The sequence below is a fragment of the Gossypium hirsutum genome, chromosome A03, assembly GCF_007990345.1.
Source record: "Gossypium hirsutum isolate 1008001.06 chromosome A03, Gossypium_hirsutum_v2.1, whole genome shotgun sequence".
In the NCBI taxonomy this organism is placed as follows: domain Eukaryota; kingdom Viridiplantae; phylum Streptophyta; class Magnoliopsida; order Malvales; family Malvaceae; genus Gossypium; species Gossypium hirsutum.
The window spans coordinates 103,003,187-103,075,275 of NC_053426.1; the positions used below are offsets into that span (position 1 = coordinate 103,003,187).

A 72,089-nucleotide genomic window follows, 5' to 3' on the forward strand; every position below is an offset into this window, starting at 1 on the left:
TATTTGCATGGGCGAAGCTAAAAAATTTTTTGGATGGCCAAAATTAAATTCTATTTTTTACTATAGTAAAAATACAATTTTATCATTTTAATAGTCTATATCTTTATAATTTTTAAAAGACTAAATCAAAATTTTATCATTTTTGGAGGGCCTAAGTGTAATTTTACAAATACTAATTTAAAATTTTATAAATTATAAAGGGGCCTAAAGAAAAAAAATTCATTTTAGGGGGGCCGAGGCCCCTGCCAGCTCCCTAGCTTCGCCACCGCCAATTGATGCAGTGTGTAAATGTAAAATCATGTTATATCGATAATGATGTTAGTAATTCGTGAAAATTAAATCAAATCAAAATATCATATATAAAATAACATAAAATTAAAGTTCATGTATATCACTATGTTATGGGCCGCAGTTCAAAACCCGTGCCATCACACAATATGCATCCCATGGAGGTCTATTGATTAGATGGGGGATTATTTGACCCAAGAGAGTTGGCCCGATTCAAAAAAACTATTGAAGAAGCCTGTTCATTTAAAGCCTAGGTGGCCCAATGATGCAAATATGGAAAGTTTACCTTGGTAAATAGGGAAACTAATCTTGGAAGATTGAGGGAAATCATATCTGATAACATTAGATTAGATTTGATTATGTAAATCATGTAAATTCCTTAATTGTAGAGATATGCTTAATCTCGTTCGTCGATATAACTTGATCTAGACCGTCGGTTTTGAGGAGATCAACTATAAATAGAGAGTCTCCCATTCACTTGTAATTCATCCATTTGGATCCATTCATCCATTGTATCTTGAATTCTCAAGAGTAATAGAATTCTTTGGGAGCGTTTACTCAAACACCTCTCGTGCATTATTTTTTATGGATATTCTGTTCATAAGCCTTCTTTTGATTTGTGTTGCTTTAGCTATATAAATTGGTGCTTTGGAAGAATTCTTTGTGAATCCCTAGTTGTTGGGTGATTAGGCTGACTTAGGCATGTTTGAAATGAAAGGATCGCCTAAGGCCACATGGATTGCGAGATTACAGTTCTATCCCCGTGACAATTGGTATCCAAGCTTGAGTTGTGAAGGCACCGTCGAGATGTCGAAAGAAGTTTTCGATCAAAATGAGTCAAAGGAAACCCATTGGTAGGCTAGAAAACCAATCTTATTGAAGGACAAGTTGTCGGCTGTAAAGGAACGAGTAACCAATCTCGAGGAGTTCATGGGGGACGTAAAGGAATCACTTGAGGATTGACGAGAACAATATAGAGAATTTGTGATAATGTCTCTCAATTCCAACGTGAAAACGGTACAAGAGTTGTTAAATTCCACTAGGAATAAGCCGAGGAAATGAATGATGCTCTTGAGGCCATGGTGATGGCTTTGAAGGAGGAAACAATGGCCACTATGAAGGTTTTGAACACAAGAATAGAGGAGCTCGAAGGAGAGCTTGCCTTGTGTCGAGAAGTCGTGGGAATGGAGTGTCAAGTGTAGCACTCAATTGCAAGGTAAATGTCCCAACATAAGTTGAAAGGGCAATTTTATCCAAAATTTGTCGAGGATGAAGCTCAGGCAAAATTGTGATGGCTTACGCAACGAGGCACAGTGGGGGAGTATGTTCGAGTGTTCAAAGAACTCATGCTCCAAATTTCAGATGTGACCGAGATTGAGGCATTTCTTGCTTTTAAGAATAGGTTAAATTCGTGGATCAAACAAAAATTGGAACGATGAGGTGTCCAAGAGCTGTTGAAAGCCATGTTAGTAGTGGAGTAGGTCTAGGGAAAAACAAGCTTGAGTCTTCCAAGTTTGAGGAAAGTGGCGTATGTGAGGGGAATTACAAGAAAGATAATGGCAATGGCAACGACAATAATGGTAATGGGAAACCACGAGTTGGAAGAAGAAAGTAAACAAAAAGAGGGGCAAGATCAAATACTTTCTTTACGACGGCTCATATATGTTGAAGAAATGTCCTAAGGAATTTTTGTTTTCTGAGAAAGACAAGCCAGAAGGTAAGGCTGTGAGACTTGGGTCGAGCGCAAGGGGTACCTAAGCCAAGGAGTCCGAAAGCGAGAATAAGTCAGCAGAATGCTTCTTGTGTCATTGCCCACATAGATTGCGAAAATGTTTAAAAAAGTCTACTATTGAAAAGAACGATAGGTCAAACAAAGTACCTAAGAAACTTTGTTCGAGCGAGGGAAAAGTCAAAGCTAAGAGGGCAAAGAGGAGGAAGAAGAAGCGAGTGAAATACTTATTATGTTGTGTTCCGCATAAGTTGTGAAACTGTCCAAAGCAATCCAAGTTAGTTGTGGTCAAGGAAAAGGAAACATCAGAGCTTGTTGAGTCATCGGAGGGGCTTTCACCCAAGAAAGATGTGAGTTTTTCATCAGACTAAGAGGAAGAAGTAGTGATCTAAACATTGAAGCTAAGACCAATGAGGCCCAATTCAAGGAAAGCGACGGAGTTTGTTGAACCATCGGATAGGCTTCCACCTAAGGAAGAGGTGAGCTGTGCATCGAACTTAGAGGAAAAAAGTAGCAATACAAACTTTGAAGCTGGGATTGATGAGGTTCATTTATGTTGATTCACCAGAGAAACTACTACTTAAGGGAAAAGTGGATGGTGCATCAGACTTTGTGAAAGTGGTGATGCAAACTGGACAGTTGACCAGAGTAAATGTTGCAAGTAAGGTACATTCCAAACACTTTGGTAGTGTTTTGTATTCTAACTTGTTGACTTGATAAGAACGTAGAGGCCCTTCCAAATTTCTTAAGCAATTAGGCTGAAGGACTGTGGGCATGTTGAATCCTAATTACGAGAATGAAAAAGATTCTGATTGAAGTGAGTCAAAATGTGGGCAGGTGAGAGTCGTGGCTTCTTGCTAACGAGATGTAGCAACAAATGGGATGATTAGAGTTAAAAGGAGACAAAATCCAAGGCAAAAGTTTTGAAAGAAAGGTCAACCTGATAGTGGGACTAGAAGGGAAGGAGCCAAGATGATGAGAGGGTTTCGAGGCAAATCAATTTAGTGTCATTCCAAAAGAACAAAGAGGGCGTTGAGAGAATAGGTGGGGGAGAATGTCATGGGTTGTAGTTCAAATCTCGTGACCATTGCACAAAATGCATCACATGGAGGTCTATCATTTAGATGGGGATCATTTGACCCACGAGAGCTGGCCGAATTCAAAAAACTATTAAAAAAGCCTATCCATTTAAAGCCTAGGTGGCCCAATGATGCAGATATGAAAAGTTAAACTACCTTGGTAAATAAGGAAACTAATCTTAGAAGATCGAGGAGAATCATATCTGATAAGATTTTATTTTATTTTATTTTGTAAATATTGTAAATCCCTTAATTGTAGGGATAGGTTTAATCTTGTCCGTTAATGTAACTTGATCTAAACAGTCGATTTTGGGGGAGTTCAACTATAAATAGAGAACCTCCCCCTCACTTGTAATTCATCCATTTGGATCCATTCATCCATTGTATCTTGAATTCTCAAGAGTAATAAAATTCTTTGGGAGCATTTACTCAAACACCTCTCGTGCATTGTTTTCTGTGGTTATTCTGTTCAATAAGTCTTCTTTTTGATTTGTGTTGCTTCCGTTATATAAATTGGTGCATTAGAGGAATTCTTTGTAAATCCTCAAGTGTTGGGTGATTAGGCTGCATTAGGCGTGTTTGAAATGAGAGGACCGCATGAGACCGCACGAATTACGGATTAAAGTTCTAGCCCCGTGGCAACTACACATTGAACAAAAGTTCATATATAATTTTGAGATTTATCCCTTTCAAATTTAAATTAATATAAATTAATTTAATTTTTGTCCTATTAAAAATTTAATATGTTTTTATCATTTTGGTGTATTTAAATATATTTCAATCAATATTGGATTACATTGTTATTTATTATTTAATATAAGATTTTGATATTTTAAATCAAAACTTATTATTATTTTTTTCTATAAATTGTTTTATTTTTTTACTCTTGCATTAAAAATTATATAATCATTAAATTAAATTAAATTATTTAACTTAATTAATAATTAATAATTTTATATTTATATATAAACATTTTCTACTTATATAATCATATATATTATATAAGATATAAAACTAAAAACTAAAGTGAACAGTTTAATTTATTGACGCATGTACAACTAATATAATCTTTGAATTATCATGACTAGTTATTTAAAAAAATAAAAAAATATTGGGAGTTTCCATAATTAATATTCCAACTTGTCACTATTAAGCTTAATATACACCAACATGGTGAATTGGTGTTTTAAAATTTTAAAGCAAATATGGCAATTAATGAGAATTTACATTGGTTCAGCCTTAAGTCTACATCCATTACCTTAACTTACCATAACTAAGGATTTGTAAAATTCACTAATTTGAACCTTTTAAGGACAAGGTTTATCCTTTACAATCACTATCTTTTAAGTAAGCAAGATAGAGTCATTCCACTAAGTTTTTCTACTCAAAACTTTAAGTAAATTGCCACAAAAATGAGAAATAAAATTAAGAGCGAATTACCACTTCTAAAAGGTAGATATACAGCAAGTAAGTTTTCTCACATTCCAAGACAACACTTGGAAAAAATCATTACAACTTAACCCATAAGTGTGTACGAGTGGAAATAAGAATGACAAAGAGAAATGATTAGATTTTTGCTCTTGATCTTTGTAAGCTTGTTTATTATTTTCATATGGGTTTCTTTGAATCATATTTATACCTTCTTATTGATTTATGGATGTTTAGAGTCATTTAAGAGAATGTTTAGCCATCGAGAGCATTTATTTCATGTAACACTCCATACCCAACCCGATTGTTGGATTTGAGCTATAGGATGCTATATTCGTTATCAGAGCAACTATGATAAATTATATTCAATTTCTACAAGTAAACATTTAAATATGAGTAATACATGTGTATGATATGGTATATAATCATTTTCAGGTCTTATACAAGTTAACAAAAACTCATTTGTTAACAAAGGTTGTATTAGGACCAAATTGTAAAAATTGTAAAATATTGGGTTGACATCGCAACTTCGGGGGTTCGTCATCGCGACACAACTCACTGGCTAGGTCTTGTTGTAACGTTAAGGGGTTGGCATCACAGCGTGACCGTCTATTTGCAAATGGTCTAAAATAGTACCAACTAGCAATTACCTAAACACACCAAAACCCATTTTCATTCATATTTTCAACCAAATACACACCTCTAATAAGTTCAAAACTAAACAATAATACCTTATATATAATGCATTACATTCATTTCATCATTTTCATCCAAATGCACAATCAACTCTATATAGCCATTTAAACTACTTAGCAAATAAATATATATACATTTCCAAATAAACTATAAGCATATCAACAATTCATGCATTACCACTTATGTGACAAACTCATTTATACCATCCAACCATTTGACTATTTCTAATTCATCAAATCTAGCTTCGATATGAACTTGATTACATATTATGCAAAAATGGAATCAACCTAGGCAAATGTCATATATTTAACTAAAACGAGATTATACATACACTATTGAGTCGAGGGTCTCTGGCTAGATGCTGGAATCACTTTTTGTAACCTCGAGATTCATCTAAACTTGCGCACGGAATAAACAAACAGTACACTTAGCAATAAAGCTCAGTGGTACTTCCATGATTCAAGTTAATATTGTAACACCCTGATAATTTATTTCTGTTTATGTAAAATCTGACACAAATGTGTATCTGCTTCAGTGGTTAAGTGTTCTAGTTAGGTGTGAGAGGTCTTGGGTTCAAACCTCACTTCTGTTAAATTTTGTTATTTTTGGAATTAAGCCTTATCCTTATTCAATGGGTTTATATTAAATTGCCTATAAATTCATATCAGAATGAGTTTGCTGGTTGAAGCGATCAGGGAGTTAACGTGTTGGAGGTCTTGTGTTTGAATCTCTACGCGAGCATGAATGTTACTCTTTTTGCTCGGTCTCTTGATAGAGTCTTAATTGAGTTGGATTCTGAGAAGTTGGATGTTAGTGGATTAGTGGGGAGTAAAATAGAGGATTTGGAGAGATTTTTTGGGATTTTTCCTTTTGTTCAAATTTTCTCTCTCCTCCAAGGGAAAATTTGACGTCAATTTCTTTTATTCTCCCCATATCTGACAGTTTTCTTTTCTCCTTCTCTGCAAAATCTCTGCTCGATTTCTTCTTTGATTCGATTCATAAATTCGTTGTTCGATCGTGCTGCTGTTATTGGCGGGTTTTTCTTTTTGATTCGGTAAGTAGAATTTTGTTGTCACTTTCAATTGGTGTTGGAATATTAGTGGTGTGTTAGGCAACTGTTAAATGGTGATTTATCATCGTAATTTGGTTTAGGTGAAGGTTGTGAAGCTGGAAGTTTCATGGCTACAGATTGATTTGAGGTTGTGGTTGTATTGCTAGTGGTAAATCAGCTTTTGCGCTTTTGGTTAAACTATATTAGATTCGTAATTTGGTTACTAAAGGTATTTGATACTCTATTTTTAGGTTTCAAAAGGCTTGGGAGTGGGTTCACATCCAATCATTACCAAGTGTGTACTCGAAATGTAAAAAATGAGACTTCGGTAAAAGCCAAAAAACGATTCTGTTGATGTCACATGGGCGTGTGGTCATCTGTGTGGATGGTCGTGTGTGAGACATGATCGTGTGGTCGATGAAAGTATGGCCGTGAGTAGCAGACGGCTGTATAGTGGCTTGAGTGTGGCTGCGTGGGCCACAGGAGCTAGGCCAAGTTGGGCGTGTGGATTTTGGTCCAAGCTATGTAGGCCACATGGGCATGTGGGCCCATTTTTCTGAAATTTTCCCTAGGGTTGCACTGATCATACCAATCGACTGTGGGCTACCGTAGGGTTAGTAAGGGCTAATCAAACCCCAAAATTGTAGCTCTGATAGTCTGATATTCTATATTAGGTATGATAATGTTATGCATGTTGGATTATTCTAATATCTGTACGTAAGCATGTTGAGCACGTCTAGTATGTTATTCTGTATCTATTTTTGTATATGATTGTAGGGTGGGATTTTTATATGAGGAGAAAGTATTTTGTTCGATGTTACACACTTATATTCTAGCACATATTATCTGATATGTGTCTTAATGGCACGACATGGTGTGTAGGGATGGGTGGGTGTTTTTAATCCCACATGGTGTGATGGGATGGACGGAGTTGGTGTGTAGAGGATGGGGGTAGGATTTCTGCATATCTATTTCTGTAATCTGAATCTGGATTTGAATCTAAACCTGAATCTGTATCTGCTTCTGACTGTCTCTATGATTCTGTATGTTTGCATACTTAATTCTGTTGGGTTACTCACTGATTTTACGTAAACTCACGCATGTCTGTCTGTTCTGTCAGGTATTCCACAGATTTAGGCAGATCGGTGCAATAAAGACTCAGCGGTAACCAGTTAATCGTAAACTATTTTAAGTTATTAAATTATGGTTTATTTACGATTTTGGTTTTATTCTAAGAGTTGTAATTTCTGGGACTCTCTAGACTTTATAATTTTTAACTGTTGATTTTTTATTTGATAATAATTTGCATACCTTGATAAATAATTTTATGGAATCAACGATTTTTACGTAAAAAAGATTTTTCTAAAATATGAATCAAATTTCTAAAATATATCGATTTGTTTGGCTTCCGCTGTAAAATAAGTTTGGCAAATGAACTAATTAATTAACACTTTCGGAAATGGACATAAAGGATGAGTTAAATGACTGAAATGATTTTATGTAACTAAACTCATTCTCTGTGGCACCTCTAGATTCGGCCATAACGTCTAGGCTGGGTTTGAGGTGTTTTATTTAGTGGTGTCAGAGCCAGGTTACAAAACTCGGCTGTGGATTTTGGGTTCCAAAATTGTGTTTCAAAAAGAATTGGTTTTTAAATAATTTGAATAATTTGAGAAGGTATGTGGTAGACCGAGTCTTCGGCACTGATCCTGTAAGTATTTATGAAACTTAGTTAGAACTGCTTTGAAACATTGTAGGTAGTACCTTTTAAAACTGTACTAAGGTAGTTAGAGACTGGAACCTCTGAAAACAATTTTAAACTTCTGATAATTTATGATAAAACATCTACTAATAAATACTAGAACTGATGCATAAAATTTTTAATGTTGATAAAACTCGAAATATACAAGGAGCGCTCGTGGAACTCGCAGACGCGGTATTCAAGGCTATGGTAGAAGCCGTAGGGGGGTTCAAGCTGAGTTTTCCTCTTTGGGTGGTATGTCAAACTTGGATACGAGTGAGACACCAGTTTCACCTGTTACTGACACTGGGTCTCAAAGTCACTTGGTTGGGGACGACGCACTGTTCTAAGCCATACTGAGGATCTTGGAGAGGGTTGTTGGACCCCATTCTAAAGTTGGAGGCCAAGGGTCAGTAACTGAACGACTCCGGTCCAATGGTGCTGAGTTGTTTAGGGGTGTCACTAGAGTCAACCCTAATGTGGCTGAGTATTGGTTGGAGGCCATCGAAAGGATCATGAATGATCTAGACTATACTCTTGAGCAGAAACTGAATGGTGCAGTCTCTTTGCTTCGTGATAAGCTTATCAGTAGTGGTTGGCAGTTGAGGAGGGTACTCAGCTTGATCGTCTGAATTGAGATTTCTTTAAAACCACCTTTCAGAGTAAGTACGTGGGGGCGAGCTATGTAGATGCTCACACACATGAGTTCATGAATCTCACATAGGGAGATAGATCTGTGGCTGAGTTTTTGAGGTTAAGCCGCTACACTCGAGGCATGGTAGCATCTGAGTATGAGAGATACGTCCGGTTTGCAGATGGCTTGAGGGATTACTTGAGGATTTTGATTGATCCACAGAGGGAGTGGGAGTTCACGGTTCTAATTGAGAAGGCGAAGATCGCTGAGGATGTTAAGCACGTGGAGCGCCAGAATAGGGATCGTAAGAGGGGTAAGAACAAGAGGGATTCAGTGGCCTCTAGTTCTGTTCAGAGGCATAAGAAAAAGGTCAGGTCTGATGGGCCAGTTAGAGTAGGGGCTCCTGTTGCTCCTACTGGGATTCAGCTGTGCGGTGATTGTGGTAGGCGCCATCCAGGTGAGTGTTGGAGGAGGATAGAAGCTTGTCTGAGGTGTGGGTCATTAGAGCACCGTATTCAAGAGTGTCCACAGAGGGCTGATCAGATGCAAGCTTCGGGACCAGGTTCTGTACAACCTCAGAGGGCAATTCAGCAGCCACCTAGGGGCCGTGGACAGGCTAGGGGTGGTAATGGTATGGGTCATGGGCGGAGAGCATCGGGCAGAGGTGCTGGTTAGACTGAGGCGAGGCAGCCTGGACTAGTTTATACTGCACGACACTGAGAAGATAGAGATGCTCCTGATGTCATCACATGTACGTTCCTTATATTTGATGTGCCCTATACTGCTTTGATAGACATAAGTTCTACTCACTCCTATATAGTTAGCACTGTATCGGAAAACTTAGGGATTCCTATTGAGAGTACTTCTAGTGTGATTACTGTACTAAGTCCGTTGGGGCAGTCTGTTCGGGTTAGTAAACTCTATAGGGATGTTCCGTTAGTAGTACAAGGGGTTGTCTTTCTAGAAAATTTGATGGAGCTTTCGTTTGGGGAGTTCGTGTAAAACCCCTAACCTATATTCGTCGCCAAATTAGGGTTTCGAAGTATTATCGAATTCTATAGAATAATTACAGTCAAATCATATCAAAATACTATTCTTATCCAAAATCAACCATAATGTCCCTTGAATGGACCCTTGAGGCCCAATATGAACAGTTGAAATAAATCAGGACTAATTCAAAATCACTGAAAAATTGTCACGAAATTTCAAAAATTTTCTAAGATACAGGGTTTACACGCCTGTGTGGTCTAGGAACACACCCGTGTGACCCTTAGACATGCCCATGCTATAGGTCATGTCTTACCCCGTGTAACTCTCTAACTTGTGCCACAAGGCTTGCCACATGCCCGTGTGCTAGGCCGTGTGGTTAATTTAATTATCATAAAATAGGTGCATTTTTCATACGGCCAGGATACAGGATCATTTTCGAAGCCATGTCTCTCACACGGCTGAAACACACGTCCGTGTCTATACCTGTGTGCTCAATTCTGAACATTTTGTTTTTCAAATTCTAATATGCAAGGGACACACGACCAAACCACATGCCCATATGACGGGCCGTGTGTCTAGACACACGCCCGTGTGTTTACCCGTGTGGACAAAATAAAGTCATATCCTAGCTTTATTTCTCGCCCAAATTTTACTATTAGCCTGTACCAAATCACACAAATATATCCCAACCAATTCAAGCATATGTTCAAGCCAAATTTTAACATCTAACATGATATATTGTTACATATATTCATAATTATAAAACTTACCTTTTCTTAGTCTACATGCCATGCAAAACTTGGATATACATATTTAACATTTTCACTTCAAAGATAGTTATTATGTTATAACCTTAAAATACCAAAGCCAACCATTATTAGCCATTCCAATGGCTAGATTACATCCATCATTTACAAACCATAATTTGGTCAATTTAGCCTATACATGCCATTATGTCCAAAACTAGTTTTCTTATTATACCAAAATCAATTAGTAGATAGTGTGATGATTGCTTCGACCAATCTCCAACCTTCCCGAGCCTTTGAACACTATAAAATAGGGAAAAGAAAACCTAGTAAGCATTTTATGCTTAGTAAGTTCGTATAACAGTAACTAAACTTACCATTCATATTCAATAATAATGTTCAACCAGTAACATGCTTTTCATACTTTTGGAAAATTACCTAATCACATATACTCAATCCAATAAGTTAGTTAAATAATTCATGTTAGTGCTAAATAAGCATAGATGAACTCATCATGCCACAACTCTCTAGCATTTCAAATCTTCTTTCTTCTATCACATAATTTCCATATAATATCAAATATTTTATCTGTTGAATCTTTGGATTTTCAATGGTTACTCAGGTAGTACATACAGAGTGTACAAATCAATATATCTGTCAATTCATATCCAGTAGTACCCATAAGGCACTATTTCAGAGAATACCCTCGAGCCATACATATATATACAACAGAATTACCAATCCAGGCCAAGTCCTGTTTCCAATGTATACTCAATAGAGCTTAGTCAGGATTACTAGTCCAGGTTAAATCATTTTTATGACTTATGCTCTAAGAGTTTGATCTGGATTACCCGTCCGGGCTAAATTCAATCCATAACATATGCTCGAGAGATTATATCAAGATTACCCTTCTGGATTAAATCCTTTCAGAAATAAGGTTAAAGGATTACTCGTCCGAGCTAAATCCCATCAGCAACAAATGCAGGACCTCATTTATTTCGAAAAATAACATTTATCCAACGAAATCCAATATTCAAACGAAATTTAATTCATTTTTATTCAATTTCAAGCATGTATCCATTTCTTGCAATCTTATCATTTAAATAAACATAATTCACATAAAACTCAAACATAACATTTAATTCAACATAAATTTCATACACATTTAATTTACTCGAACTTACCTTGATATTTGTTTGTGTTTGAAAACTACTAATCTGAAACTTTTTCCTTCCCTCGATCCAACTCCTTATTTGATCTTTCTGAATCTATATAAATGAATTTAATCATAAATTTCTCACATTTTATATTCATTTGAACTCAATTTACATTCTAGGTAAAATTACCATTTTGCCCCTATACTTTTCATAAATTTCAATTTCATCCCTAAGCTCGGAAAATAAAATTAATGCAGGCCTAACCAAAATTTCAATATAAAATTTACAGCGCATATGTTTCACAAAAATCAAAATTTTCTATGGAATTTTCTAAGTTTTCAATTTAGTCCCTAAATTATGTGTTCATCAAATTTCACTTTGTAAAATTGGTTTATCTATCAACAACCTTTCATTTTCTACCATAAATTTAATAAATTCAACATTTATATCTATGGCACAATTTCCATACTTTGATAACTTTTCAAATTAATCCCCAAAATAAATGGAGTAAACTATCTCGATTCCAAAAATATAAAAATTACTAAAAACGAGACTTGGAAACTTACCCAATTAAGCTTGTTTAGTTTATTTTCTCTCTCCTAGGGCTTCCATAGATTATTTTGGGAAGATGATGAGAAAATAATATGATAATGCTATTTAGTTAATTATCATCTTTAATTATTTTGTTTTCTAATTTAGTCCTTAACAATGTCTAATTTTTCCATGGATGATTCACCAAAAATATCTACATGGTTTTCTTTAATAGTCTAATTACGATATAAGGACCTCAAGTTTTAAATTTCATAGCTATTTAATCCTTATATCTAATAGAAATCAACTTTAACATTTTATGCAATTTTGTCATTTCTCTAATCAAACACGTAATCGATAAACTTTTCTTTTTAGAATTTTCATACAACCTTCCTATCATGTCACTAATCATGCAATAATATTAAAATAATTTATCTTTTCGGTTCAGATTTGTGGTCACAAAACCATTGTCCGATTTCACTAAAAATGAATTATTACAATTCGATTTAATTCTGGGTATGGATTGGTTGGTTAAGCATCGAGTTAGTTTAGATTGCGTGACTAAGAGGATCATTTTGAGAACTGAGGATGATAATGAGGTGGTTGTGATTGATGAACACCGAGATTATTTTTCCAATGTGATCTTCGCGCTCATGGCTGAGAAATTGGTTCAGAAAGGATGTGAGACCTATTTGGCTTCCATCAGTGATTTTGTTTCTAAAGACTCTTTTGTTGGGGATATCAGATTAGTGAGAGACTTTTCAAATGTCTTTCTTGAGGAGTTATTGGGCTCACCTCCAAGTTGAGAAGTTGAGTTTAGAATTGAGCTTCTACCGGGTACAGCTCTAGTGTCCATCGCTCCATACCATATGGCACCAAAAAAGCTTATAGAGTTTAAGGCTGCAAAAGGTTTTATATCGTGGTTTCATCCATTCTAGTATGTCACTGTGGAGAGCACCAGTTCTGTTTGTTAAGAAGAAGGATGAGACCATTGCGATGTGAATCGATTATCTGCAGTTGAACAAGTTGACTGTGAAAAATAAGTATCAATTTCTGAGGATCGATGACTTGTTTGATCTGTTTCGAGGGGCTTCAGTGTTTTCAAATATTGATATTTGCTCCGGCTATCATCAGTTGAGGGTTAAGGAGGTGGATATTCATAAGACTGCATTTAGGACTCGTTATGGACATTACGAGTTCCTAGTGATGCCTTTTGGTCTAACGAATGCTCCATCGATATTTATGGATTTGATAAATTGAGTGTTTCAGCCATATCCGGATCAGTTCATCATGGTCTTTATCGATGATATTCTAGTTTACTTTATGACTGATGATGAACATAATGAGAATCTGAGAGTAGTAAATTCTATGTGAGAAATAACTTTAAGCTAAGTTTAGCAAGTGTGAGTTTTGGTTGAGTGAAGTGACTTTTCTAGGGCATATGGTTTTTGCTGAGGGGATCCGTGTTGATCCGAGGAATATTGAGGTTGTACTTGATTGGAAAAAACCTAAAAACAAATCTGAGATCTGTAGTTTTCTAGGTTTGGCGGGTTATTATCGACAGTTTATCGAGGGGTTCTTTCTAATCGCAGCTCCGTTAACTAAGCTTCTGCGCAAGGGAGTTCCTTTCGTTTGAACCGATGCGCAACAAGCTAGCTTTGAGAAGCTCAAATCTGTTTTGACTTAGGCTCATGTTCTGATACAGCCTAAATTCGATAAGGATTTTGTGGTTTATAGTGATGCATTGCATGTCAGTTTGGGATGTGTATTGATACATAATGAAAAGGTTGTGGCTTATGCGTCCCGTCAGCTTAAGACACATGAAGAGAACTATCCGATGTATGATCTTGAGTTGGCTGCAGTGATTTTTACTTTGAAAATCTACAGGCACTATCTATATGGTGAGAGGTGTATCATCTACACTGATCACAAGAGTCTCAAGTACCTCCTTACTTAAAAAGAGTTGAATCTTAGATAGCTCCAATGGATTAAATTGCTCAAGGATTATGATTTCATGATAGAGTATCATCCTCGTAAGGCTAATGTGGTGGCTAATGCTTTAAGTCGTAAAGTAATAACTGATCTGAGTGCGACGTTTGCTCGCTTTAGTTTGTTTGACGATAGGAGTCTGTTAGCCATGTTGCAAGTTAAGCTGACTTGGATTGATCAGATTCAAGCTAAGTAGTTGGGGGATGAGTATCTGTGTTTTTGCGGCTTCGTCAGGTTGAGAGTGGCAGCACTTCGAATTTTGAATTGAATAATGATGGGGTACTATGTTTTCGAGGACGAATCTATGTGCCGAATGATTTTGATTTAAGGTAGTCAATTCTAAGGGAGTTGCATAGTAGCCCTTATGCTATGCATCCCGACGGTAACAAGATATATCGCGATCTTCATGAGTTGTACTGGTGGCCGAGTTTGAAGCATGAGGTTACGAATTTTGTTGCTCATTGTTTAATGTGCTAACAAGTTAAGGCTGAACACCAGTTGCCTTCGGGTTTACTCCAGCCCGTTAAGATTCTCTTATGGAAATGAGAACGAGTAACAATGGACTTCGTTAGTGGGTTGCCCTTGACATCCATTAAGAAGGATTCTATTTGGGTCATCGTGGATTGATTAACCAAGCCTGCTCACTTTATTCCAGTTTGAACGGACTATTTTCTGCAGAAGTTAGCGAAACTCTACATTTCTGAGATTGTAAGACTGCATGAGGTTATTCTTTTGATTATTTTTTATGGAGATTCTCGTTTCACTTCTTGATTTTGGAAGAAATTGTATGAGGCTCTAGGTTCGAGATTGGACTTCAATATTGTATTTCATCCTCGGACCGATGGACAATATGAGAGGGTGATTCAGATACTGGAAGATATGCTTCGGAGTTGTGTGATAGATTTTTGAGGTAGTTGGGAGGAGTATCTTCCGCTAGCCGAGTTCACCTATAATTATAGTTTCTAGTCTAGCATCCAGATGGAACCTTACGAGACTCTGTATGGTCGTAAGTGTCGTAATCCACTATGTTAGTCTGAGTTGGGTGAGCATCGGGTTTTGGGTCTTGAGTTGGTTTCTAAGACCGAAGGCAATGTTAGACTGATTCGAGATCGTCTGAAGGCGACTTCTGATAGGCAGAAATCTTATGCGGATCTGAAGAGGAGAGATATTGAGTACTTTATATGGGACTTCATGTTTCTTAAGGTTTCTCCGTGGAAGAACGTTTTGAGACTCAGTCGTAAGAGCAAGTTAAACCCTAGGTTCATTGGTCCGTATCAAATTTTAAAGTATGAAGGACTGGTTGCTTATCAATTGGAGCTACCTCTAGAGTTAGACCGTATCCACGATGTGTTCCATGTCTCAATGTTGATGCGATATCGGTCTGATTCATCTCATGTTGTCTCTATTGAAGAAATCGAGGTTAGGTTGAATTTGACCTTTGAGAATAAGCCGATTCAGATTGTGGATCATGATATTAAGATTCTGAAGAGAAAGTCCATTCTTTTAGTGAAGGTTTTGTGGCAGAATGATAGCATTGAGGAAGCCATGTGGGAACCTGAGGACTCGATGCATCAGTATTATTCTCATATGTTCTCATCAAGTAAATTTCGAGGTCGAAATTTCTTTTAAGGGGTATATTTGTAACGTCCTGATAATTTATTTCTGTTTCTATAAAATCTGACACAAATGTGTATCTATTTCAATGGTTAAGTGTTCTAGTTAGATCTGAGAGGTCTTGGGTTCAAACCATACTTCTGTTAAATTTTGTTATTTTGGAATTAAGCCTTATCCTTATTCAGTGAGTTTATATTAAATTTCCTATAAATTCATATCAGAATGAGCCTACTGGTTTAAGTGGTAAGGGAGTTAATGTGTTAGATGTCTTGTATTCGAATCTCTGTGTAAACGTGAATGTTACTCTTTTTGCTCAGTCTCCTGATAGAGTCTTGATGGAGTTGGATTCTGAGAAGTTGGTCGTTAGTGGATTAGTGGGGAGTAAACTAGGGGATTTGGAGAGATTTTTTGGGATTTTTCCTTTTGTTCAAATTTTCTCTCTCCTCCAAGGGAAAATATGGCGTCAATTTTTTTTGTTCTCCCTATATCTGATATTTTTCTTTTCTCCTTCTCTACAAAATCTCTACTCGATTTTTTCTTTGATTCGATTCGTAAATTTGTTGTTCGATCGTACTGTTGTTTTTGGCGGGTTCTCCTTTTTTATTCGGTAAGTAGAATTTTGTTGTCACTTTCAATTGGTGTTGAAATATTAGTAGTGTGTTGGGCAACTGTTAATTGGTGTTTTATTGTCGTAATCTGGTTTAGGTGAAGGCTGTGAGGCTAGAAGTTTCACGGCTATGAATTGATTTGAGATGTGGTTGTATTACTAGCGGTAAGTTGACTTTTGCGCTTTTGGTTAAACCGTATTAGACTCTTAATTTGGTTGCTAAAGGTATTGAATACTCTATTTTTAGGTTTCAGAAGGTTCGGGAGTGGTTCACATCAAATCGTTACCAGGTGTGTACCCGAAACGTAAAAAATAAGGCTTCAGCAAAAGCTGAAAAATGATTTTGTCGATGTCACACGGGCTTATGGTTGCCTGTATGGATGGCCGTGTGCAAGACACGGTCATATGGTCAACGAAAGTATGGCCATATGCAACACACACCCATGTAGTGGCTTGAGTGTGGTTGTGTGGGCCATACGGGCTAGGTAAGTTGGGCGTGTGGGCCACATAGCCGTGTGGGCCTATACAGGCATGTCACATGGGCGTGTGAATTTTGGGCCCGGCCATGTGAGCCATACGAACAAGGCCAATCTGGGCGTGTGGGCCTACATGGGCATGTCACATGTTACACGAATTTTCCCTAGGGTTACACAAGTCATACCAATCGACTGTGGGTCTATCATAGGGTTAGTAAGGGCTAATCAAACCCCAAAATTGTAGCTCTGATAGTCTGATATTATGTTCTAGGTATGATAATGTTATGCATGTCAGATTATTCTAATATCTGTACATAAACATGATGAGCACGTCTAGTATGTTGTTCTGTATCAGTTTCTGTATATGATTGTGGGATGGGATTTGTAAATGAGGAGGAAGTATTCTGTTCGGCGTTACATGCCTATATTCTGGCAGCTCGGCTGCATATTATCTGATATGTGTCTTAATGGCACGACATGGTGTGTAGGGATGGGTGAGTGTTTTTAATCCCATATTGTATGATGGGATGGATAGAGTTGGTATGTAAAAGATAAGGGTAGGATTTCTGCATATCTGTTTCTATAATCTGAATCTAAACCTGAATCTATATATGCTTCTGATTGTGTCTATGATTCTGTATGTTTGTATGCTTAATTCTGTTGGATTACACACTGAGCTTATGTAAACTCACATCTATTTGTCTGTTCTGTTAGGTAATCCACAGATTTAGGCGAATCGGTGCGGCAGAGACTCAGTGGTGACCACTTGACCGTAAACTGTTTTAAGTTATTAAATTATGATTTTATTTACGATTTTGGTTTTATTCTGAGAGTTGTAATTTCTGGGACTCTCTGGACTTTATAATTTTTAACTATTGATTTTTGGTTTGATAATAATTTGCATGCCTTGATAAATAATTTTATGAAATCAACGGTTTTTACGCAAAAGAGGTTTTTCTAAAATACGAATCGGATTTTTAAAATGTATCGATTTGTTTGCTTCCGCTGTAAAATAGGTTTGGAAATTGAACTAAGTAATTAACGTTTTAGGAAATTGACATAAAAGATAAGTTAAATGACTGAAATGATCTTATGTAACTAAACCCATTCTCTGTGACACCTCCAGATTCAGCCATAACGTCCAGGCCGAGTTTGGGGTGTTACAAATATAATTCAAGCATTAATAAAATGCATACAATCAACTCAAATTCAAACTCTAGTTATTTCGCATACTCATACTCATTAATTCCAAAAACTTCCATTGTCGAATGAAGCATGCAAATACCCCTTTTGCAAATTAATTCATTTCATATTAGCATTTAAACTTACCATGTCATACCCAGTGGCGGAGCTAGAAAGAAATTTAAGGGGCCGAAATTAAATTATATATTTTTACAATAGTAAAAATTCAATTTCACCATTTTAATAATCTATATCTTTATAATTTTTAAAAGATTAAATCAAATATTTATTATTTTGAGGGGCCAAAGTGTAATTTTACCATTATTAATTTAAAATTCTATAAACTATAAAGGACCTAAATGAAAATTTTTCCATTTTAGGGGGGTCGTGGCCCCTACCTGGCCCCTTAGCTCCACCACTGGTCATATTATTCCACATTAGGTTACCAATACTTCCTTTTTATAGCATATCAAGTTGAAACATGATTTCATCAACCAATAAATATAATTGTTACATACTATACTTTCTAATACTTACCCAACCATTTTCTATTAAATTCACTACCTACTTATTTAATTCATTCCATTACCATATGTGTGTGTGAGCATACATATGGCAAATGGAAAAATCAAACCATTCAACATTTGTAATAGAATTGTGCAATTCAAGCTAATTATCAAGTGCCAAACTTTATGCCATTTAAACATTCAATACCATCCATAATTCAAACATATATACCTTTGACATTAACGACACGTTTGGCTTACTAGAATGAGAATGTAATAGCTATGCAGTAGGAATGGAATAGAAACGTAATAGGTATTACATTGCTTGGTTGATTGAATGGAATACACTTGTAATAGTATTCCATTGTTTGGTTGGTTAGAATCATGATATAGAATAGATTTGAAAAAGACTATTTTATCCTTATCACAAATATTAATTTATTTACAAATTAAATTTATTTTTTAAATTTATTAAATAAAATATTGTTTTAATTTACTCTCTTCTCCTCCAAAAAGATTGGAAAGCCTATTTTTTCCTTCTCCCCACCATTTTTGGAAAACCCAAGTATTTTTTTGGATCGTTAGATACCTTCACTTTTATGACTTGCGAAATCTCCCATTTATCCCTAGCAAAAACGTTAGAACTGAAAAATGTAGTAGACTTGTCAAAGTTTATGCACTACCCAGAATTCTCATCATATTCTTGCAAAATGTTTTTTATGACCATCGTACCACTAATTTGACCCATATTTAAAACCTTTCTCTTCAAGATTGAAAGGCCTTTGTTACAGAAGAGAAAGAAGTAAGGGCTCAAAGGGTTACCCTATCGCAACCCTCTATTTGGCCTAAAAGTATCACCCATTAATAATGATAGAATACGAAACAGAAGTAATAAGATGCATTACAAACCGTACCCAAGAACTTGCAAAGCCCATTCTCAACATCATTTTTTCAATAAAATGCTACTCAACATGATTGTAAGCCTTGCTCATATCCAATATCCTTCTTGTTCTTTTTTTCCTAAAAGCATGTAAAAACTTCATAAGCCAAGAGTACTTTTTCTGTAATAAGTCTGCCAAGCATAAAAGCACTCTAAACCTCATAGATGCATGTTTCAAGATTTTTGAATTAGTAATTTTTGTTTTATAAGGACTTATTAATTTAAATGATTTAAACGAGGTATTAAGACTTCAATTTTATAAATCGAGCCATAAATATTTTTACAAATATTTACGTAGTTTCATTAAGGTAGTATTAAAGTCTCGTTAGAAAATTTTAATATTTTGATAGTTAATTAATTAAAAGGACTAAATTGAAAAAGGTGTAAAACTTACTAATTAAAATAAATAGTTATTAAATGGTTTCATAAATAAATAAAGGAGTACTTTAGGAGTAATTAAGCCCAAAATGTATAAGCAGAAAAAATAATGAAATTATGAGATTTAAGGGAAAAATTGGAAATAAAATAAAATTCAATAGCCAAAATGATATTTTAATAGTTTCTATACATTTCATCTCTAAATTTCAGCTTAAAAACACCATTGAAGAGCTATTAAGAAGCTGATTTTCTATTTTACTTCATGTGAGTTCAATTCTTTCCTTTTTCTTGTAATTTTTGTGTTTTTAAGACTTTTACAATTAGGTCCAACTAGATATTTCATTAATTTTTGATTTTATTGAAAATTTTGAAAGTTATCATTGATGAATACTAGATTTTTTTGATGAAATAAAATGGATTTAGAGCTTTAATTTTATTGTATGATGATTTTATAAAGTAATTTTGATAGATATTGATTTTAGGACTAAATTGTGAAAAGACTAAATATTAGGATTTGGTATTAAATTTATGTTTATAAAAGGCTGTATGATAGCCTAGAATATTTAGATAAATTGTAAATTGAGAAGAATTAGTTTATTTGATAGACTAATTAATAAGGAACTAAATTGCAAAAGTTGTTAAAGTTGGGGTAATTGTATAAATTTGAAAAATTGAGGGGTATTAATTGTGAAGTGGATTGGAATTGAAATATATGCTAATAAATAAGTAATTTTATATTTTAGATCAAGAGTACGTAGATACTCGAGAAAAAGGAAAATTAGTGGAATAGTTCTTGAACTTCTATAAATCTTACAATTTAACTTAGGTAAGTTTGTATGGTTAAAATTTAATAATTATATTGAATTTATGAATGATATTATGTATTTAGTATAATGTTGAAAAATGGAATATTGTTAAATTATAAATTTGAAGTAAATATTCGGTTTAAATGGAACGCGAGATTGAGTACAATCGTTGTGGCGAAAGACGACAAATGAGGAATTGACAGCAAATTATCCAAGTAAACTAAGGTTCAACATTTATTGCGAACTTTCATGTTTACTTTCCGTTTAGCTCTTATGAGCTTCTGTTTTAACTCATATGAGTTTCCCTTCCGCTTTTTTGAGCTTCTGTTTAACCCTTATGGGTTTTTGTTCAGCTCTTATGAGCTTTTGTTTAACTCTTATGGGTTTCTGTTTAGCATTTATGTACAGCTGTTCAGCCTTTGGGCTTTTGAAAACAATGTACTCATATCTGTAAGTCGTTCTCCGATTTGGTAAGATTTGGTAAGTGACGTATGCAATTAAAATAGGGAGACTTATTGTTATTATTGGTATTGGTCTGAAATAAGCATATTCATCGATTAAAGTTATGGTTGATAGGGAATTTACATTGAATAAATTTATTTTATTGATGGGTTATAGTCGGTACGGTAAGATTTATGTTTAACCTATCGAACTTACTAAGTTTCATTAAGCTTACTTGTGTTATTTAATGTCCTTGTAGATTAACGTGACGTCTGGAGATCGGGTCAACATATCAAGTCACACTATCCAACTCATTCCGGTAGTCTTTAAAACATATATTATAGTTTATATGGCATGTATAGTGTAGGTATGGATTTGATTAAAGCTTGGTTTGTATAAATGCTAGGAGTGAAGTTTTATTTTAATAATCAACTTATATATATATAAGTTGATTTAGAAATGAAGTAAATTAAAATGTGGATGTGAATGATATATGCTTGTATGTATGTAATTAGTAGTAAATTTTAATAAATTAATGAGATGGATAAAATAGGTAAGTTAAAGTATTTTAATATATGTGATGTTATGTTATGTTTAAAATATGATTTTGATTTGTTTTGATTGTTTGTTTTGGATGTATTGATGTATCAAAATGTTGTGTATAGGTTGATATCAAAATGGGTGAGAAATGTGGCCTTAAAATGACCTATTTTTGTCCACACGGGTGTGTATCTTATTTATGTGTGACACACGGCCTAGCACGTGGGCGTGTGATTTGGCCTTGTGTCCCCTGCATTTTTAAAATGTCAAAATATAAATTGTAACATCCCAAAATAGGGCCTAAACGGAATAGTGGTTGCGAAACCACAAATCCGAGGTAGAAAAATTTATTTTATTATTATTTTAAGGTTCATGGTATGATTGTATGATTGTGTGAAAATTTCGTGATGAAATTCCATGCATAAAGTGCTTAAGTTGAGGTTAGGGCCTAAATTGAATAATTTGCAAAACTTGCATTCTAGAAGTTTTAGTATGAAATTACTTTGGAATATTAATTAGGAGGGTTTAAATAACAATTTGACCAATTTTAAGTTCATGGACAAAAATTAGGACATGGAAGAAATTTTTGAAAGTTTAGTAAGGAGGGTAATTTGGTCATTTGGATATTAAATGAATTAAATAGGGAAAAATAACACAAAAATGGTCATCTTCTCAATTAGTTTCTGCCGATTTTTGCTCTCCTCCATAGCTGGGTTTCTTCAACTTTCAAGCTTCATAGTAAGTGATTCCAAGCCCCGTTTTTAATGATCTTTACGTTTTTGGAGTCCCGGTAACTTGATTAAGCTTATTCTAGCAATAATTCAGCCTAGGGTTCATATTTAGAAAAATACCCATGGTTGAAATTTGTGTATTTTGGTGTTTTATGATAGAATATGAGGTTTTAAATTATGTTAAACAACTTATGCTACTCGGTTTTAAGTGAAAACGAGTAAAAGGGCTTAAATTGGAAAAAAAATACCAATAGTCATAAGTATATGTTAGAGTGTGATTTTGATATTGCCATAGAAGGGAAAAATGATCAGCATGTCATAAAACATAAGAAAATAGGATGAAGTTTAATTTACGAGCCTTGGGGCAAAAGTGAAAATACGTGAAAGTTTAGGGGTAAAAATATAATTTTGCAAAAGTTTGGGTCAAGGACTGTTTTAATAAATGTGAATATTAAATAAGTTAAATTTACGATTATAGATCAAGAAGAATGAAATTCGGGAGTAGATCGGGGAAAAGAAAAAGTAAAGGACTAAATTGTAAAGTTTAGTCACATTTTGTATCAAGGTAAGTTACAGTAAATAAATGCAATATTCTTTTATTTTACATTATTATTGTCAATTTCCAGCATTTATATACTTATGTTATGAAAATATGTAAAGTCGAATTTAAGGTGGAGTGACAGAGGAAAAGTGTTAGAAAGCCCCAGTTGAACCCTAGGAATGTTAGGATATTAGGGTTGACAGGACAGAACAGAAGTGAGCCATGTAAGTCCATATTAGAAATATGGCTTTGGAGACAGGATTGAGCCATGTAAGTCCATATTATATATGGCATTGGAGACAGGAATAATTCATGTAAGTCCATGTCAAAGACATGGCATTGGCAGGATATTGATAGATAGGAACGACCCTAGTATCCTTAGTATTCTGAGTGGTTCAACGGGTCAGGATACGAGTTAAATTACAGTGAATTAACAGCAAAGGAAAAGTAGATTATACTTATGAAAAAGGAAAGGTCAGGTAAGAAAGAAGGTAAGGGAATAAAGAAGAAGATAGAAATTGAGAAGTAAAGAAATTTATGATGTTAGATGATATTATGCATAATTATCCATTATGTTGAATGTTGTGATTTATTTGCTTGTAAGCTTACTAAGCCTAGTGCTTAATCTCTTTATTTTCTTCTTCTTATAGTACTTATCTAGTCACTCGGGGATCGAAGGAAACGTCGGAGGCCGATCACACTATCAAAGAAATAACTCGGTATAACTAGACGTTTTGTTTTGGGTATGGCATGTATAGAAACTTAGCTACTTTTGGTATAATATGAACAATGAATGATGTGTAAATACTTGCTAGTGATTAGCTAATAAAATAGCCGATGATATACATATTTATTAATATGTATGATTGATTGATGATTATCACATGAAAATTATGAAAAATGTGAAAGTAACCTAAAAATAGATTCAAGTAACAGAAATGACGTAACTTTGAAAAATCACTAAAAATTGTAGAAACATAGTTTGAAGATGAATAATATATGAAATTAAATATTATTATGTATATTTTCTTATGGAATAAGCAAAACAGGTAAAGGTATTATATTTTATGAGATATCTGAGTTTTAGTGAAACAGGGTCAGAGCGATTTCTGGATCCCCTATTTCAACTTTGGAAATTCACCATAAATTGTACAAAACTAATTAGAAGGTGTAATTTATATGGTTAGAATCCTTGTTGAATCTAATTTTGAGAGAAACAAACGGCTTAGTCATATGAAATTTTTTATAGGAAGAAACATGGCTCGTAGTAAGAAGAGGTCAGTGTAGTTGAGTTTTGAAATAGGGGAAACTTTAACTAATAAACTGTACTAATTGGCTAAGTCAAAAATTCTAGAAAAAAATTAGTAGATAGATATATGAGTCTAGTTTCAGGAAAAAATTACGGATCTTAATTTTGAGTTTTGAAACTCGAGAAATGAATTTTTAAGCAACCATGACGCAGAAAAACAGTTTATTCCAAAAATTAAAATAAGTGGTTTAGAGTTGTTTAAATGGTAAGATAAGTTTAGTAACACCTCAAGCTTGACTCCGGTGACGGTTTCGGGCGTGGGGGTGTTACATAAATACCCAGTTATTTTCACACAGCCTAGTACACGGCCGTCTGACTTGGCCATGTGACCCCTACACTTTAATTTCACAAATTAATATGCTCACACGGCCTAGCACATCAGCGTGTGGCTTAGCTGTGTGACCCAAGTCAGAGTTACACGGGCATGGACATGGGCTGGAATACGGCCGTGTGCCTCACATCAAATGTCCACATGGCCTAAGACACAGGAATGTCTTTTGGCCGTGTGAACCACACAACTTGACCACACAGGCGTTTGTCCTCTATACCTAAGGAAAATTTAAAATTTTGGAAAAAATTCTCTAAGTTTTCAGTTTAGTCCTGATTCATTTCTAACATAAATTTTGGGCCTCGAGGGCTCATATAAGGTACGATATGAGTGATTATTATTAGTTTCTAATATATATGTTAAATGATATGAAATGTTCGTAATTGATTGGAAAAGTCCAGTAATGCTCCGTAACTCTGTTCCGGAGACGGATAAGGATTAGGGTTGTTACATTTGGGATTAAAACAATATTTTTTCTATTCAAAGTTTCCAAAGATTTACCTTTGTTCAAAATATCGAAGTAGAACTGGAAAATATCTGTTCCCATATGTGCCAGTACTTTTGGAAGAACATCGCTAGGAAACCATCCTCTCCTGATACTTTAGTTGGGCCCATCGTCTTCAAAGATTCAAAAATTTCTTCTCCTTTTTATTATGCCTTTAGCACTCTATTTGTATCATCAGTAATACAAGTTTTGACATTTGCTAAAATTTGACTAGAATTACTTTCACATCTAGTCACAACAATGTTCGAAAAATAAGGTCGAGCAACTCTATCCATTTTTCTTGTTCAGTGATTAGAATTCCCTCCTCATTCTGCAATCCGTTAATTTGATTTTTTCGACATCGTTGAGATGTAAAATTGTGGAAAAAAGTAGTAATCCTATCACCCCATTTTAACCAATTGGCTCATGCTTTTTGCTCTCAGTATCTTTCCTTTTTGTCAACCTTCATATTAAGATGTAATTTAACATCTAATAATTCTTCCAACACGTCATATGTTCTATCTTGACTATCTAGGTCCTCTATTTTTTTCTTCAGCCTCGACGTTACCCTCTTTATTTATGCTTTTATCTTATCAGCCCATTTCTTTCAATCTACCTTCATACATTCTAGCCTATCAATTAGCTCTCCAGAGCTAGAATCCAGACAGCTTCTTAACTACTGTTTCACAACTTTTCTACGCACCACCAAGCTTCAAATTAAAATTGATTTTTTGCTCTTTTATTTGCCCCTTGATCCGTTTGAATGAATGAAGGGTATTGATCGAAAAATGAATGAGCAAGATGCCTCAAGGAGAAATTCAGGAAATTCTGAATCCAATCCACGTAAACCATGGGCTTATATAACCAATGTCCTCCAAGCTATAGTCATCCAACGCTTTCCTAAACTATTCTATTTTTCTCTCATCTCTAGGAGCTCCTCATTTCTTCTCATAATCAAACAAAATGTCATTAAAATCGCCACTAACAAGCCATGATAAATGTCAACCATCCTTCAAATTTTTTAATAGCGTCCATGTTTCCATTTTGTTTCTACTATCTATATAAATTCAAAATTAACTCTTTTATTCCTTAATTCATTCAATTTCATCCAAAGTACACAATTTGGGGCATTTTACACATTAACCCCTATAATTTCACATTTCTTACAATTTAGTCCTTATTTCACAAAATAAAAAATTACACAATCTCTTTCTAATTTCATGCTAGCCGAATTTCATATAGCTTCATATCAGTCCATACTTTCATTTATTTCAAACATTTAACCACACATTTTCCTATTATCACAAATTAATCCCTTTTATGCAATTTCACTAAAAATCACTTTATAAAACATAATAATCTATCAACAAATAATCATTTTCCATCATCAAACATTTAAGAAATCAAGAATTCATCAATGGAAACTTTCAAAATCATTAAAAATTTCAAAAATTGAAGCATGGGCTAGCTAGAACACGAAGCAACGATCATAAAAACATAAAAATTATCAAAAACCGAGCTCAAAACATACCTCAATAAAGCTTAACCATGGCCGAACCTTAAATGAGCTTCAAGCTTTCTTTCTTTTCCTTATTTTCGGTTATGGATGATAAAAGATGATAGAAAATTTGATTTTGTTTTATTAATATTAACTTAATAACTAATTTACCATTTTATCCCTTAATTAAAACATTTTAAAACACATAATTCGAGGCCATTTATGTCCATCTCCTCTATCAATGGACTAATTACAAAATAAGGTCTTTCATTTAATAAGCCATGACAATTAAGCACTTTTAACAAGTGGAATGCAACTTTTGCATTTTACGCGATTTAGTCCTTTTTTCTCAAATTGAGCTATTAAACGATAAAATTAGCTCACAAAATTTTCACATACGAATTCACATGCTGTAAACACATAAAATAATATTAAAATAATTTTACGACCTCAAATTTTTGGTTTCGAAACCACTGTTCTGACTTAGCTAAAATCGGATTGTTATAACTTTCCCACCTTAGGGATTTTCATCCCCGAAAATTTTACCAGGGAATAGGTTTGAATATTGCTTTCTCATAGCATCCTCGGGTTCTCATGTAGCTTCTTCTACCCCGTGTCGATGCCATAATATTTTCACTAATACAATTCTTTTATTTCTCAGCTCCTTGATCTCATGAGCTAGAATTCGGATCAGTTCTTCACTGTACGATAAATCTGAATGAATCTCAACTTCGGTCGGGGAAATAACATGTGAAGGATCAGAGCTATATCATTGAAGCATTGATACATGAAACACATTATGAATCTTTTCTAATTCAGGCAGCAATGCCAACCGATAAGCAACTAGTCCAACTCGTTCGATAATCTTATACGGCCCGATGAATCTCGGACTCAATTTGCTTTTACGACCAAATCAAAGTATACTCGTTCGATAATCTTATACTTTCAAAAACACTCTATCCCCGATCTGAAACTTAATATCTTTCCGTTTCAAATCTGCGTAAGATTTTTGTCAATCCGATGCTGCTTTCAAACTATCACGGATCACTTTCAATTTTTCTTCAATCTCTCTAATCAGATTAACCCTGTGGATCTTATTCTTGCTAAGTTCATTCCAGTACAACGGTGTTCTACACTTTCGACCGTATAAAGCTTCGTAAGGTGTAATTTTAAAACTCGATTTAAAACTGTTGTTATACGTAAACTCAATTAATGACAGGTATCGTTCCCACATACCTTCAAACTCAAGAATGCAACATCTCAACATATCCTCGAGTATCTAAATAATCTACTCGGATTGGCCATCTGTTTGCGGATGAAAAGCAGTACTAAAGTATAGCTTTGTACCCAGTGCATCTTGCAATTTCTTTTAGAAACGCGATGTAAATCTCAGATCTCTATCCGAAACAATAGAAATAGGTATTCCATGCAATCTCACAATTTGAGAGATGTATAACTTAGCAAGTTTATCAAGTGAATAGTCCGTGCGTACCAAAATAAAATGAGCTGATTTAGTTAGCCTATCAACAACTACCCGAATTGCATCTTTCTTACTCGGAGACAGGGGCAGACCTGAAACAAAATCCATAGTCACTTTATCCCATTTTCGTTCGGAAATCATAATCGGTTGTAATAAACTAGACGACACTTGATGCTTAGCTTTAACTGGTTGACAAATCAAACATTTCGAAACAAATTCTGAAATATCATGTTTCATACCATGCCACCAATAAAGCTGTTCAAGTCATTATACATTTTCGTACTTCCCGGATGAACAGAGACTATTATATGCTTCGTTCAAAATCATTTGAATTAACTCTGAATTCCTCGGAACACATATTCAACCTCTAAATCTCAAACAATTATCAGAATCAACTTGAAACACTAAATCAGGGTTAGAATTACATTGAGCTCTTTTAGCTAACATTTCATTATTAGTCTTTTGAGCTTCATAAATCTGCTGTACAAACAACGATCTCGCTTTCAAATCAGTTACAATCGAGCCATCATCAGATAGAGCCAACTGAGTATTCATTGCACGTAGAGCAAATAAAGATTTTCGGCTTAATGTATCAGCAACAACATTTGCTTTTCTCGGATTGTAGTCAATCATTAGCTCGTAATCTTTTAGCAATTCTAGCCATCTTCGCTGTTGCAAATTCAAATCTTTCTAAGTTATCAGATATTTTAAACTCTTGTGATCTGAATAAACATGGCATTTCTCACTGAACAAATAATCATGCCAAATGTTTAATGCAAACACAATGGCTGCTAACTCTAAATCGTGCGTCGGATAATTATTTTCATGTGGTTTCAACTGTCTCGAGGCATAAGCTATAACTTTGCCTAACTGCATTAAAACGTAGCCCAAACCATTCAATGATGCATCACTATAAATCACATATTCTTTACCCGATTCTGACTGTACTAACACTGGAGCTTCACTCAAAAGAACTTTTAGCTAATCAAAACTTTTCTAACATTTTTCGGACCATTCAAACTTTATATCTTTCTGAAGCAATCTCGTTAATGAAGTTGCAATTATTGAAAAGCCTTTCACAAATCATCTATAATAGCCGGCAAGTCCCGGAAAACAATGGACTACGGATACATTTCTCGGAGTCTTCCAATCTATTATTGCAGAAATCTTATTCGGATCGACTCAGATACCCGATACTGATACAATATGCCCCAGAAAACAACCTTACACAACTAGAATTCACATTTACTGAACTTTGCATATAATTACTTATCACGTAGAGTCTGCAACACAATTCTCAAATGCTCAGCATGTTCAGTTTCATCTCGTGAATATATCAAAGTATCAATAATGAACAAACAACAAGTCGATCTAGATACGGTCTGAAAATAGGGTTCATTAGGTCCATAAAGATAACAGGTGCATTTGTTAGTCCAAAAGGCATAACTGAGAATTCATGGTGATCATACCTCGTCTTAAAACCTGTCTTTGGCACATCAGAGTCTTTAACTCTCAATTGATAATAACCCAATCTCAAATCTATCTTTGAAAACAATGTAGCCTCTTTCAATTAGTCAAACAAATCATCAATCCGCGGTAGAAGGTATTTGTTCTTGATCGTCACTTTATTCAACTATCTGTAGTCTATACACATTCTCATAATGCCATCTTTTTTTTTTCAAAAACAATACGGGAGTACCCTAGGGCTAGAAACTCAGTCTTCCAAAACCTCTATCCATCAGTTCTTGCAACTGAGCTTTCAATTCTTTTAACTCTTTTAGAGCCATTCTGTACTGAGCTATTGATATTGGAGTTGTACCTAGCACTAAGTAAATGCCAAACTCAACCTCTCGTATCGGTGGTAATCCTAGTAACTCTTCAAGGAACACATCTGGATACTCACACACAACTAGTACTGATTCGATTTTCTTTTCAGTCACTTTCGTATCTAGCACATAAACCAAGTGAGCTTCACAACCCTTTCTCACATATTTCTGAGCCAATATCAATGAAATCACTGTTGGCAAACCATTCAGATCATCTGACTCAATCCGAATAATTTCATTATTCTGACATCTCAAATCAATCATCTTTCGTTTGCAATTCACAACAGCATCATGCAGCTTTAACCAATCCATACCCAGAATTATATCAAATTCGTTAAATGGTAACAACATCAAATCAATCGAAAAGTAATTATCCCGAATCATCAATGGACAGTTCTTGCACACTTTATCAACCAACACGCACTTACCTAAGGGGTTCGATACTATAATTACAAATTCAGTAGACTCTACAGGCAAAGTCTTACTAGATACTAAATTCACACATATATACGAATGAGTTGATCGTGATTTATCAATGCAATAACTTTAGTATCATAGAGAGTAAAAGTACCGGTAATAACGTCTGGAGATGACGCTTCTTCGCGAGCGCGAATAGCATAGTTTCGTGCAGGTGCTCTAGTATCAGATCTCGCAGCAATATCTTCAGTCACTTTCTAGCTATTACTTACATTTCTCGTGTTTCTGGATGGTCTACCTCTAGTTGAAGTGTTACTTGGCCTCATATTCTATAATGTATCTTGCTTAGCCAACTCAGGACAATTACAAATATAATGATCCAATGATCCACACTTAAAGAGGGCCTAACATTCAATCTACAATCACCAGAATGCATTTTACCACAATGTTTACATTCAAGTTGGTTAGGTCTCAGACTCCCAACACTAGCTATCGAAGTAGCTAGAGCTTTGACGCTCGACTATTGTCTCACTCGATCTCTGTTTGAATGCCCCACAGATGCATTGGAACGATTAAACGAGTCTTAGAATTTTTTCGACGCAGACTGATAAGATTTACTAGCTGATCTCTTTCTCGAATCTATTGCTTTAAAATCAGCTTTTCTCTTTTCTTTGCTAAGATCTTCAGTTTTACAAAGCCCTTTCAACTAAAACAATGAATTTTTTGAATTCCAGAATCCAAACTAATAGCTTTATATCTTCGTTCAGTCTATCGACGAATCATTTACACATGATCTCTTCAGTAGAAACATATTCCGGAGCATATTTGCTCAATCGTACAAATTCTCTTTCATATTATGTCACTGTCATCCGACCTTGTTTCAACTCTAGAAACTCTTTATGCTTCTGATCGAGAAATCGCTGGGTTATATACTTCTTTCAGAACTCAGATTAAAAGAATTCCTGGGTGACATGTTCCCTCGGAACTACTAATATCAATGTTTTCCACCAATGATACGCATTGTCTCTTAACAGGGATACCACACATTTGATACATTCAAAAGGAGTACAGGATAATTCATCAAACACTCTAATTGTATTCTCGAGCCAGAACACAGCCCTTTCAGTATAATCATCAACTGTAGCCCAAAACTCTTCGGCCCCGTGTTTACGTATCTTATCCACTGGTGGCTTACTCAATCAAATCGGATCTAACACTTGAGGCACAACAGGGACATGTTGAGGAACAGGTGGGGTGGAGGTTGTTAAGCAACCGGATTCATTCGTACGAACTCCATGACCACTCACTCATCATTTAGAAGAAGGCTTGCTTAGCTTCTCCTTCCTGGCTACTAAAAATAAGCCTAGAATCAGTCAGCGCTGACCCTTGAGTGGGAGCGGGCATATTACTTTCCACATCATTAGCTATTGCTCGTTCGGGATCCATTTGCTATAAAAAACACATTTTAACTGTCAGGAATCATCACACTATCACAGTTTATATATATATAACATGTATAGCTAGACTCTCACACGCTACGTTAGTCCTAGAATTGACTAAACCGTAACTCTGATACCAATTAAATATAACTCTCCTAACCTGTATCTGTTGCCAAAATAAGGTTAAATGCATTACTATATAATACACCTTTCATATACATTTGTATAATAATACTCATAATTCATTCATCTCAATCACTTTGTCGCTTATAAGGTCCTAAGAGACCTTAAAACATGCTTAATAGTGGTTCGGGACTAAACCGATAGCATTCGCAAACTTTGAAATACATAGAAAATTTTTCCAACATTTCAGGGTCATACGCCCGTAACATTCGTAAACTTTGAAATACATAAAAAAATTTTCCAACATTTTAGGGTCACACACCCGTGTGAACAAGCCGTATGCCTCACACGGCTACCAGACACGCCTGTGTCACAGGCCGTGTGAAAACAGGGCATACATACTGACTTGCACCACACGGCAGAAGACACGTCCATGTGCTAGGCCACATGAAAACTAAAGGGGTTACTGACTTGGGTCACACGGTCGACCACACGTCCATGTGCCAGCCCATGTGTCACACACTGTAGTAGACACGCCCGTGTGTCTAGGCCGGTCAAAACTGTAGGGTATACTGACTTTAAATCAAAAGGCACCCCAAGGGGCACACGGCCGCATAACATGACCGTGTGTCGCATACGGCTGAGACACACGTCCGTGTCTCTGCCTGTGTGGACAAAAATAGGCTATTTCCAAAGCTAATTTGCTCCCCTATTCTCATGCTCACCTAACCATCAAAATGATATCATTTCATCATATATATGGGCAGCCAAAACATACCAAATCACACATAATTCATATCATTTCATAATCAACCATTTCACTACTTAAATTCTCAACCACAATCATGCCAAAACCATCAAACTTACATAACTTCTATATGCATTTCATCATCATCATCATCTTATCACCTATTTCAAGCTATAAAATTTACCATTTCAATATCATATAATCAAGTTACAACATACCATTATTCCAACCTTAATACTCCCATTTACAACTAATTAAAATAACAACCATATAACTATACCAAACAAGCCAACATATAAGGCATTATATACATCACATAAATAACTTATCAAACACATAACTTAAGCCAACTTAAATGACCAAATTCACACCAACATTTACAAGCCAAATCTCATGGCTAAAATCAAGTCTCAAAACAGACCACAATGATACTAGCTTATACATGCCATATACCATATATACAAAACTCCAAAAGTACCAACAAGATGATCGATAGTGCGATGACGTATTCCTGATGATCCCTGAGTCCAAGCTAGCTTTGATAATCTATAAAACAAGGAAAGAATACACAAAGTAAACTTTAAAAGCTTAGTAAGCCATATACAAACAAAGCTATCACATGAATGTTTGCATTTCAATTCAAATAAGTTTAACATAGCTAATACCATTCAAATTCACAAACCTTTCCATTGAACATATATTCAATGTTTTAATCAAGTTCTTCAAATATTTTCCCTTTTCAATATTTGTATGAATTTCGTACGTACCTAAGTTACTTAGCTCATTCACATATTCTTTCTCGACTTGACTTTGCCTGTTGAACCATTCAAAATCGTTAAGGATACTCGAAAATCACATAAAGCTCATACAATGCCATATCCCAGATATGGTCTTACACGTTATCACATATCGATGCCACTGTCCCAGACAGGGTCTTACACGAAATCGATTAACGATGTCAATGTCCTAGACATGGTCTTACATGTAATCTCAATACAATGCCAATGTCCCAGACATGGTCTTACATGTAATCACATCTCGATAACCTCATGCCATGACATTTGTATCCTATACTATTCCTAGGGTTCGTACGGGACTTTCGAATGTTGTAACTTCATCGATTCATGCTCGTACTTATTCATTCGACATTCGTAGAAATTCAATGATAATAAAACATATATAATTCAATTCAAAGACATTTATTTGCATATAAACTTACCTCATAGTCGGAATAGACGAATCAGATCGATTACTCGATAACTTTCGATTTTCCTCGATCTAAATCTGATTTCTTTCTTTCAATATCTATATAAATTTAAAATTAAATCTTTTATTCTTAAATTCACTCAATTTCATCCAAAGCACGCAATTTGGGGCATTTTACACATTAACCTACAATTTTACATTTCTTACAATTTAGTCCTTATTTCACAAAATCACAAATTACACAATTTCTTTCTAATTTCATGCTAGACAATTTTCATATAGCTTCATATCAGCCCATATTTTCATTTATTTCACACATTTAACCACACATTTTCCTTTTTTCACAAATTAATCCCTTTTATGCAATTTCACTAAAAATCACTTTATAAAACATAATAATCTATCAACAAATACTCATTTTCCATCATAAAAAATTTAAGAACTCAAGAATTCACCAATGGAAACTTTAAAAATCATTAACACTTTCAAAAATTGAAGCATGGGCTAGCTAGAACACGAAGCAACGATCATAAAAACATAGAAATCATTAAAAACAGAGCTCAAAACATACCTCAATCAAGCTTATCCATGGCCAAACCCTAAATGAGCTTCAAGCTTTCTTTATTTTCCTTATTTTCAGTTATGGATGATAAAATATGATAGAAAATTTGATTTGATTTCATTAATATTAACTTAATAACCAATTTACCATTTTATCCCTTAATTAAAACATTTTAAAACACATAATTCAAGGCCATTTATGTCCATCTCCACTATCAATGGACTAATTACAACATAAGGACCTTTCATTTAATAATCCATGAGAATTAAGCACTTTTAACAAGTGTAATGAAACTTTTACATGTTACGCGATTTAGTCCTTTTTCTCAAATTGAGCTATTAAACAATAAAATTAGCTCACGTAATTTTCACATACGAATTCACATGCTGTAAACACATAAAATAATGTTAAAATAATTTTACGACCTTGGATTTATGGTTCCAAAACCACTGTTTCAATTTAGCTAAAATCGGGCTGTTACAACTTACTCGTATCCAACGCTGGAATAGGGTACGAGGCATTACTGGACTTGTACACAAGCAATCATACAAAACCGAGACGTAAATTTCCATCCAAATTTAAAACTTTTCATATACATTCATATTGTCCTTATAACGAGCCTACGAGGCCTAAAACATACATTGGAAGCAGTACGGGACTAAACCGAGAACTTTAAAAATTTTCACAACACTTAGGAAATTTTCATGTTTTAAGAGCCACATGCCCGTGTGGCTTGGGACACGCCCGTGTGGGCAGGCCGTATGGTCACACACGCCCGTGTCCCTAACCTGTGTAACTCTATGTGTGTCACCCAGGAACAAATTGAAGTCACACGGCCAAGTCACACACCCGTGTGCTAGGCCGTGTGATCGATTTAAAATTTATAATTTTTCATAAAATAGGTGCAGACTTCACATGCCCGTGCCTAAGGCTGTGTCATCCACATGGCTGAGACATACGCACATGTCTCTGCCCGTGTGCCCAATTCTGAGCATTCTGTTTTGCAACAATTAAGGTGCAGGGGACACACAACCGGAACACACGCCCATGGGGAAAAACATGTAGACAAAAATAAGGCTATTTACCAAGCCATTTTGTCACCCTTTAATGCACTCACCTACACAACAAAACATAACACCAATCCAAGTAATTACATTCAACCAATTTAGCCACAATCAAGACATCCATACATCATTCACATGCTTACCATTTATCACATACAAACATCACATACCTATCAACTTAAACCATGCAAATTTCTACTTAAACCATGCAAATTTCTACATCCATGAAATTATCATCATATGCATATATCCTTAAACCAATATTAGCCAATTTCAAAGGCTATTTACACAATGAGTTATCAACCAACATAAGCCAACACATTTGGCCAAATTAATTATGACACAAAACAAAATGACCAAGTCCCTATACATGCCATAAATCAAAATACTTGAATTCAATGGTACCCAAAATAATCAATTGATAGTGTGAGTGGATCTCCGACGGTCTGCGATCCACGAGCTGTCATGGTAACACTATAAGACAAGGGAAAAGAAAGGGGAGTAAGCTATATAGTTTAGTAAGTTCCTATGCAAATAATAAGCATCATAAACACACATTTAACATACAATTAACATGATGCTAATTGGCATACATATTATTAAGATCTTATAATCATAACTTACTCAATTGTAACCTTACCGAGGGTTCGTCACAAATCGAGTTCATTACGTTTGAGTTTTACGTACATACCTGAATCATCTCGAATTAGATTTACACACAATTCATCTTTGACATACTCGTTAAATTACCCGTTAAACCACCTGGAATACTAAAGGATATTCGGGAGTCCTGTACACACGATACCATACCAATACAATAACCTAGATATGGTCTTACATATAATCTCGTATCGATGCCAATAGCCCAGCTATGGTCTTACACGAAATCTCATATCGATGCCATATCCTAGATATGGTCTTATACGAAGTCTCATACTGATGCCATATCTCAGATATGGTCTTACACGTAGTCTTAGTAACACCCATGTCATGACATTTGTATTCTATCTATTCCTAAGGTTCAACCGGGATTTCACACTTGTCGTAACTTTGTCGAATACGTGCATGAGTCAATCACAATTTATAAAATAATAAAGTATTTAAAACATAATTAAAAAATGCATTATTTACATAAGAACTTACCTTGGTACAAAAATAGTAGAAATGAGACCTAATCGATAAACAATTTAATTTTCCCCCAATCTAGGTCCGAAACTCATTTCTTTTTATCTATAATAACAAATTTAGCTCATTTATTATTCACATTACCCAATTTAGTTCAAAAATCACATTATGAAAAAATTACGTTTTGCCCCTAAACTTTAACATTTTTACACTTTGGTCCCTAGGCTCGTAAATTGAAATCTATTTAATTTCTTCAAGACCCAAGCCTAACTAAACCTTTTTAACGCTTATAACAGCCCACATTTTTCATTTAATCACATTTTTGCATACATTTTATAACCTTTTTACAAATAGGTCTTTTTGACATTTTAATAAAAAATCACCTAGCAAAAGTTATTTATCATACTCCAAACATGCATTTTCTACCATTAGACATAAAAATACACTAATATCCATCATGGGTAAAATTTTAGACTTTGATTATTTCTTAAATTACTGGTAGAAATAGATAGATCAAGTTACAAGGATCTCAAAAACATAAATATCATTAAAAACGAGGCTAGAACAGACTTACAATCAAGCTTGGAAAATGAAAAAACCCTAGCTATGGTTCCCCCTTGAGAATTTCGGCCATGGGAAAAAGATGGACAAAATTTGACTTTTAATTTGATTTTTAATTCATTTATTAGCCAAATGACCAAAATGCCCTAACTTAAAACATAAAATTTCTCTTACTTCATGTCCATTTTTGTCTACTAACTTAAAAATGGTATAATTACCATCTAAGGACCTATAATTTAAAATTTCATAGCAATTAGACACCTCTAGCTTGTAGAACTCAAGTTTTGCACTTTTTTATAGTTTAGTCTTTTTTGCTAAATTGAGTGCTCAAATGCCAAAATTTTTGAATGAAATTTTCACGAAAACATTCCATAAAAATGTAGACCATAAAAATATAATAAAAATAAATTTTTATATGTCAGATTCGTGGTCCCGAAACCACTGTTTCGACTAGACCTAAAATCGGGTTGTTACATGGTATTTCCATAATTAAGATTCTTACCATCACCGTATTCTACTAGCCACCTACTCCTCCACGCTGCTGTCCTTCTAAATTGTGCCCTATGCGAGATATCCCATTAAAATTCATACTCTTGCTTCAGGTTCAACGCTTTAATAGAGCAATAACTTTCACTATGCCTTAGTTTGTCGCATAGAAAGCAAAAAATGGTGAGTTTTTCATATTCAAATTTGACATAGACAAACGTACCATTTGGGAGTGTGAGCCTCTTCTTTCTTTTCAATGGTATATCCTCACCTGTATTATTCCTTTGTAACCCAATTGGATAGATGTTGTATCATAATTCAAGAAACCCCAATAAAATTACCTAACTGTCTTACAACTACCTCAGACATGAGACCATGAGGAATGTCATTGATGAGAACCCAAAAATCAACTTTAGTTAATTGAACGGACAAAGGATCTTCCCCTTCTTTTAGCCGATGTAACACCAATAGATAAGAATTAAAGCTCCATGACCCATTTTTCTAAATTCGATCCACATCTACTTATAAATAAAACTGAAACAAGAATCTATCGTTCTCCAAATCTGACATTGAAACTCCCCTAATGGTCATACATTTGCCAGTGTCGATCCTATTGCTTAAAAGTGAGCTACACTTAAAGTGAGAAGCGTTCCCACAAAGCAATTTGCATAAGATGTTTCGCTATCAAAAGCTTCTACCCCTGATTGAATCGTTTTGTCCTCCGCATCCTCCACAGATAGACTTACTATTGAACCCTCTATTATTTAAATCATTTAGAGAAAACCATAAACATGAAAAACAAAACAAAATTGGGAAAAGAAATTCTTGCTATCAAAAGGAGAAAAAACATGTCAAAGATAGAGAGAAAAATGTGTCAAAAGATAGTTTTTTTTATACTTTAATAGTTTTTTTATACTTTAATTATTAAATAATATAAATGTTATAACTTATTTAAGGAAAATGTATGATTTTTATTTACTTTCAATATTGATAAAGATTAAATTATTTTATACTTTTTTAAAGAAACCAATTTATTTAATTTCGAATTTAAGAGCGACTGAATAAATTGTTTTTACCGTGTAACGACCCGATAGTCAGAGGTGTCGAAAAGTGTATTTTTAGGACTCCGTTTTCGTAAATTAGACTCGTAAATATTTATATAAATATTTACGAAATTATTTGTGTAGTTAATTAAATTTTAGATAGATAATTTACATGAATTAGGAGCTATTATGGTTCAATGACAAAATCCGCATATGAGTTAATAGTTGCACTATAAATTAAAATAACCTAAAGGGGGCTAAAGTAGCAATTAAACCATTTAATAAATGGTTGTGTATAGGTGGCCGGTTATGGTTAAGTGTAATGCATGTATATATATTTAATATATGTTATATTAAATAGTTAATAAGAATAATAGAAACATATAACAAAAGAAAGAATAAAGAAATAGAAAAAGAGTTGCATGCAAATTAAAAAAGAAAGAAAAGAAAAGAAAGAAAGAAAAGAAGGAAAAACGCACGTCTAGGGACCTAAAGGGTTCAAGCTCAAATTGGTTAATACAATTTAATCCCTAAACTTGTAATTTTGATGTTTTTGGAATACCGGTACCTAGGATTACCCGAACCATGTTGTAATTTTTAGCATTGTTCAAGATTTTAGATGTTGATATTGTTGAATAGTTTAAGTATTAGAGATTATGATAATACTCTAGAACGACATATTTTATGTGCTAATTGCATATTTATTTTGAGTATGATCCTACTAACTTGGGTTATTTTATGATCTTTATCTTTTAGGGACTTAATTGAAGGTAGAAGTAAATTTAAGGGCAAAAAGCGTGAATTTGGAGACAAAGTGGGCCAACATGCCAAGTAGGAGAGAAGTGGTGCCAAAAATGCAAGCATAGACGACATATAACGGCTAAAATGCAAAAGAAGAGATTTTATAGCACAAGACTCTATTTTAATTTCAATTATATTAGGATAATTATTAAGGATTTTTATTTAGATTTAATATTAGGAATTATTTTCATGTATAGTTCTTTATATTTAATTATTTTTATTTATTTGTATTTATCTTTTAGTATTTAATTAGGAATAGGTTTTCTAGTACTATAAATAAGGGATGGAGTGGCACATATTCGACATCTCTTTTTTCTGAAAACACTCCCTCTCCCAAAAACTCTGTCTTTTATTCTCTCCATATTTTCTTCAATAAAAATCTCATTTCTATAATATTTATTTTTCCCCAAAAATCATAAGCCACTAAACCAATCTAGTCGAAGGTTGTTGAAATTCCCCAAAAAGGTTAATGAGGCTTGGAATCCGCTCTTAAGCCTTCTCAATAGGGTATTCATCGCTTCTCCGCATTACGGGGCTGACGCTTCCATCCATGTCCCTTAATAGGTGATCTTTTCAATTTGTGCAAGGAACGGCCGCTTTCTACGTTTTGGGAAGGTCGCACAGTCGGTTCGTTGGCTTCCTGCGTCAGAGGTTGGCGAATCCAAGAGAGAAAACGGCGTGGTATTCACTATTGGGAAGTGATGATCTAGTAGAAGATAGTCCCACAGAAGTGATTATTGGCTACAGTCAGGTTCTGCCAAATCTTAAGTCTAAATTCTTAGAGCTGGTGGTCGTAGGCGTCCTCTTCCACTATAACTGGCTTATCCTGCTCGAGAAGGGTTACTTAAAATCCAATGATTGAACCCAAGGCGGATTGAGACAACCGGAGGCTGGAATTTCGCCACATAAGAAATTTTCTATTTTCCGAAACTCTATTTATTTTCATATTCTCCATTTTAATTTTCATAATTTATTTAATTTCGCAATTTCTATTTGACTTTAAATTCTATTTTTACTTTATTTTGAAATTCTTAATTCTGTTTTTTTATTTATTTTTTAGGAATGCAGGTTTTCTTGGCCAAGAAATTGTCCAGGATTTTAAGAAACGAGCATTCGTACAATCCAGTCCCTGAGGATTCGACCTTACTTCCCCTTTACTGTTATTACAACCCAGGATGGAGGGATCACCCTAACTTAAGTTATGGGGCCAATCCATAATATAACCAGCCATACCAAAATCGGGTTCCACAATAGCCACAAGATTCAGGTAATTCTCTAGAAACTTTGGTCCATAAATTAACAGCTAATGTCCTTGATTTCCAACAGCAAACTCTTAATTTCCAAAAAGAAACGAAGGCATCTATAAGAGAGTTGACCATATCAATTGAGAAATTGAACTCTCAAGGGAAGTTGCCATCACAAACAGAACCTAATCCAAGACAACACGCAAATGCAATGACGTTGCAAAGTGGAAAGGTACTAGAACCAATTCCTGACAGAAATCTTGGCCAAGATTCTGCCCAAGAAAAGCCCGATAATGATGAGCAGGTCCGAGTGAAACCCCCATTGCCAAAAATTCAACCTCCATTCCCAGGACAATTAAATCAGTGCCGAAAGGGCAAAGAAGATAAGGAGATCCTCGAAACATTCAAAAATGTCGAGATCACTATACTACTATTGGATGCCATCAAACAAATTCTGCAGCATGCCAAGTTCCTTAAAGAACTATGCACCAACAAACGAAAGTTAATAGGTAATGAAAATGTAAGTGTTGGTGAGAATGTATCTGCAGTGTTACAGCAGAAAATGCCAGCGAAATATAAAGATAGGGGCATGTTTGCTATACCGTGCAAAATAGGTCATTTAGGAATTAAGAAGGCTCTGTGTGATTTAGGGGCCTCCATAAATGTCATGCCTTTTTTATTTATGAATCACTTAACGCGGGTTTTTTGACAAAGACAGGTGTTATCATTTAGTTGGCAGACAGGTCCATTGTGCATCCGGAAGGAGTCCTCGAGGATGTATTAGTGAAAGTCAACGAACTTATCTTCACTGCAGATTTCTATGTAATAAAAATAGAGGATAACGCTCCTGGGTCTTCAGACATCTTGTTGGGGAGACCTTTCATTAGTACTGCAAATACTAAAACTGGCGTACGAAACGGAACCCTCACGATGGAGTTTGACAGGGAGATCGTGAATTTTAACGTTTATGGCACTATTAGTCACCCAAGTGAAGTCTTGGACGTAAACCGTGTCGACATAATTGACTCATCAATAGAAAAAAACTTTTAAGTCATCTTATGGAGATAAATCTAAAATGATGTTTGATGATTTTGAATATGATAATAAATTATTGGCTCTTATGGATACCAAACTTCTATATTATATTGTGCAGGCACCAGATCCGAAATTAAAACCACTTCCCGAGCATCTCAAATTCACATTTTTGGAGAATGATGAGACCATTGCCGACTTAAAAGAGATCAACCCCTTGGAGGAAAATATGAAACCAAGGAAAGAGACGCAAGGACGATTAAACCCAAATATGGTGGATGTGATAAAAAAGAGGGAATTTCCAAACCCATACGAACGAACAAAAGAATTCAGCTAAAACAACCCTAATGCTAGTTGAGGCGTCAAACTAGCGACGTTAAACAAGCGCTTGTTGGGAGGCAACCCAACCTTTTTTTTTACTTTTCTTAATTTTTATTATTTATTTCATTTTATTAGTATCTATTATTTCATTTTATTTTATTAGTATTTATTATTTTATTTAATTATTTATTATTTATTTTGGATATTAATAAAAATTCTCTTATTCTGTCTAGGTAAATCGAAGCATAAATAGGGAGCATAAGGAGAAAAGATAAACCTGCAGCCAAACAGCCCTAATCCTACAGCTAAACAGCTCATATTTCATTCCTATTCTAGCGCGAAATAGCGCCTTCCTGCCCTAGATTACCCAAAACCTACAGCCAAATAGCCCTACTCCTGCAGCCAAACACCTCTTTTCAGCCAACTAAAAATCCCAAACCCTAAAATTTTAACCCACTTTCCCCCTAATTATTCCCTAGCTGTCGAAACTTCTCCACCACCCCTACCATCACCAATTTTCAGCCACCATGGTGAGAACCCGAAGCCGAGCCGCCGCGGCATGCGTCACCTACCCCATCACCACCCCTCGCCGCTTTGCCTTCTTCCTCCCTTCCGCATGAAACCACCGCGCCATCGCCCTCCTCTCCGCTTGCGCTGTCCTCTCTGACGGTAATTACACGGGGAGTTCTTCTAAACTTTTCTTTTACCTATTTATTAATTTATTCCACATCAAGGACTATGTGTTTTAAATAGGGGGAGGCATTCCTCATTACTTCTGTCGTTTTAGATGCTGATTTTTTTATTGTTGCTACTGTTTTGGTCATTGTTGTCCATATAATTTTTTTTAAGAATATTCTGCCTCTTTTCATAACCAAGAATTTGACCACGACTTGCCCATTGTTTTACCCACATGCATGATTTTTGTCTACGGAGTTAGTTATGTTTTGCTTGTTTGATTGCATCTCCATTGTTTTATTTCTTTTAGGATGAATAATTATGATTAATAGAGTTAACCTTAATTTGCTTTTAGTAAATTTAATTAAGTCTAAATGAAATTGCATGCTTAAAATATGTTCATGACTATTAAGGTGGTTGCTGAAACTTATTTTTGACACTTGATTGTTGATCCTAAGTCTTCCAAAATTAAAATTTCATTTAATAATAATAATGTTTCCGTGGTTATGAGTGCAGCTTAAGACTTGACTAGCTGAGTAATTGAGGTAGGGTGCTTGGGTTGTCATCCTATTTCGCGTCAAAAGGTTGTGTGACGTGTTAGGTAAAAGTCCGCTAACCGGAATTAATTTTTAAGAATATGTTAGGCTGAGTAATCGGGGTGAGGAGTTTGGCTGTCATCTTTCTTCGTGTCGAAAAGTTCAATATGTTCTTAAGAAAAATAAAAATTAGGAGTATGTTGGGCTGAGTAACCGGGGTAGGGTGCTTGGCTGTCATCTCTCTTCACGTCAAAAGGTTCAATATATTCCTAAGTAAAAAAAATTCATTAAAAATTAATTAAAAAAAGAAGAAAATGAAAAAAGAAAAAAAAGACATATTAATAAAGTGTGGGGATTAAAGGTAGAAACGATTAAGGTGTCTTGATAGGTTTGGTAAATTACCTAATTTTCATGAAATAATCCAAGTCGATCTTAATTTTTGTGTGTGTTAATTGGAATACTTTTTCAATTTTACTTAAAGCAAGCTAAGGGTTCTCTTTATTTTTTATATGCATTTTGACTAATTTTTATAAAATTTTGGAGTAGTATTTCTTTCATGGCAGGATTTGATTTTCACAGTGGACACAAACCATACTTGAGGGCAAGCATGGGCTAAGTAGGGGGAATTTGATAATACTCTAGAACGACATATTTTATGTGCTAATTACATATTTATTTTGAGTATGATCCTACTAATTTGGGTTATTTTATGAACTTTTATCTTTTAGGGACTTAATTGAAGGCAGAAGTAAATTTAAAGGCAAAAAGCGTGAATTTGAAGATAAAGTGGGCCAACATGCGAAGTAGGAGAGAAGTGGTGCCGAAAATGCAAGCATGGACGACATAAGGGCTAAAATGCAAAAGAAGAGGTTTTATAGCACAAGACTCTATTTTAATTTCAATTATATTAGGATAATTATTAAGGATTTTTATTTAGATTTAATTTTAGGATTTATCTTTATTTATTTATATTTATCTTTTAGTATTTAATTAGGAATAGGTTTTCTAGTACTATAAATAGGGGATGGAGTGACACATATTCAACATCTCTTTTTTTTGGAAACACTCTCTCTCCCAAAAACTTTGTCTTTTATTCTCTCCATATTTTCTTCAATAAAAATCTCATTTCTATTATATTTATTTCTTCCCCAAGAATCATGAGCTACTAAATCAATCTAGCCAAAGGTTGTTGAAATTCCCCAAAAAGGTTCATGAGGCTTAAAATTCGCGCTTAAGCCTTCTTAACAAGGTATTCATCGCTTCTCTGCATTACGGGACTGACGCTTCCGTCCATGTCCCTTAATAGGTGATCTTTTCAACTTGTGCAAGGAACGACCGCTTTGTATGTTTTGGGAAGGTTGCACAGTCGGTTTGTTGGCTTTTTGCGCCAGAGGTTGGCGAATTCAAAAGACAAAACGGCGTGGTATTCGTCGTTGGGAAGTGATGATCTAGCAGAAGATAGTCCCACAGAAGCGATTATTGACTAGAGTCGGGTTCTACCAAACCTTAAGTCTAAATTCTTGGAGCTGGTTCTCGTAGGCGTCCTCTTCCACTATAACTGGCTTATCCTGTAATAGCCGAATTTCAATGATGTCGAGAATAGTGGTTCGAACCACTAAATTCAAAAAATAAGCTCGTAAATTTATTTATTTAATAATTATGAGCCAAATGTGATTTTTGAGAGATTTTTAAATTAGTAATTTGTGTTTTATAAAGATTTATTAAGTCAAGAAATTGATGAAAAAAGGTATCGAGATCTCGATTTTATAAATTGAGCCGTAAATATTTTTATAAATATTTACGGAGTATCAATAAGGTAGTATTACAATTTCGTCAGAAAATTTTAATGTTAGGGTGGTTAATTAAATAAAAAGGACTAAATTGAAAAATGTGTAAAAGTTGCTAAAATGATTAAATAAATTAATTTTCAAATGAGGAAGGACCTAAAGTGCAAATAAGCCCATAGGAGATATTTTGGGCAGCAATAGCTGAGAAAAATGAGGAAATCGGTGAAGTAAGGGCAAAATTGGAAATTTACCAAAATTAACTAACTAAAAATGGGACCAAATGGGAATATCTAGAATTCTCTTCAATTCTCTTCATTTTCATCATCTGAAAAATAGCCATGGAAGAGGGTTCAAGCTAGTTTTCATACTCTAGCTTCATGTAAGTTTAATTCTTGCTTTCTCCTTGAAATTTCTATGTTTTTGGACTTTTACAATTGGGTCCAACTTACTATTCATTAGTTTTTTATTTCATGGCTAATTTTTAAAGTTTTTATGGATGACTGCTGGAAGCATATGATGAATAAACATAGAATTGAAGCTTTAATTTTGATATATGATAATTTTATCAAGTAAAATTGCTGGAAATTGATTTTAGGACCTAATTGTGAAAATGTTTGGAATTAAAGTCTAATGCTGAAATTATGATTTCCAAAGGTTGTAAAGTAGTTTAAAGTGATAGAATAAAGTGCTAATTAAGAAAAATCAGCTCAATTGAGAGGCTAATTGAGTAGGGACAAAATTGTTATTTATTAAAAGCTTAGGGGAAAAATGGTAATAAACAGCTTGCACTAAAATAATTTTGGATAGCAGTTGTAGACTAAATTTGAAAAATCACTATAAATTTTAGAAATCAAATTAGAAGATTAAAAAATATGAAATTAAATCTTATTGAGTCTAGTTTCTCATAGAAGAAACGGTGTAAGCAATGGATTTGTAAATCATGAGATATAATGAATTTTGTGAGACAAGGTCAGAATGAATTAGAGTTCCCCTATTATGACTTTGAAAAATCATAAAAGAATTTAAGAAAAATAATTAGAGGCTTAAATTTATATGTCTAGAATCCTGAATGAGTCTATATTCAAGAAAAACAAACGGAAACATTATTCGAATCCTGTATGAAGAGATAATTAATTTTTAGTGAAGAAGGGTCAAAACTGTCAGATAGTAGAACATTGGTGACTTTAAAGAATAAACTGTACTTATTGACTAAATCAAAAATTCTGAAAATTTTATGGTAAGAATATATGTGAGTCTAGTTTCAGTGAAAATTAACGGATCTTAATTTGGAGTTTCGTAGCTCCAGATATAAATAATTTAGTGACTATGACACGGGTGGATAGCTTGAATATTCACATAAGTAATTAGTGAAAATTATGGATAAGGTTACTAACAAGTGTGTTATTTATACCAAGGATGTGGATGGAGAGGAGGAGGAGGAAAAATATATGAATGACTTGTGTATAAATTGATTTCATGCCCGATTATAAACAATAAACGTTGAATTGGTAATGATATAATGTTTTATTTCATATGTTCATTATTGAATTGTAAATATTGAAAAAGTATGAAAATTGAATTAAATGTTCAAATTGAATGGAGCGCAGGGTTGAGTACTTTCGTTCAGTAGCTAAAACGAATTGACGGAAAAGACTATGGTTGGACCATGGCAACATGTGATATGTAATTTCTGTATAAGACCATAGCTGGGCTATGGCATCGGAGAGATGTGATTATGTGCTACTGTATAAGACCATAGCTGTGCTATGGCATCAATATGTGATATGTGATCCGTGTAAGACCATAGCTGGGCTATGGCATCGATATGTGATATGTGATCCGTGTCAGACCATAGCTAGGCTATGGCATCGATATGTGATATGTGATCCGTGTCAGACCATAGCTAGGCTATGACATCGATATGTGATATGTGATTACGTGTAAAACCATAACTGGGCTATGGCATCCATATGTGAATATGTGTAAGACCATAGTTGGGCTATGGCATCATTATGTGAAGATGTGTAAGACCATAGTTGAACTATGGCAACGAGAAAACGAAGTACTCAATTCCGTAAGACGTTCACTAATTTGACAAAGTTTGGTAAGTATTACATGGAACTATATGATATAAAGAAGTACGAGTTGATATGACATGAGTACGGAACTTGGTTGATGAATGAATTCATTTGTGATTATATAATTGTTCATCTTGAGTGCACTGTCTATATGTATTGATATTTCAAATGATTTAATGAATAAAGTTTCGACATGGAATAAACTGAACACGAGACAAATAATTTATGAAATTGAACTCAAAATTCATAAAGATAACGGTTATTGATATATGGAGACATGAGAAATTGATTTATTAATATGGAATATGTTTGATAAATGTGTTCATTTATAATTATGGAATTATGTATCTCATGTGTACTATTTGAATAAAGATGATATTTCAAATACTTTGGTTATTTAAGCTCAAATATTAAATAGTATGAAATCAAGATAAGTTGTTATGAAAATATATTTAAATTACAGAGATATGGCTGATATATTAATTGATTAGTCAATGTTGGCTTATGAATGATATAACTGTAACTAGCCATTGGTATGGGTTGTATTTAGTAAGTTTGATATTCAAATTATTATGATTTTATCATGATTGATATGGCTACGAAATGAACAAACGATGATAATTATAAGGCTTGGTTGAATACCTTAAATTGATTCATAAATGTATTAAAATGTTGGTGAAGATAAATGATTAAATGGGTAAGAAATATGGCTTGGAAAATAGCCTAAGTGTTAGCCACATGGGTTGAGACACGATCGTGTGTCTCAACCGTCTAAGGGACACGGCTTGAAGACATGGGCATGTGGCCCGACCGTGTGATTCAATTTGCATGCTGACATCATAAACAGAAAGTTACACGTCCTGAGGATATAGGCGTGTCCTTATGCCTACACAGGCGTGTGACCCTGTTTCTTGGGAAAATTTCCTAAGTTTTCCCGAATCTTCTCAGAGCTCTCAGTTTAGTCTAAAATTAATCCCGATGTATGTTTTGGGCTTCGTAGATAAGGGATGACATGCATGTGTTTGTAAATTTTGAATTAAAAGAAATTTTATGGCCTGATTTTTGCATGTATGTGTATGTTTAGGTTCGGTAATGCCTCGTACCTTGTCCCGGCATCAAATACGGGTAAGGGGTGTTACATATCCTGCTCGAGGAGGGCTAGTTAAAAGCCAAGGATTGAACCCAAGGCGGACCGAGACAACCGGAGGTTGGAATCTCGCCACATAAGAAACTATCTCTTTTCCTAAACTCTGTTTATTTTTATATTCTCCATTTTAATTTTCGTAATTTATTTAATTTCACAATTTCAATTTGACTTTAAATTCTATTTTTACTTTATTTCGAAATTCTTAATTCTGCTTTTTTTATTTATTTTTCAGGAAAGCAGATTTTCTTGGCCAAAAAATTGTCCAGGATTTCAAGAAATGAGCATTCGTACAATCCGGTCCCTGAGGATTCGACCCTACTTCCCCTTTACTGTTATTTTCATTATTTTGTAGGAAATAGGATATATTTGGTGCTCTCAACGACCACATCAGATTAAATAGAGAGATTTTTAATATAGAAATTGAAAAGGACTAAATTGTGGAATAAATTGTTGATTTTGAGTAATAGGGACTAAATTGAAAAAAATTCAAAATTAAGGTTTCGAATTGGAAAAGAAGAAGCTAAATTTAGTTGAGTAAAATTAGTATGAAAATATAAAGTTAAATGTGAAGGTTAAAAACTAGTTTCGATTTAGGGATTAAATTGAAGAATAAGCAAAATATAGTGTGAAAATTGAAAATTAATGTGAAATTGAATTGTGTAATATTAATGTATTTTAATTGTTTTATTCCGTAGCTAATGCCGTACCGGAATCCTCGAGTAAAAAGGGGAAGGCTAAATTCGATGTCAAATAGCTCGGAATTTACGATTTGTGTTTCTATAATCTGAACTAAGTTATAAATTATTGCATTATGAATTGTTGCATATGGTAAGCATTTGAGGTGAGTACTTTTTACTTTGAAATTGAATTGAATTCATAGTCAATTGAAATAGATTAATTTGGTAAATTATGAATTTATATGTGATAATGTGTATGTATGTGAAATTGAGACATTGGTTGTATTGAAAGTGAAATGAAACTCTATTAACTGTATCAGGCTAAGTTGAATATAGATGTCATGTAATAAGATAGGAAGAGTTCAAGGATTACTTTGACCTCGAGTCGATGAGGCATTGGGTGCCAATTTGCTTCGGTTTAACCAATGAGACACTGAATGTCAATTTATATAGCGCTAGGCGCAATTATTACTTCAGATTTATCCAATGAGGCACTAGGTGCCAAATTGTTGTGTTGGTTGGATCTATGTATCTGTCCGAGTCCGGGTCATGTTAATAGAGAAAATAGACGAAAAAATTTATGTGTTCTATATTGAAATGACATGGTTGAGAAATGAAAATGAGTTGTGAAATGAAATATGAAATGGTATATTGTTGTGAATATGGATTGAATTATGAGAAATGGAATATGAAGTGATGAAATGAGAAGTGGAACTTGAAATGAATTCAAGTATTGATCAAAAAGATCAATCATGCCATTGCATGAGTTGTAATATGCAAATGTTATATGAAATGCCATTAGTATGTGCTTGAACATGTGGAAATTTTAGTAGATGTGAATAAGGAATAAGCAAAATTATATTATTGATTTAAAACACATGTACATAGCTTTACTTGTTGCACTTTGCATTTTAATTACTTATATCAAGTTTATATTATTTTGATTATAGAAATGCCATGAGTTTTACTCAACGTACGATTTTGTTTTCCGTGCACATGCTAGGTACTTTCCAACTTATCGTTGACTCAGTATCCAACAACGAATCTCGAACTCAAATGTGGTGATGTTATATTTTGTAATGGTATGTACCTAGGAGGTCTTTTGGTTGATAATGTGATGATAATTTGGATTTCAAGTGAATTGATGTTTATATGTATATATATATGGTTGTGGTTGAAGTTAGGTTTTGGTATGTGTTTTTAGTTTTAAAGCTTGATATCCTAAGTAGCTAGATATTAGTTCAATATTAGCAAATTTTGTATGGATGAAAGTCTTGAATGGTTGATGCATTGTTTAAATGTTTGAACATATAAAATGTGGTACCAATGAGGTTACATTGGTTAGGCATATTAGGTGATGGATTTGGTATATTTTGAGCATGTTTAATCATGTTTTGAATATGTTAAATGATTGGTAATTGAGTTGTTTAGTGTCTAAGTAAGTAGGAAATGGTAATCTTGAGTTTTAAGGTACTTTTAGGTGCATACGGCCTTGTGTCACACACGACTGTGTGACCTAAGTTAGTGAGTTACATAGGCTGAGACATAGTCGTGTATCTCAAGTCAATGAGTTACATGGGTAAGGACACGGGCTGGAACACGGTCATGTGTCCCAACCTCGAGAGTCACACCATTTGGGGCATTCCACACTGCCTTGCTTCCCCTATTTTTAGGAAATTTTGAAAATGACCCTGAACTTCCAAAACTATTCCAAATTAGTCCCTGCCTACTTCACTATTTTTAGGGTCCTGTAGACTCAAAATAAGGGTTGTGAGAGTAACTTTTGTTCTGAATTAGAATGGATTAGCAAACCTAAATTAAGTGCATTCTATTATCATCATCGAAGATAAAGAAAATAAATAGTTGGAGTATGGACCTATACTCTGATGCTAATAATTGGAATAGTCTTGTGTGTAACCAACTTCTAGCATTCAAGAAGGGATAAATAGTGATAAGAGTGTACACAGTGGAAAACCAAGTTTAGTAATGATAAATAGTGATAAGAGTGTAGACAGTGGAAAACCAAGTTTAGCATTGCATAACATGATATATTATTCGATTGTATAAGATTGTAGTATGAAAGTATTAGATTGTTGTGACATGCTCATGTATATTATAATGTTAATGGCTAGCTTACATGTTTAATTATGATTGATTATTTTTTTTGATTTCTTAGTAATGCCCGTGACCTTAATCCGACGACGGAGAGGAGTTAGGGGTGTTACATACCATATATCAAATATTCTGTGTTAGTAACCCATAAAAAAAATCTCCTAATCCTAATAAAAAAAAAAGAAAGAAAGAAAGAAGAGCTTCTAATCCTAAGAAAAGAACAAGAATCCTTAAACACTTGCTTACTGGAAGAGGGAAAAACAGGCATGCAACCATACAAGTTCAACGCCTCCATCTCCTCCTTCACAAACTCTCCTTTTTTTCCTCCAAAACTGCCATTTTCATGACCTTTAAATACTTCCTCCCTTTCTCTCTATTGCCTCAAACTCGTTCTCCTAAACATTTCCCCACCCCCTTTAAACGCCTTATTCCCTCTCTTTCTTCCAAACCCATCCCCAAAAACCATTCTTTCTCGTTCAGGACTTATTTTTTCTAATAGATGATTATATACATGATAATCTACACCACTATTCTATTCTAAATGTAACCATAATTACCGCATGCAATGCTTTTATACCTTTTAAAAGTGGATGTGGTAAGACTTTTTTCCAACAAATCAAACAACTAATTAAACATGAGATACCATGAGATGTGATGTAGTGGTTGCTTACTTCATTCCTTAATCATGAGATCGAAAGTTTTATTCTCGTTCATGAGAACAATATTGTTGGATTAAATAATAAGAAGTTCAATGTCTCCTTTAAATATGATTTTAATTTTGAGTTTTGTAGATGAAAAAAACAACACTAGAAAAATTGTCTCATGTTTAAGAGTCTACTCGACTCAACTTTAAATTTAATCAAAGTCCAATATGACTAATAAAAGTTGTTGAATACATATATGTATGTACTATATAAGTTATTAATCAATTACTTTTAATCACAATATTTACTCTAAATTTGATATCTAATATATATTTTTTACTTTGAAAGTATCTTTTAAAATTCTTTGTTGATTAAATTTCAAACCAAGGCGATGAAAATATAGGTTTATGTATATAAGGTCCTCTTCAATTGAAATTTGATTAAGACATTAACTCGGCTAATTAACGAATTAAATTGTGACCACAAATTTCTAATATTTTTATCTAATAGATTATTATTTGTGATAATCTACACCTCTCTTCTATTCTATATTGAAGTCTCCTATTAAGAGATCTTAAAAGCCTTAGTTATTAGAAAAATAAGTAAGAAAGTTGAAAGAAGAAAAATAAAAATTTAGAAATATATGGTGGCTTTGACGTGCATAAAACATTTTCATTTATGGCCCAAATAAAGCACTCAACATTTTAAGTAGGATCGTAAAAATGATTAATTAAATTTTTTTATATATATATATATTTAATGAGTGTATTTTTTCATGAAATATCATTTCATAGATATATCTTTTAATAACATTTTTTCTATAATAACTTACTTATTCTTAAACTTTAAAAAAAAATTATTTTAGCTCTCCATTTTATTTTTTACTTTTTTAATACTTAAATTTGTATTTTTTTGTCAAATCACCTCAAAATAAATGAAAAATTAACTTTTTTTTAACTTTGTTAATCTGACATACATGTGGATAACACGTAAACATTTAATTAGTTTTTGAAATTTTAAAGATTTAAAAAAATATATAAAAATTATTTTTTAAAATTAAACATCATTAAAATTATTAAAAAAATAAAAAAATTATATATTTAAATTTATATTTTTAAAATTTAAAAATTAACTAAATGCTAACATGTAATTTACATGTATGATACATTAAACTCTAACTTTTTTATCCATTTTAAAGTAATTTTAAAAAAAAATATTAGCTAAAGAACTAAAAGAGATGACGAATTAAATAAACTATCAAAATGACTTTTTTATTTTATAAAATTAGAAAATCAAAAAGGTCATTATATATTTATACATTTATACATTTATATGATAATTTTTTATACAAAAGATATATCTATACAACATAATTATTGAGTAATAATTATAATATGGTTGACTTACTTTTTCTAAAATAATATTACCAACACAGAGTAAAAGAGGGGAGAGATGTTGAAGTAATGTACTAATATTCCTGGTGATGGATAAAAGCTGTCCAAATGCATGGTGATGAGGAGGTACAAACCTTCTAGTATTTAAGACAATGATGAAGACCAGCTGGTTTTGCGAAAGAGCCTTCAGTTTATAGTATAATACCCTGAGTGACTGCTTTGAAAATGGCTAAGCAAGATGGCAATCACCCACTGTTGGCTTAACTTTATTATTAATTAGGTACAACTGAAATTCATTATAAATGACAAGAAAATTAGTTGGTTCTTAATAATTAGACGACACCCGAAATCATTGCCTTCCTCATTAATTTATTGTGAACGAAAAAAGAAAATAAATAAATTTGGACCGTAATGTTGAAGACAAATACGTAGAGGGTTGAAAATCCAGTTGCAGCTGGAAGATATCCAATCAAATTATCAACAGACGTATCAAATTACTAAAACACCAAGTATAATAATAATATTAATAAATGAATATTTACAAAGGTACCCTCGCACCCTTTCCAATTTTTTTCTACACATTTTAATCAAGTCTTATTCAAAATAAACGGGACTAACAGTTACATTGACTCGTCCGAGACGATGACGGCGTCAGCATCCCACCAAGTTTCAACCTCAGAATCCGTTAGGTTCCTTAACGGCGAACTCGCCTTCCTCATATCACCCACCGTTAACATTCCCTTCACGTCACCCCTGATATAAACTTTCTCGACGCCGTCAGTATTGACCGCTGAGATTTTCTCCATGGGTTTTTCGGGGCTCCATTCTGTTAGAATCACCGGCTGCCGGCAATCAAGGCGCGTGTCCCATGCACTGACGGCGACTCGTCGAGTTGACGAATCACCGCCGGTGGAGACTACAACTGCTGGCGACGACGACGATGCTGAAACCGCCTGAAAGTCGCTCTTCTCCCCAAATATTGACTTGATTTTTGTTTCTTTGTTGATGTCGTAAACATTTAAAACGTTGTCGCTTTCATCGAGGTCCAAACGGAACCCTAATCCTAAGTTGTCCCACAGCTTCACCACGCTTTTTCCGCTGGTTAGCTCTTCAGCCCACGAAAACAGATCGCCGATGCTGCTTCTCCTCTTTCGCAGGGTGGAGCCACTGTTCCGCCATTGATCGTCAATAAAATGACCCGATCCTCTCACTCGAAAATCCTCATCAACTTGTCGCCAGTTTTGAGAAGCCGAGGGCTCCTCATATTCTACTTCGTTGTCCGATGATGAACATGATGAAGTCTCCGAGTCAGTATCAAAATCTGTGTCATAAAGAAGAGGTCGAGATGGTAAAGAATGGTTTCGTCGGAATCTGATAACCAGAATCTTGAGTCTATTGATTATGGTAGATAAGGAGGCCAGTAGGGCAAGAATCAAAGCTCCCCATTTCCAAAAATGATAAGCTTGGTAGATTTTATCAATCCCAGAAAGGGCATAAACTTGGGAAAGAAAAGATGGGTTGTTTAGAGTGCTTATGCTAGCTTCGAAATCGTTTATCCTGTTGATAACCGGAATTTCCATGGTTTAGAACCAAACACTGCCCAGGTTGAAGAGTTAAAAGAAAGAGTAGCAAAACCTTTGGAAAGCAAAGAAAAGATAGGAGGAGAAATTGGGGAAGAGGAGGTTCGAGAAAGTGGTTAGGGTGGGTTTTTAAAGGCGGAAAGAAAAGGGCAATTTAATTTGGCAGCGCTGAAATGGCAGATAACAATTGGTTACGTGGTGGAGAAAAATCGGGGCCACATCAGACAAGGAAGGGGGGGGGAGGGGCTTTTGCTCAGATTGAGATGGGGACGGATGAGTCAGCGACGCAGAGGCCAAACATTGGTGTTTTCTACTTTTTTGATGAGTCATATTTGATCAGAGTTTTGTTTTATTTTATATTTGAAAAATACTAATAATAATATATGGTCCTCTTTTAAAGTGTGGTTTGTTTGTGGGACTGGGCGGGCGGCTGTTGTGGCGGTGAGTGAGAGATATGACTGAACACAGAGAAATACAAAAATAAATGGGAAGAGTTCGTGGTGGACAGATAAAGACGGTTATTCCACCACTTATTATTTGACGTGGTGACAGCTCATTCGCTTTTAACATTTATATTTCATACTCCAAGGTTTCATGATAGCAAAGATTTGTGTACTCTATAAATAATTTGTGTGCCTTAAATTTTTGGTAGTTGTGATGTACGCGCGAGAATTGTCTATCGATAATGTATATGTAGTAGTGATTGGATGTGAAATTGTACAAAAGAAAAACTTAGCTATTTAGTTTGGGCGGGTGGTCCCTGCTTTGCAGGACCTCGAGCTCGAGGTGCTTCATAGGGTGACGGAAGTTGGCGATGGACGGAAGTGAAGGGGGGTGGGTGGGGGCGGCACATCCGAATATTCGGACTGGTCCAAGACAATAAAAAAAGTTGTTTGTATTTTACTAATTCAATGATTGCGAAATTTGGGGTTGTGGTAACAATATTTAACACGCTACTCTTTTGGGTTTGTAATTGAAGTTAATGATACAAATTCAATTCACGTGTTGTTGTTGCTCATACTTTGCTATTACCATACCTATGTAATTGTATTGGTGGACACGAAACGCCTAACATCTTCTAGACCTTTACCTCAAGCTAATCCTTTTGCTGTGTGAGAAATTCATTTTAATTATTTTTAAATGTTTGAATCTCAAAACCATGTGCAAATTAATTTTGTGCAATTCTTTTACATAATAATTGGATTTAATTTAAATTTCATCAACTCCTTACATCAATATCAATATAACATTAGAGGTGAAATCAAAAAATTTTTTAGACGAAATTAAATTATATATTTTTATGATCGTGAAAATGTAATTTTACAATTTTAATAGTCTATATTATTATAATTTTTAAAGAATTAAATTAAAATTTTATCATTTTTGAAGGGCTCAAAGTGTAATTTTACTATTACTAATTTAAAATTTTATAAATTATAAAAGAGACAAAAAAAGAAAATTTTCATTTTAGGGGATCAGGCCTTGTTAACCCCCTTGGCCCTGCTCTTATATAACACAATTTTATGTTTACTTATTATATACACAAATAATTATACTTATCAAATATAAATATAAATTGATATATTCATTTCTTTAATCCTGAACAATTAATTCAAAACCAAAATTCTATATACACATTGTAATCAAAATAAAAATTTAATGTGTATGATCACACAAAATTAAAGTTTATATATCAATTTCCACGTTAAATCAAAATTTATATATAATTTTTTATCTTTATCCTTTTTATAAATAAATTTTAATTCGATATGTAATCTGATTTTAATTTTTTTATAATTCTACACAGATTTTTTTTTTTGGTGATACAAGAAAATCAAAAACCAACTAATATGTAAGTGTAACACTCATAGTCCTATCAGGAGGAACATTAAAGACTTGCAAATTCTCTTTTCCTAACAAGGCTTGTTTGGCTAAATAATTCGCACCATGATTATGTTCTCTTGGAATATAATGTAGAGACCACTGGCTTTCATGAGATAAAATACTATGGATGCGACGGATAAGAGAAGAATTTGAATTTGTAATGGAGCATCCACTAATAGCTTTGACCACTTCCAAGCAATCCGAATAGATAATAACTTGATCATAACCTCTTCGTTGGACAAGTTTGAGGCCATCCAGAATGCCCCAAAGTTCCGCGTCAAAAACTGAACATTTGCCAAGAAATCTATGGAAACCAGTAATCTAGTTCCCTTATTTGTCACGAACGACGCCCCCAGCTGCAGCAAAGCCAGAATCCAAGTGAACTGCTCCATCAGTGTTGAGATACACTCGTTCCTCAGAGAGATGTGCTTCAGAGGTAGTCTCGGTACCAAACGATGCATCAACTTGAGATGTAAAGAAGAACTGCAAAGCCCAGCTATATGATCCTTGGACCATTTCCTTTGAGCTCCAAGGTTTGCCATTGAAAATGTATAAGTTCCGATTTTTTCAAATACGCCAACTCAAAAGACCAAAAAGACAGACCCAATTAGCTCCCCCTTCATGAATCAAGCCATTAACCTGCAAATTATGAAGAATCCAATCTTGAGAAACTGTGGAGAAAAAATTAGGAAAATACTTACCTGGATTAACTTGAGCCCAAACATCCTTAATAGCAGGGCAGTCACGAAGAATATGTAAAACATCCTTTGAATCATGCTCGCAGATATGACAAGATGGATCATCCGAAAGTCCCCTCCTAAATCTTTCAACATTATTAAGCAGTCTTCCTTGCACAGTCGTCCAAAAAAAAATACGAACTCGTTGATTAAATACCTAAAAGAAAATACACATGAAATTTTAATTTCCTTTAATTGTATACATAAAAGAAAAGAAAATACCTTAGACACTTAAATGAATTAAATACTGATCATCTCCAATTTTTTATTCAATAAAATTTATTAAAAAAAAAGTAAGGAGAACCATTATCACACAAGAGGTAAGAAAATGTTATTGTAACAGTAGGGTTAATGCCCCTTACGCATGAGAATTAATAAAATACTAATAATTTATTTTATTAAATAATAAAAATTATTTATAAAATCAATTTTATTAAGTAGTAAATACTTATTTAATAAGATGATTATTCAAATAGGCTAAAATAAATTATTCTAAACTTGACTTGATCGGGTCTGTCTAAATTAGATTAGATTGGGTTTGTCGTTTAGACAAAAGAAAATTTCCTCAAATAGTTCGTCTTGAATTTAAATTGAATAAGATTTAAAATATTTTTATTTATATCTAATTATAAATATAAAATAAAATAATATTTTATTATTTAAAGTACAAATGTGTTTTTTAGATAGAATTGAGTTAATTCGGGCCAAATTTGATTCTTTTTAAATTGATTTTCGGTATTATCTAACTCGACCCATAGATATATATACAGTGAGTAAATATATGGATCAAACTCTTTTTAATTACATGATTTAATTAATGTGATATATGTTTAACTTTAGTTAAGATTTTCTTTTTTAGTTTTAGGTTTCTAACATCATCAACTATTTTAGGTATTGTGTAATATTGGTTTAGTATAAAAAATATCAATTAAAAATAAAAATTATATAGCTTGCAATATATTGGGTGCGCGGACTGAAACATTTAAAATTAAATTTAAATGATTATTTAAATAAATTTTAATTTTAAATATTTACTTTAGATAATCATACACAAAACTTCAATCAATGTGCAAGTTTATGAATTAATCACTTTAAATATATTATTTAAATATATAATAAAATATTTTTCATTTTCATATTAATATATAATAAAAATATAATATTTAGATGATAGTAAATATATAATATTTTAAATACACAAAAATAAAAAATAAAACCATAAATACAATTTTTTTATTCCTTTCTTCTCTTTTCTTTCTTTCTCTCTTTCTCAGTTTCTTTTCTTTCATTTCCTCATCTTCCTCAAAAACAATTTAAAAAAAAGCTTGGACGTGTCATTGTCTTAAGGCTAGCATTTCTACAGTAGCATGTATTTTACTTTGATATACTTTTATAGATATTTAGCCTTCAACCACACCAATACAATTAAAAAAAATAGTAAATAGTTATTTTTATGTTAGGTAAATATTTTTTTGAATAATTTTATTAAAGGTTTTGATCATATTTGTTCTTTTTGATATAATGCCTTTAACTACTCATAATCCCTCTCCAACTCATAAATAGGAGCATAATGCGTTTCAGCACACTCGAACCTATATCTTTCTGTATTGACGACAATACCTATGTCAATCAAACTAAAACTCAATCGACAAGTTATATAAGTATTATTTATAAATAAAATAAGTAATTGTAAAATTGTAAAAGGAAAATCAATGTATATGACATACCAAAATAAATGTTATTTTTATGTTAGCATTAGTGACGTGTGATAATTGAATTAAAATAAAAATTTCATGTATATAACATATCAAATTAAAATTCTCATATCACATTGCATTTGTATTAGAATTAATTTGTATGTGGTGCAGGATTAGAACCAAAATGTGTATGGTAATATCTTTGTGTGCAAGCGGAGAATAATTTCAGAATTGGCTCGGGTTCCAAGAATTTTGGAACTACGGGCTTTAGGAAAACTTCGTGACTGTGAATTAGAGCTTTGACAAGAAATTGAAGAAGTCTTAAAACATGAAGAAATTTTGCGGTTTCAAAAATCTAAGGTGAAATGGCTTTCTTGTAGTAATAAGAATACAAGTTATTTTCATAATTGCACGATGACAAGGAGGAAGCGTAATAGGATTGAGGGCCTTAAAATTAGAGATGACTAGTGTTTTGATGATGATGAATTGAAATCTCATGTGGTAGAATTTTCCAGGGATCTCTACTCGATGGATTATCAAGTCAGTGGTTTTCTCCCTTGCTATAGTAAGTTTCCTGTAATTCCAAATCTTGATAGAGATAGTTTACTATTATCAGGTTCCAATGAGGAGATACGTAGAGCTGTTTTAGTATAGCTCCTTTGAAAGCACTCGGGGTTGATGGTTTCCAAGCTAAATTTTATCAATTGAATTGGGATAGTATTGGTGACTCTATCAGCTTGCTCGCTCAGCAAATTTTTGGAGGGAGACCATTAGATTCTAAGATGAATAGAACTTTGATTGTGTTGTTACCTAAGGTTCAGGGATCAGAGAGTGTTACTTAGTTTAGGCCTATTAACTTATGTACAGTGTTGTACAAAATTGTTACTAAAACGATTGTTAATAGGCTGAGGCCTTTGATGGATAAACTTACTAAACAAAATCAAGCGATTGTTGTTGCTAAAAAGAGTATTTCAGATAAAATTATTGTGGCTCAAGAGGCCATTCATTCTATGAAAGGCTTCAAGGGTAAAAAAATCGGGATGGCTATAAAGATTGATTTGGATAAGGCATATGATAGAATCGGATGAGATTTTTTGGAAAATACTCTCCTAGATGTTGAGATACCGCAATTATTAGTGACTGTGATATTGAATTGTGTGTCTTCGGCTACATTTCAGATACTCTGGAATGGTTTTGTTATAGATACTTTTCGTCCTTCGTGAGGAATTAGGCAAGGGGATCCCTTGTCTCCTTATTTGTTTCTACTCTACATGGAAAGGTTAGGGCACCTTATCGAGGACATTTTTAACCAAGGGAGTTGGGCCCTACTATTCTTTTTGAGTAAAGCTCCAAACTTTCTCATTTATTATTTACTGATGACCTTATTCTCTTTTGTGAAGCGAATACAAGCCAAGTTGCTCAAGTTAATGATATTCTTAGTCTTTTTTGCCAATTTTCTAGGCAGAAGGTAAATCGAAAGAAATCTTATACATCTATTGATCTTGCTGATATAATTTGTAGAGATATAGGTATGGTACATGTCGAGGATATTGGAATTTATCTTGGTATGCCTCTATTTCATAAAATAATTACGTTGGGCAAGTGTAACATCCCTGACCCATGTCTATCACTGAAACAGGGTTACGGAGCATCATCGGAGTTTACAGATCAAATGCAGACATTTCACATCATTTAACATTCATATCAAAAACCAATCGTAATCAATCATATTGTCCCTTATATGAGCCATTGAGGCCCAAAATATACATTAGAAATAAGTCAGGAGTAATAAACTAGGAACTCAGAAAATTTTTCGGAAGACATCAAATTTTTTTTCAAAGTGCAGGGGATACACGCCCTTATCTCTGCCCATGTGGACGAAAATAGGCTATTTCCAGTGCCACATTTCTCACCTAATATGTATTTCGCCTACATTAACACTTTAACACATTCACAAGCCAATACAAGACATTTAAGTCAAGTCAAAATCAAGTCTTATACATGACATATCAATACGTAAGACCAAGTGTCTATACTTATCAATTTAACCAAATACATATATAAGCATATTTGTATCAAATATACCTAATCAAATCATGCCTCAATATGCCTATTAGCTATTCATTATTCAAACATACCAAAACACATATCAATCATGATAAGGACTTATATAACAATCACAAGCCATGCTAATGGCTAGTTTCAACCAAAACATTTGCATGCCAACATTGGCTAATTAACCTATACATGCCATTATAACCAAATTTAATTTATTATTTATACCGAAATGAGCTGATCGATAGTGTGAGATATCTCCGCCAAGCTTCCAACCCAATGAGCTTCCGAATTACTATAAAACAGGGAAAAATAAAATAGGGTAAGCTTTAAAGCTTAGTAAGTTCGTATAACATGGAATTAACTTACCATTTAATTCACACTTAAGGTAAGGAAACTAAACATACTCTAACCAATTTGGCCAAATGCCTAAACACATATCCTTATCAAGCATGTTAGTCATGTAATTCATATAAAAACTCATAATCACAAATGTACGTAGTCAATAAGCAAATTCCATACACATGTATCTTTCATCTCATGTTTCAACATGTAAAGTAACATCATTTTCATGTATTTCAAGCATATACAGGTAATAATTCATTTCGTACTCATATTGTTTCATATTAGAATTTTTCCCATTGAATCATTTAAAATATCAATGTATACACGGTAGTACACGCTAACTATACAAAACAGTAATCCTTCAATTCATATAATATCCATCAATTCATATAATATCCATCAATTCATATTCAAGAATGCTCATGTGAGCATATAAACGGGTAGCTCTTTCAAGCCATACAACATGAAGCTCATGTGAGCCATGTAACGGGAAGCCTATAAGAGCCATAATCGGGAAGCTCAAACGGGCCATAAACGGGAAGCTCAAGAGAGCCATAAATCGGGAAGCTCGTGAGAGCCATATAATGGGATGCTCATAAGAGCTAAATAACGGGACACTCTTGCTAACTTTGGTGTGTCTTCAACACATGCAGGGCCACAACCAATCGGGTACCCTTAATGACAATGTCATTTGTATCTATCGAATTTCCAAGGTTCAAACGGGACTTAGTAATTAGTACTTGGCAAATATCTTTAGATATGTGATCATAATTATTCATGGAAATTTTGTACATTTCACACACAAAAATATTAAATTTAAAACATTTAAATACACAATTTAGTTACACGAACTTACCTCAACAAGTATTCGTGTACACAAAAGCTACTAATCCGATGCTTTCTCTTTTCATCGATCTAACTCTGTATTGTGTCTATCTGGATCTATACGAATGAATTTAACTCAATTTAATAAAATTCATATTCAATTCAATCCAATACACATCTTTGGAAAACTACTATTTTTCCCTTATACTTTTAATTAATTATGATTTTATCCCTAGGCTCAGAAAATGAAATTCACACAATTTAATCCTTATTCCAAGCCTAGTCGATTTTTATGTATATCAATAGTAACCCATGTATTTCATAAAATTCAAAATTTTTCTATGAATTTTTCATCTTTACAATTTAGTCCCTAAATCACAATTTCATCATAATTCACTTTACAAAATACTTTTAAATATCCATCAACATTTCAAATTCATCATTTAATAACTAAAATAATATAAACTCATCAATGGAAACTTCTAAAATTTTCAATAAAATCAAAAACTAAGGTAAGATATAGTTGGACCTAATTGTAACAATCTCAAAAGCATAAAAATTACAAGAAACGGGTAAGAATTGAACTCACATGAAGCCAAAATATGAAGGACCAGCTTAAATCCTTTCTCCTATGGTTGTTCTTGGCCAAATTTTATGAAGAAATATCTAGAAAATCTTTTAATTCCAATTTGTTTGTTTTTTAATTTTAATTTATTTACTATTTTGCCATTAATGGCTTTATTTTTTTTCTTACTTATGTCGCCTCATCCATCAATTTAGGCATAATTATTACTTAAGTCCTCCCTCATTTATTAATCAAGCCATTTAATCACTTAATTCTTATAATTAGCAAGTTTTTCACCTTTTCAATTTAGTCCCTTTTATCAAATTAGACATGTAATCGGTAAAATTTTTTAACGAAATTTTCATATGATATTCCTATCATACTATAAACTATAAAATAATATTAAAATATTTTTTTAGGACTCAGATTTGTAGTCCCAAAACTACTATTTCAATTTTACTGAAAATGGGCTGTTATAACAAGTTCGGTGTAACAGCCCAAGTTCAGTGAAATTGAAACAGTGGTCTCAGGACCACAAATCCGAGCTGAAAAATAAAATTTATTTATTATTTTATTATATGATCCAAATTATACTAGAAATTTCGTGTGAAAATTTTGAAAAGAAAATTTTACTGATTAAGTGCTTAATTACGAGAAGGACCAAATCGCATAAAATAAAAAGGTTGGATTCTAGTAGCTAGAAGGATCAAATAGCTATGGAATTCAAAAATTAAGGTCCTTATATGGTAATTAGACCATTAATAAAAGTATGTAGATATTTTTGGATGATTCATCCATGGAAAATGAGAAAAAGGCTAGGGACTAAATTGGAAAGTGAAAATATTAATTAATTAAAAAGATGAAAAGAAAATAAAAATCATATTTTCTCATCTTCTTCCCCAAAATAAACATGGGAACCCTAGGAGAGAGAGAAGAGACTTTCATGGCCAAATTGAGTTTCCTTGTCCCGTTTTTAATAATTTTGATATTTTGAAACCGGGATAGCCTAAACTATCTATTTGGGGGATCAATTTGAAAAGTTATCATGGTATAAAAATTGCATCAAGAATGTATATGCTGGAAATTTGAAATTTATGGTAGAAAATGAAAGATTGATGAAAGAAAACAACTTTTACAAAGTGATTTTCATGAAAACTTGATTTAGGGACTAAAATGAAAAATGGTGAAAATCCATGGAAAATGCTGAAATTTGTGAAATGTATCTGCCGTAAAATTTGTATGTATAATTCAGCTAGGCTTGGGTAGAGGGTCGGATTTCATGAATTTCATTTTTCAAGCCTAGAGACAAAATGGTAATTTATAAAAAAGTTAGGGGTAAAATGGTAATTTTGCCTAGGATGAAAATTTAGTCCACATGAATATAGAATGTGATAAATTGATGTTAAATTTACTCGTATAGATCTAGATAGACCAAATTCTGAGTTAGAACGAGGAATAGAGGAAAAAGTTGGATTAGTAGATTTTTTGTACACGAACAATTGTCGAGGTAAGTTCGTGTAACTAAATTGTATATGTTTTTATGATTGATTTAAATATTGTGTTTGTGAACTTTATTAATGTCATAAATATATGAAATGATCACCTACTTGATATAGCCCGATAAATAAAAATGCCCGATAAAATGGTAAATGAATAAAATGTTTCTTGTATGCTTGACATGAATGTGGAATGTGTTTCACTTGAATTACATAAATGTTACGGATGTATAAATTAATTAAATGCTCGATAATGCTTGAAAAGTGTTCAAACCCGGTTGAATAAATAGAAAATCGATGGATATGTGATTTCCCAAAACGAAAGAAGTCCTGCATTTGTTGCGGATAGAATTTAACTCGGATGAGTAATCCTTCGACCTCAATTCTGATAGGATTTAGCTCGGACGGGTAATCTAGATCGAGCTCCTTAGAGCATATGTATTAAAAAGGATTTAGCCTAGACTGGTAATCCTGTTGTATACATGTGTGGCTCGAGAGTGTACTCTACGAAATAGTACCTTATGGGTACCATTGGACACGATTTGACGAATTCTGATTTGTACACATTGGGTGTGCTACTTGTGTATCTATCGATATTTTGAATAAATTCAACGGGTAAAGTTCTGACAAAGACAAAGATAAATTTAAAATAAATTGACATGGAATGATATTTGTATATGGAAATTACTTTGATGAGAATGTTCATCCTTCATCATAGACCCGTATTCCTTGAATGCACTACTACTTGTGTGACATTAATACTCGAATAAAATGAGAAAAGTTTTGGTATGGAATGGTCTGAACTCAAAATGAATTATTATGAAATTATACTCAAAATAATGAGATGAATTATGCATGTTGAATGAATACATGATGTGGAAAGCATATGTGCATGAGAACTTGATAGTTGTTGAGCCCTTACATGTCTTGATGTTACTATGGAATATATGACTAACAAGGGTAATAAGGATGTGTGTAGGGCTTGAGATCAAATTGGTTGAATATACCTTAGTTATCTTAAATAGGATAAATGGTAAGTTAAGTATCATGTTATATGAACTTACAAAGCATTTTATGTTTACTCTGTTTTATTTTCCTCTACTTTAGAGTAAATCAGAAGCTTGCTGGGTTGGAAGCTTGGCGGAGATCACTCACACTATCCATCGGCCCATGTCAGTATAGTATGGTAATTCATTTGCGGTTGTAATTGCATGTATAGGATATGTTGGCCATATTGGCATTAAATGTAAACGATGCTTGTAATCTAGCCATTGGAATGGCTAGTAATGATTGTTTTGATATACTTGTAATGTCATATTATGTTAACCACATATATGTTAAGTATTTGATCAAATTATGTCTAACATGAGGACATAACCAAGGTAAGATTATAAACATGTATGCATGAAATGTTATGCCACGATGATGGATGAAATATGCTTGATTAGAATGCTTGAAATGGTTAGTAATTGTATATGATGATATATCATGTTAAATGATAGAATTAACTTGAATAAAATGCTTGGATTTGTTGGGTTGTGAATGCAAGATGTGGTGTAGGATTATGGCAAAGATTGAGGTGAGAAATGAAGCTAGGAATGACTTTATTTTGTCTACACGGGTAGATACACGGGCGTGTGCCTAGACCATGTGTGACATACGGTCTGGTAACATGGGCATGTGGTTAGACTGTGTGTCCCCTGCACTTAAATTTTGAGAAACAAAATGCTTAGAATTGAGCACACGAGCAGACACGGGCGTGTGTCTCAATCATGTGTGCTACACGGCCTAGTACACAGGCGTGTGGCATGGTCATGTATACAAGTCAGATAGTTACACGGAGTCGAACACGGCCTTTAACACGGGCGTGTTCCAAGGTCACACGGGTATGTCCCTTAGACCACACAGGCGTGTGAGCCCTGCACCTTGGAAAAATTTTGAAAAGCTGCGAAAAATTCTTAGAGGTTCTGATTAAGTCCTGACTAGATTCTAATGCTTGTATTGAGCCTCGAGGGCCCAATCTAGGGATGTTATGAATGATTTCAAAATTTGAATAGTAACTTGCATGAATTGATTGTAAAATGTTTTGAATGTTTCGGTAACACTTCGAAACTCTGTTTCAGTGACGGATACGGGTTAGGGGTGCTACATTTGGTTTTGCGGTAAATAAAGTTTGTAATAAGTTGAATGGATGGGAAGCAAGAAGGTTATCCTTAGCGGGTAGAATCACGTTAGCAAAATCTGTCTTGCTTGCTGTTCCTAATATTTTATGAGCACAGTTCGTATTCCGATCTTAAATGTAATGAAATTGAAAAGATAGCTCGTAATTTCATTTGGTGTTCTACCTTAGAATCGAGGCGACCAACTATCGTTCCTTGGGGAGATTGTTGCTGACCAATTGAGTTTGGTGGACTTGGAATCATGAATTTAGCTGAATAAAACAAGTTATTTTTGTTGAAATTGGGTTATCAAATTTTTACTAAAGCTGACACTTTGTGTGTGGAACTAGTGAGGAACAAGTAAAAATTGTATGGGTGTTGTTGAATTCCATTACAATGAACAATTGTTCCTTCATTTAGAGATAGTTGATGAAAGTATGGCCGAAGATGGTTGGTAATATGTTTTGATCATTGGGAGATGGTAGGCTTACGAATTTCTAGAATGACGTGTGGGTTCATCAATTCGATCCGCTTAGGGACTCTTTCAAAGAAGTGGGCAACTGGATGATGTGTTACATGTGTGTGATATGGTAAATGATTGGGGATTGGGATTGGCTTCGGTTACATAGCTTTCTTCCCAATAATATTGTGTTTGCTATTATAACTATGGTTCCTCTATCTGTTAATGCAGCATTGGATAGGCTTGCTTGGAAATGGATAGTCAGAGATAATTTTTCTTGTGTTGAAACTTTTAGGAATTTGCATCAAACTAGTTTTGACAAGTCATCTACCTGTTGGAAACTATTATGGAAAACTAAGGCGCCTCAAAGAGTGCGAGTCTTCCTATGGGTTTTATGGATAGACAGGTTATTGAAAAATGGTGAGCGAGCAAGATGACTTATGACAAATGAGTGTCATTGTCCAAGATGTGGTTCAGTATTAGAGTCGAGTATTCATACGATTCGTGATTTACCATTTTCAAGAACAGTATAGCAAACGATGGTACCAAGTGCGGTTCAAAGTGTGTTTTTTTCCTTGCCGCATAAAGAGTGGTTATCATGGAATTTGCAAAATTCCAGGATTCAGAGATCTAAGAAGTTTGTATGGCAGTCGCTTTTCTCCATTCTTTATTGGCTACTATAGAAGAACCATAATCTGCTTGTGTTTGCTATTAGTAGTAATTGTGTCGACTTTGCATTAGTCGCCACCAAAAATGGGATGGGTTAAGCTTAACACAGATGGAGCAATGCCACCCAATAATAGTAATGCTTCGGTTGGAAGGGTTTTTAGGGATTCAGATGCAAGATAGTTTTGTGGTTTCTCAATGATGGTTGTTAAGGACACGATCTTCCGAGTTGAAGCACATGCTATGTTGGAAGGTTTGCGTATAGCAAGGGATAGGGGTAATCGACAATTAGAGATCGAATGCGATAATGCATTGCTTGTTGAGTGTTTACTGATGGGTTGCACCATCAATAGTAGCTTAGCTGAGCTAGTTTAATTCACAGCTTCATCAACAGAGATTGGAGGATACAGATTTGTTGCATTTTGAGAAGCTAAAATGCAGTTGTTGGATCAAATGGCTAATATGAGTCTAATAGTTCCTTGAATTTAATTTTATTTGAAGATCCCCTTTGTTAGTTCAAGAGGTTTTGTTGTCGAATAATGTTTTCTGTGCATGGGCTTGATTGATTTTAATGTTTTCACTTAATGTTATTATTCTCTACCAAAAAAAATAATTTGTAATTTTGAAATTTATCATAAGATGAGAGAAAAAAATCAATCTCTTCATTTTTCCTTTTTTAAAAAAAAGTTGAAACAAAATTTTAAAATAAGCATGCATACATGCATTTATTTGAAGAAAAAGAAATCGAAATTAATGATTTCACTAGAAAAATTATACACCAATACTCAAGTATATGCAGTTATATTGATGATTCGATTGGATAATGTTTTCCAGAAATAATCCAAAGCTTAGAAAAAAATTAAAACACTTAGCTTGAACTTGCTTGGTTAAATTACTTTATTAATTAATTTTACTTACAAAATATATTTAAGAAAATAACATAATATTTTATTATTTTATTGATAATACAATAATCAACAAGAGTAAAATAATAGAGATTAAATTATAAATTTTAGATATAAAAAAACAAATTTATTATTTCTTTTAATTAATAATAATAACTGGCAATTTTTCAGAGCCAAAACTCTTACTTGCTTTATTGAAATCACTCTAATAACAAAAAATAAATCAATTAATATTTTCTCTTAAGATCGAAGTATTAAATAATTTCTTCTTTCTCATACATGTTAGTTTCAAGTGGTTATGAAATAAAGAGGAAATGAGCTGGTTTCTCTAAAAAAACTTTATTAGGGAATTAAAACATAAGTATGAAAATGTATGAAAGCAAAGCAATTAACAATGTAGAGAGTAAACAACAAAGAAATTGGACCCTGTGTCTCTGTCTTTTCCCCTACTATTCTCTCTTTATAAATTCTCAATCCACTATATTAAATTGTAATATTATTTTAGGTCAAGCGCTGATAAAGGCCTCCAGATCCTAAAATAGGAAATTTTTTTATTTATAATATTTTAAAATTTTAAAATTTTAAATTAATAAGTATAAAATTACACTTTGCCCCTTAAAAGTTATAAAAATTTCATTTAATCTTTTAAAAATTATAGAGATATAAACTATTAAAATGGTGAAATTACATTTTTACTATTATAAAAATTATAATTTAATTTCAACTCCTAAAAAAATTTCTTGACCTTGCCCATGTTTTCTATATATAAAAATATTAACAAATCCAACACGTACGCATATCTCATATTTATCATCAAATCTGAGTAGTCCATCAATAACCTCTCAAGTCTACTCTTAATGCATAGATTTCTTGCAACCAAATAAAAAGTCTCTTAACTAAAAAGGCATTATACATAATCAAATTATTCAAAAATCACATATCCAAGCTGTGACAGCCCTAATTTTGACCCTAGTCGGAATGTGGTTTCGGAACCACAAAAGCGAGTCATAAAATTTATTAAATTAATTTTTATATCTTCTATGTGTGATAGTGCATGTGTGAAAAATTTGATGTTTTAATTTAGTCATATGAATGGGAATTTCACTTGAAAGGACTTAGTTGAGAAACTTAGAAAATATGTTAGGTAAATGTGTGAGGACCAAAAAAATTTCAAAGTATGGAAGTTTGGGTTTGCATGGCAAAATGCCCAATATGCATTAAGTGGCCGGCCAAGCAATGATGTCCTCCACTAAGTTTAATTTAATCATAATATTATATTGATAAATGATTATAATATCACAAATAATATGAATAAAAAAATATTAAGATGAATAAAAGAAGAAATTAAAAATAAGTGTTCATCTTCTTCTTCTTGCAAAAACCGAAACCAAAGGAAAGAAAAAGAGAAAGTTCACTAAAGTAATTCGGCACCCTCTTTTGCTACTTGGGGGTAAGTTTTGAAATGATTTTTGAATTTTTTTTTATATGTTTAAGTTAATTGTTAAATGCAGTTCTTGGCCATGTCAAGAAAATCAAAATTTTATGGTGGTTTGGGCACTAGGCCGTGTATCAAGATGTTGGAATTTGAGGTTGTTTTCATGTTGAATTGAATAAGTAGATGTTAGAATGAGGTAAATCTTGTTGAATTGTTAGTTGGGTAATACTTTGTGCATTCGGCTATATGTGGTTTAAATAGAATGTTCATTTTATTTTTTTTCTACTTTCTTGCATGAGAAATAATTCAAAAAGTGTTAAGGCCGAATGATTCATGGTAGATTAGTTAAATTGCAAAATTCATGTTTATGGGGTAATTTGAGCAATTGACCGAGATATGGATGAAGGAATAAGATTTATATTTTTATATTTTAGTTTATGTGCTATGGAGAATTTGACTAAAATAGTTTGGTATGGTGTTTGCCGAATTTAAATTTAGATTGTTTGAGTAGCTTAATTTATGTATTAGAAATTTAATTGAGTGATTACAATGGACATTAAGATGTTGAACTCATGAAATTAGAAGTATACGAGCTTGATAGTATTTAAATGAATACTAACCGAAAATGAGTTTAGCTAATTAATTTACAAATTATTTAGTATTGAAAAATTTGGAAATGTGAATTTGCCGAAATCTATCTTGTATATGTAGCGAATAAATGGAATAGATGAGAAGTATGTTTGGATGATGTGCATTAAGTTTAAGGGTTAAACTTTAAATTGTTATGGCTTGGTTAGTATTAGATGGGATACCGAATCTGTGTGTGTGTCTATGAGGAATGAATATAAATTGGGGTTACGATGATTGAATTATTTTATTTGCTTAGTTGGAGCTCAAGATTAAAGGGAGCCAAGTTCGGCCAAAGTAAAAGCGAAAGCGGTTGAGTAGCTGATCGGAGTTATTCATCCGACTAAAAGGTAAGTTCCTAAGTAATTTAGGTTACGATTAAAAATGCACATAAATGACACAAAATAGGTTGGATAAGAAACCATGGTATGTATGTATGAGTTTTTGAAAATCGAATGTGAGATTTATTGACCTATCTATGATATTGTGGTAGCTATAGATAAGAAATTTCAGCCCTATGTGTGCAAGGTTATGCGGCACTATATGTGCAAAAACTAAGTGGCACTATGTGCGCGAGACTTCATGGCACTATGTATGCGAGGAAACGTGGCACTATGTGTGCGAATAAGTAAGAGCACTATGTGTGCGGACTTTTAAATCGAGTACTAAGTGTGCGACATCAATTGTGGAGAATTACTTGTGCAAATGGAAATTATTAAAACATTAAATTGGGAGAAATGAAATGTGCATGGATAGTAGACATGGAATTTGATTTTAATCTGTATATTAATAGAAAATGCTTGGGAAGAGAGAAAGAAGAGAAAGGTAATCGGTTCAATTAGTATATAATTGAACAAAGATATAAATTAGTGATAAATAAATCTAAATGGATTGGAGATTTGATTGATAGATTGAGCGGCTTGATTTGTGTTTTATTTAAATAATTGAACATTGTTTGTCATTTATATATGTATATACGCCAATGATTTGTATATGACATTTACCATAGTATATTCAATTTGTGATTAAATGGTGTATGAGTACATAGTGAATTCGGGTAAGTGTGTACAAAATTCATAATGCACACATGTGACATAAGATTTCCTTGTGATGTCATGTTTTAATTCGGCTAATATTGGATTAAAGCTTTATTTTTTTTGTTAAGATAATTGTATCATTACATTATTGAAAATTCTTAGGACTTATTGAGTTAATAACTCACTTGGTGTGTTATTGGTTTTGTATAGATCATCTTGTCGAGGAAAGCTTGGAAACCGTTATGAAGTCATCGCATCTTTTGACCACCTTTTTGGTATCTTTGTTTAAAACTCTAGTAGACATTATGGCATGTATAGAATGATATTTTGGGAGGTTGCTATTTTGATAGTATTGTATATAAAGCCATGCGAATATGGCTAAAGTTCTATGTATGGATTTGATAATGGTTTAGATATAAATCTTGAAATGAAATCAACTTGACTTATAAGTTCATATTGTGATATGAGTGTAATTATGTTATGCTTGAACTAACATGTTAAGCATTTGAGATACATATTATGTATGTGTATTCGGTCAAGAGGAGAAAAATCACCAAATGAATAGAAAAGTTTTAGTTGTATGATGTTATACATTAAGCTCAAGTCCTTACACTTTTACCCTTTTTGTATGTACATACTATAGAAGTT

At 33.6% G+C, this 72,089-nt stretch overlaps 2 protein-coding genes and 1 long non-coding RNA gene across 3 annotated transcripts; 2 read left to right on the top strand and 1 right to left on the bottom strand.

Annotated features, from left to right (window-relative positions):
* Positions 1-15,427: 15,427 nt before the first annotated feature.
* Positions 15,428-41,934, top strand: LOC107887713 (uncharacterized). The gene is made up of 4 exons (XM_016811950.1): positions 15,428-15,659; positions 40,625-41,206; positions 41,305-41,567; positions 41,719-41,934. Exons 1-4 carry the CDS (start codon positions 15,428-15,430, stop codon positions 41,932-41,934), a joined length of 1,293 nt encoding a protein of 430 aa, XP_016667439.1.
* Positions 41,935-53,462: 11,528 nt separating this feature from the next.
* LOC107886648 (uncharacterized) lies at positions 53,463-55,255 on the bottom strand. The gene has a single exon (XM_016810684.2). The coding sequence runs from the start codon at positions 54,546-54,548 to the stop codon at positions 53,589-53,591; it is 960 nt and encodes a 319-aa protein (XP_016666173.1). The 5' UTR covers positions 54,549-55,255; the 3' UTR covers positions 53,463-53,588.
* Positions 55,256-69,685: 14,430 nt separating this feature from the next.
* Positions 69,686-71,890, top strand: LOC107888099 (uncharacterized). Its single transcript, XR_001681283.2, has 3 exons — positions 69,686-69,792; positions 70,664-70,754; positions 71,652-71,890. It is a non-coding gene; the product is annotated as an uncharacterized lncRNA (long non-coding RNA).
* Positions 71,891-72,089: the final 199 nt, after the last annotated feature.

Bases quoted from the DNA above. Each gene is read 5' to 3' on its own strand.
- LOC107887713 (XM_016811950.1), top strand. From the start codon at position 15,428: ATGCGATATCGGTCTGATTCATCTCATGTTGTCTCTATTGAAGAAATC. The intron at 15,660-40,624 runs GTAAATTTCGAG...ATAAATTAACAG, and splicing joins TTCTCATATGTTCTCATCAA to CTAATGTCCTTGATTTCCAA. The intron at 41,568-41,718 runs GTAAACCGTGTC...TATATTGTGCAG, and splicing joins ACCCAAGTGAAGTCTTGGAC to GCACCAGATCCGAAATTAAA.
- LOC107886648 (XM_016810684.2), bottom strand. From the start codon at position 54,548: ATGGAAATTCCGGTTATCAACAGGATAAACGATTTCGAAGCTAGCATA.